At 48.5% G+C, this 58257-nt stretch overlaps 2 protein-coding genes across 2 annotated transcripts; both read right to left on the reverse strand.

The window, feature by feature from the left end:
- Positions 1-894: 894 nt before the first annotated feature.
- BAZ1B (bromodomain adjacent to zinc finger domain 1B) lies at positions 895-38765 on the reverse strand. Its single transcript, XM_056865070.1, has 19 exons — positions 38584-38765; positions 29588-29704; positions 28544-28688; positions 28052-28253; positions 25625-25746; positions 25152-25349; positions 21372-23034; positions 19693-19831; positions 19183-19334; positions 17993-18104; positions 16636-16734; positions 14766-14940; positions 13283-13468; positions 11018-11165; positions 8870-9017; positions 8102-8223; positions 4239-4393; positions 2297-2400; positions 895-1264 (listed from the first exon to the last, which is right to left on the reverse strand). The coding sequence occupies exons 1-19, from the start codon at positions 38763-38765 to the stop codon at positions 895-897; spliced, it is 4539 nt and encodes a 1512-aa protein (XP_056721048.1).
- Positions 38766-43709: 4944 nt separating this feature from the next.
- On the reverse strand, positions 43710-46851 carry LOC130491783 (uncharacterized protein C2orf72-like). Its single transcript, XM_056865575.1, has 2 exons — positions 46152-46851; positions 43710-43852 (listed from the first exon to the last, which is right to left on the reverse strand). Exons 1-2 carry the CDS (start codon positions 46849-46851, stop codon positions 43710-43712), a joined length of 843 nt encoding a protein of 280 aa, XP_056721553.1.
- Between the last annotated feature and the right edge of the window lie 11406 nt (positions 46852-58257).

The raw sequence follows: 58257 nt of genomic DNA on the forward strand, positions 1-58257 counted from the left end.
TACTAGAAAAGGAGGCGCGAGCAAGTCTACAAAGTGTACAAAGCCGATGGCTTCCCTGGGTCAACTCCAGCTACTCTAAGAGGGGAAAAGTGGTTTAGAGAGGGGGCAGATATAAAGCAAACATCCTCATATAAACTGTACAGTACATGTCAAAGCCAAGACGACTGTATCTTACAAGGCATTTGTACAAGGTCACTGCCCAAAACAAGAGTCTTTCCTTAACTACAAAAAAGGGGTTATAAAGTTACAGAGGACCAGTTTTGTCTTCCCCCCCGAATGCCGCGGGGGATGTGCCACACTCCTCACAGGTATGCCTGGGCCAGTAGGAGGGGGTGGGAGAAGGAAGGAACAGATTCCCCCCCCCCCCGATATCCAAGAGATAGACAAGCACCTGCAAATGCTGGTCTGTAACATGATGCTGGTGAAAGGTGATTGCCCTAGACAGGTAAGTGCTTGCCCGTTGAAGGAGGCGGCTTCCTCACTGAGGGTGGGCGGGCGGGTGGGGCTATCAAGTCAGACCACTGCGCAGCCCGCTCCTACCCCCCCCCCCACTGCAAGGAGCAGGAGAGGGGCGGGAAGGACGGAGGCAGCTCTGTTGCCCAGGGCACCCTCATCTTCTCACAGACCAGAGCTGGCCCAGCCTGCCCGCAGCCCCCTCTCATAATCTGCTACAAACGTGTGCGCGGTTGAGGAAGAACAAAGCCGCCCCTTTACCTTGAGGGCTTCAGGAAGTTGTGGAAAAGGTAAAGAGCTAGAGCGAGCTGAGAGGGAAGGGGGAAAAGGGGGCCAGGCTGAGGCTGGACAGCTCCCCCACCTGCCTCCTCCCTTGGGACAGCTGATCCTGCTGCAGCCCAGGTAGGCCTGCTCCAACTGCGTGTCCCGTCACTCGGCCCTTCATTTCTTCCTCTTCCGCCCCCGTGAGTATTCCGTCGCCTCAGGCTCGCTGTACCCTTCCGCTTCCTCCAGTCCCGGGCTGGGCTGGGCCGAGGGCCGCTTGCGTTTTCGGCGAGAGTACATGTGGCCGGGCAGGAGTTTGTGCAACATGTCTATCAAGCACTGTTCCGTCTTCTCCAGGCAGGAGAGGATGTGGCTGCCGTTCTGGTTGTACTCTTCGGCGTTGGTGAAGACCTGCTTGATGTCAGAAAGGAACTCTTGTACTGACCGGTAGCTGCCGCACAAGCATTTGCTTTGCATGGTCTGGAAGTCCATGGGGCTGCTGATGATGTCAAAATAATCTTCTGCTTCTTCTGTGGTCACTGGCTCCCTGTCAAGCAATGGCACTTTGTTAGTAGGCTGCTGGGGCATTTGCCCATGTTGGCCAAAGTGCCAGCCTTCTGTCCTTCCCGTACAGATTTAGAGCTGGCACATGTTCCCCCCCCCCACCCCCAGCACCAAACTGGCAAGCAGTATTAAGCCAGCAATGAGCCACAGACAGGCCTCAGAAGCACAGGGCCAGCAAATAATCTTCTGGTGGCGTCTTCTACCCAGGAAATTGGGAAGTCAGCCATGTGCTGGTGGGCACCTCAACATTTACTGACTGAATCACGCACAGCCTTGGGCTAGAAGTGACTAGAGAAGGGTTGGTCACGGGGAGAAGCAGAGAATATCAGATTTTGCCAAAGGAAATTCACTTTGTGGTCACCTGCAGTTTTTGTTTCTTTTAACACAGAGAATTGGCAACACGACCCAAAGTTGGCCAGTGGAGGGCAGGACCAGGGGCATCCGATGTGCATCACTAACCCAGAATAAATTTCATGCCATCTTAAGACAGCTTTTACCCTCCTAAGAGGAAGCGTGGTCTCAAGGAGCAGCCCCTCCCCTCCAACAGCTTGTTAACACACAGGGGGAGATGTACAAGTAGTAAGGAGGTGGAGGAAGAAGAAGAGCTGGTTTTTATATGCCAACTTCCTCAACCACTTAAGGAAGAATCAAACTGGCTTACAATCACCTTCCCCTCCGCACAGCGGACACCCTGTGAGGTAGGTGGGGCCGAGAGAGCTGTGATTAGCCCAAGGCCACCCAGCTGGATTCATGTGTAAAAGTGGGGAAACCAACCCGGTTCACCAGATTAGCATCCACTGCTCTTGTGGAGGAGTGGGGAATCAAACCCGGTTCTCCAGATCAGAGTCCACCGCTCCAAACCACTGATCTTAACCACTACACCACGCTGGCTCTCCACACTGGAAGGATACCCCTCCCCCTGTATCCTCCAAGCCAGGTGGCAGCATGAGGTAGGGACAGGAGGGCGGGATCCTGTGTCAGTCTAAGCAGCTGCCCCCGTCGCTCGAAGCCTCACCTGAAAGGCCAGCTGAAGCGATACTTGATAAGTTTGTTGAGGATTTCCTCACACTTCTGCATTTCCAGGGTCTGCCGGCGAGGCATCCTTTTAGTCTGAAGCATCTGGGATGGAGAACTTGTGTCAGAAGAAGTGGGGGGAGAGAATACACCCAACGCACCTCTGGGGAGGCACTGACCAGCACATGCCAGGCACCAGCCGTGCAGCCTCTGAATGGGGAATAGCAGGTGTATCCAGGAAGGGGGGGGAAGGAATGGCTTTTGGAAGCCTCCATCCTGCCCTGGAGCAGGTGGGGCGGGAGATCTGATACCATTGTACAAAGTGGGGCTTAGGACTTCCAAGGCCCGCCACTCTCCCAGCAATCAGCGTAAAACAAAACGAGTGCCGCAGGAGCTTTGATGGGGCGGCCAAGGAACGCCCCCCCTCCCCCCGGCAGCTTGGGTTTCAGGGCAGGAGCCGCTGGCATAGCTTTGCAGGCTGCCCAGCCCCTCTCCGGGGCGCAGCAGGATTCTTCAAAGAGCTTCAAAAGCGGCCAAGGGATCAACAACAGCAAGCAGGACGGGGAAGCTGCAGCACGCCCACCGGCAGACGGCGCGTGGCGGGAGAGAGAAGCAGCCCACTTGGTTCAAGGGATGGGGGCAGCAGCATTTCTAATGCTGTCATGCTGGAAGAGGGCCAGCAGAGCCTGCGGCCAGCAATCCCCATCTGCACCAACAGACTGGTAATCAGGGAAGAAGAGTTGGTTTTTATATGCCGACTTTCTCTCCCACTTAAGGAAGAATCAAACCAGCTTACAATCACCTTCCCTTCCCCTCCCAACAGACACCTGTGACGTAGGTGGGGCTGAGAGAGCTCTAAGAGAGCTGCGACTAGCCCAAGGTCACCCAGCTGGCTTCATGTGTAGGAGTGGGGAAACCCACCCGATTCACCAGATTAGCGTCCGCTGCTCATGTGGAGGAGCGGGGAATCAAACCCGGTTCTCCAGATCAGAATCCACCACTCCAAACCACCGCTCTTAACCACTGCACCACACTGGCTTTCTCACCAAACAAGAGGCTAAGGCCAATGCAAGAATATAAAGACTTTCTAACATCCCTCATCTAGTTAAAAAGGTTGCGTTTCTACTCCTCAGGCTTGAGAGGGAAAGCAGCAGGAACAATCCAGAATCAAGCCCATAATCATGTTACAACCAATGAGACAAAGGCACATACAAGCACCCTGTGGCTTGTTTTTGTAGTGCCAATTTGACCCATCATGGGTGGGGGGCGGAGGAATAGGACCGCATGATCCTATTTGCCTCAGGTGCCTAAGTGCCATGAATCGAGGATGACATGTGGCCAGAGAAGAATCACTTGATATATACCCCCCTACCCACCCCGTTTGCAGGCCGGCTAGCACGTCTGCCCCAAGAGTTCCCTAGCTCTGCAGCATGGCTGGCAGGGAGAAGCCATCTCTGACTCAGGCTGCTTAATCCCTTCAAGCTCTCCAAGACACGGCCCGGGATTGATGAGGGGGGGGAGGCAATTTCTGAATCAAAGGCCGAATGCTTTATTTTTTAAGATGACATGTGAAATGCAAACCAGTTGAATTATGTCCTGGATGCTGGGGAGGAGACCACATGGGCAACAAGTGTCCAGGGAGGCTACCTTGGAAGGTTTGTGGCGCTTCGCATTGCTGGCATGCCAACCCCACCACCACCACACCCCGCCCCTTGCCCACAGACATATGGCTGCTATTTAAAAGCTTTTAACAAGTTGCAGGCTGATGGGAAGCAGGGAGAGAGAAGAGCAGAGCTCTGCTAGAGAGAAATGCTTGGCATAGTTGTGCTACACAGCTCAGCACAATACACAGGAAGCTTCTTTGCGTGGGGTGGGGGGGAAGGGGAGGCACCTGTTCTGCTTGGAACTCCCGAAATACCATCTCGAGGCCTTGCAGCTCTTACCAGCTCGTCAATGTCTGCTTCGCCAACAGGTGTGGCCCGCTGCCGGGATCCCCTGGTGGCGTGCAACGCCCGCTTCTTCCTTTGATGTTGGCCTCGCCTTAAAGGGTCTGCCGCCGTGCCACCCTGCTTCCCCTTGGCTGCTTTCCGGGGTCTCACTGCAAGGCCAAGAAAGGATTCAATAAGAGTTTATAACTGAAGGAAGAAGAGTTGGCTTTTACATGCAGACTTTCTCTACCACTTTAAAGGAGACTCAAACCTGCTTACAATTGCCTTCCCTTCCCCTCCCCACTGAGGCTGAGAGTGTGACTAGCCCAAGGTCACCCAGCTGGCCTCGTGGAGGAGTGGGGAACCAAATCCAGCTCACCAGATTAGCCTCTGCCGCTCATGTGGAGGAGTGGGGAATCAAACCCGGTTCTCCAGATCAGACTCCACTGCTCCAAACCACCGCTCTTAACCACTACACCACACTGGCTGAGGCTGAGAAGGCAAGAGGGAGAACCCCCCCCCCAGACTCTTCAAGATGGTCTCCACGTCACTCACTAACCAAAGGAGCAGCTGTTCAAAGTCCTCTGAGTAGGGGAGTCGCTGAAGGCCAGGCATGCCAGGACTAAGGCGGACAGGCTAACACATTTTTTCGACCCAGAAGAAATCCTGTGTTGAAGGTACTCAGGACAGCCCTACAGCCTTTGCTATACACATTCATAGGTGAGACATCCATGTAGTGAGACTGAAAATTCAAATTTCAGACTGTGCCAGGCTTTATCTCTCTCGCTATCACGTTCGCTTGAATTAAGACTGCCAATTGCCAAAACACTTTCCACACAACAGACCAGTCTTGTGTGTGTGTTAAGTGCCGTCAAGTCACTTCAGACTCATGGCGACCCTATAAATCAAAGTCCTCCAAAATGTCCTATCTTTGAAAGCCTTGGCTCAGATCTTGCAAACTGAGGGCTGTGGCTTCCTTTATTGAGTCAATCCATCTCTTGTTGGGCCTTCCTCTTTTCCTGTTGCCCTCAGCTTTTCCTAGCATTACGGTCTTTCAAGTGACTCTTGTCTACTCATAATGTGACCAAAATACAATAGCCTCCGTTTAGTCATTACAGGACCGTTTTTTTGCTCCCCTGCCTTCCTTTGCGTCTGCATACCCTGACTCAACTAGGATGGCTCATTCAGCGAGAAAGTACATGGCAGAGAAGCCACCAAAGCAGGCTGCTGTTTCATGTGCACCTGTGAGCACAGCAAGACACCAACTTCCCCACTTCTTGTGTGGGTGTAACAGGGCCTCGGCTCGCAACTGCTCCTCCTCGTGCCCAGACCACGGCATGCGCCAAACATTCTGGCACGCCAACATTCTTGACGAGAACCCTCAGGATCAGCAGCGCACAGGGACTAAATGCGACTCTACCAAAACGGAAGATTTCTCCACAATGACCTTTCCTGATCAAATGCCTCATAAAGCTGGGACTCGGGTTAAGGCCTTATTTTTAGTGACTGGCCCCTCCTGGCCTTGGGGCCCGGCCAAGCCAGCAGGAAGGAGCCTGAACAAACTTCAAAAGCAGACAAATACCTACAGCACAAGCTCCCTTCTGAGATTGGAAAGGGCTCCAGATCAGTCTGGAGAGCAGATATAAACAGAATCACGAACACTGACAGGTTCTGGATTGGAGCCAACATGCTGTTAAGTGGGATAGAGTGCTGACCTTGAACAGAAGAGGCCCTGGATTCAAATCCTGATGTCACGTTCACTGTGGGTCTTTGGACAAATGTCTTCCCCAAATGGGACAATAACTAAGCTACACTGCGCAGAGCTATTGCAAAGGAATAAGGACTTTAAACTGTTCTGTGGAACAAAACTCAACAAATAAACCCAGAACTGGCTTGAACAAGTCAGGGTCGAAAGCTGTAGCACTTAAAGCAGCAGGAAGACGTATTACAGGATGTATTTGGAGATGCCCAGTCAGCCCAATAGAGCCATTGCACTGCCACATTTCCCAACACCATTTTTGGAGGTGAGGAAACCACAACTGCAGACAATCTGGCATATGTCCGAACAGCGCACACCCCTGATTTTCCTTGTGAAGAAGCATTTCAGTGAGAGAAATAAAACATGCCTGGAGGAAGGGAGATGAGAACTCAACATGAGTCTATGCATTCAAACTAGCCATGCTCTCCAACTGAAGAGCGCCACAACTGCCCAGCAAAAGGAGACACACCAGAGAATCCATGATGACCACCACCTAGGAAACTCATTTTACACGTGTATGAAGCTTCCTCCTACCAAGCCAGCCCCTCAGCCAATCAAGCTCAGCCAAACTAGCAGGGGCTCTCCCAGGTCTCAGCAGAGTCTTCCCCATCACCTGCTGCCTGAAGTCCTTTGATGACAGATTCCCAGGGAATTAACCTGGAGGGTTCTGCATATAAAGCATCCACTCTACCACTGAGACACACAGGGCCTGTCCCAGCACCGAAGTCGGCTCAATGCCGATCAAGGGTTTTCAAAGCACGTCTAGATGAATACCCCCGGGAGAGGTGGGTGGGAAGAGAGAAAGAAGTGCCGCACGGGAAGGCATCACAAAGTGAGAGAGATCAGACTAACAGCAATAATTACAGCTGCCAGACTTAGTATGGGGATCCTGCAGAATGGCGTTACCAACTGAACCCCCAGTTGCAAGGGAAGGAAAGGGAGGGTTTTATTTCATTGTTTAAGGACTGCAGTGGCTCTGAAGGACAACACGGGCTCCCGCAAAGTGATATGCTCAGGTACGCCGCTTTGGTTTTCACCCCCACCCAGCGGCTCTCTTTGTTGCTTGTCAGTTGCTCTTAACAGATTTCTGCCAGCAGTTAATACCCAAGCCTCAGGTGGTTAGGAAGATGGGCCCCTTCTTGTTTTTGCAGACTGACAACAATGACAAACATCACTGATCCTCTTGGGCTCTTCCAGCATTGCAGCAATCTGGCAGACGTGAACTTAGCAGGCGGATTTAGGAGGCTCTTTCAGAAGCCTGTAGGTGCCAGTCACAGAATTTCTATTCCAGCCACGGACGGGGCAGTCTGCAAGAATGGCTGGCATGGCAGGGCCATCTCATTTACAGAAAAATCCCTCTATCCAAGAACAATTTCAGGCATATTCTCTACTCACCCAGACTCTCAAGCACTCTCCCCCGGGGGCACTCTAATTTTTTTAAAAGCCCAGTTAGCAGCGTACATTTTAAAGCTGCAATTAATTATACCCATAGATCAAGCTTCCCACCCCCCGCACATGACAAGCAGTACAGCATCAACATACTTAGCCTTTCTACTAAAGCCAAGTGATCCAAGGGCAAGAGAACACATGATCACATGAAGCTGCCTTCTACTGAATCAGACCCTGGGTCTATCAAAGTCAGTATTGTCTACTCAGACCGGCAGCTGCTCTCCAGGGTCTCAGGCAGGGGACTTTCACATTACCTACTTGCCTAAGTCCCTTTAACCGGAGATACTGAGGATTGAACCTGGGACCTTTTGCATGCCAAACAGATGCTGTACCACTGAGCCACAGCTCAATTCAGAGGTGGCATCCAGGTAATGTGAAAGGGGAGGGCTCTACACTTGAAAGAGGAGAAAGGGGCTGGAAGACAACAATGAGCCCAGAGCGGACCACATCCCACCAAGCAGACCCCCTTCCCTTCTTCCAGAACAGGTCGATGCCCGATCCAGTATCTGCCACGCACAGAGAGACAGGGCTACCATGTAAGGAAAGACCCACCAAAGGGCTGTGGACACTAAGCAGCAGCCCCTCCATCCAAGGCTGTGCCAACACACACCACTCGTGCTCTTAAGCAATAATACGGCGGGACTGTAGCTCACTATCACGGCGGACTTACGTTTTAGACCAGCAACTTCATAATCTTCCTCTTCTTCCTCCTCTCCTTCGTCGTCATCTTCTACCTCGGATTCTTCTTCACCAGCTTCACTCTCCTCTTCTACTGAGTCTTCCGCATAGTTTCTAGAGAAAGGTCCAACAACAGTCAAGCATCAGTGTGTGTGCGCCTGTCTTCCAGGATTTCAGACTCCTAGACAGGCTTCCCCATTCCTTTCTACATTACATCAGCATGGAGAGAGAACAGCTAATATGTTTGACTGTGAGGAGCTGCTTCTGAAGCACATGCTTGCTTTGTGATCAAAAGCCCAGTTGTGGCTTAACAGTGGCAGACAAACACTGAGGAGACCCAGGGGTCAAATCGTCATTCTGCCATAATGCTCACTGGGGGACCTTAGCCAGTCACTCTCCCTTCACTTATTTCAAAGGATTGTGAGACTAGAAGAAGGAGGGGCTGAACCAGGATCGCCCAGGCTAGCTTGATCTTGTCAGATCTCAGAAGCTAAGCAGGGTTGGCCCTGGCTACTACTTGGATGGGAGACCCTCCATGCCGAAGAAGGCAATGGCCAACCACCTTGACACCCACCCCACCCCCCACACACACACTCTGAGGATCCGCCCTTCCCACAAAACAGCTTGTGCTGGAAGTCCGTAAAGCACAGCTTACATGCTCATATCTTTCAAGCATGGTGCACAAGGCAGAGCTGTGTCTCTGGAAGACACAGGCAAAAGAGTGACCCCCAAACAAAAAAGGCATCCTCCTCCTCCTCACCTGCCCCGGGAGCTGCGCCTGGCAACAGAAGGCTGGCAAGCAGGGCACTGCCACTCGCCCTCCGGGATCTCATAGAGGGCTGGCCTCAGGCAAAAGAGATGGAAGGCTTTGTTGCACTCGTCACACAAAATGAGCTTGTCATCCTCACCTGGAAGAGCGGAGAGTGGAGTGGGGGAGAGGGAAAAAAAAGAATGATGGCAACACACAACGAGAAGCAGGTAACTAAAACTGAGCCAGCAGGGGAAGAGTGGCCGTGGCCAGGGGTGCCCTGCGTCACAACATAAAGAGAAATCTCTCCAAACTGCGAAGGACCAAGTTGTTTTCTGTTGCCCCAGAAGCTCAGACCAGAACCAACGGGTTGAAATTAAATCAAAAGAGTTTCCGTCCAGACATCAGGAAGAATTTTCTAACAGTTAAGAGCGGTTCCTCAGTGGGACAGGCTTCCTCGGGAGGTGGTAATCTCTCCTTCCCTGGAGGTTTTTAAGCAGACGCTAGATGGCCATCTGTCAGCAATGCTATGACCTTAGGCAGATCATGAGAGGGAGGGCACCTTGGCCATCTTCTGGGCACTGGGGGTGGGGTGGGGGAGGTAGTTGTGAATTTCCTGTATTGTGCAGGGGGTTGGACTAGATGACCCTGGTGGTCCCTTCCAACTCTGATTTTATGACCACTTTGGAAGAACTCAGGAGGGGAGGGGAGAAAGAGCACTCTGGCCTCCACTCTTGCAACAGGAAGTAGCTGCCCTGTCAAACACTTCATCATGCCTGCTCCAAAAATCAAAGCCTGGCTGGGTCCCAAGTAATTGAGGAGAAGGTCCGGAGGAAAAAGTATTTTGATGCCGGCACCTCAGGGCACGTTTCCACCTCAAGCAGAACAAAGGACATTGAAGACTTGGCAATTGCTGCCTTTTTTCTAGGCTTCTCATCCTTATACTCTGCCCATCTAGCTGTCCTCACCCCGAAATCTTACCTTCTTTACGGGGCCTTTTTTACAGGACCACAATGCCCTTCTGGTTCCTTTCCTGTCTGTTTTACACCATAAGCCAACTGGGCATTGCCAGGGTCAGTTGCACTCACCCAATACCAAATACAAGAGAGTTATCTCCAAAGGAGGCACAGAGAACTACTTTTATTCTTTCTTTTTTTTTTTACAAGAACAAAGAACTGCACTTTTTGAATGGTAAACTCTTGCAGGAGAGAGTAGAAGTACACAGAGAAAAGCTTAAGCTAACCAAAGGATGGAAACAGATGCTCCAGGGGTTATTTGTGGACTGTTCTGGGGACCCAAATATTTATGAAAATGTACATTTAACAAGACTGAAGGCAGACAAGCCTCCACAGCCTCTGCAGGAATGGCGGTGCAAAACTAACCTGGAGGTAAGCAAAACCCAACTGCACGTCAGACACTGCCCACCTGGCAAGACAGGGGCATTGAAAAGCTCACCTTGAAGAACTGCTGCTGTTTAAACAGAACTAGCAGCCTACAGAATAAGCAGTGCAAAAATCTATTTAAAAAACTAAATACAAATGCCACTATCACAATACATACTCTTTCACACTGACACACAATAAATATACTATTACAACGATTGTTGAACTAGTTATATTCCTTCGTTTTTCCAGTAAGGCAAAAAACGTTCGTAGCAATGAGGAAAAAGGGCCTTCACAAAAAAACATTTTCGTGAAGCCCCTTTTTCCTCATTGCTATGAACTTTTTTTTGCCTTACTGGAAAAACGAAGGAATATAACTAGTTCAACAATTGTTGTAGTCGTATATTCATTGTGTGTCAGTGTGAATGAGTATGTATTGTGATAGTGTATTTATTTTTTTAAATAGATTTTTGCACTGCTTATTCTGCATGCTGCTAGTTTTGTTTAGGCATTAGTACAGCATAGAGTATTCTTGAGTTTGGTTTTTGCTAGAACTGCTGCCAGCATATTGTTTGCCCCGCACTCCGAGAGAGGATAGTACTGCAATATCCAATTGCCGTGTCTTTGGGGGACAACTGTGACACTGAAGGTTGCACGTTTTCAGGATAACCTGCAGGCACACAAATTAGAGCCGAGGCTTCCTCAGAAAGTTGAGGGTGGCCCATCTGGCTAGTCCTCAGTGGCCATTACCCCCGCCGCCGCCCCGCACAAGACATACCCTTCTTTCGACACACTTTGCATCGGGCATTCTCCGCTGACATGTCCCACTTGATGCAGGCATCCAGCATGCCAAGTAACACGTGCATCCGCGAGAAGGTCTGCGCCTCGCGGATCGCAATCTTCCACTTCTCCACAGCTGAAGCAACCTGGGGGCAGAACAAGTGGCTTAGGCCAAGACTCCGAAGGGCTTGGGAGGCATTCGGCACCCCTTCCCCCTGGGGGCTTTCGACAGCTGTAGCTCAGGCGACGGCAAAAAAAATTCTTCCCTCTGCCCAGCCTCCGAGGCTCACAGCTCTTACTCAACGTACTCTGGATGGCCAAGCCTGAAACAGCTACATTCTTGGCTTTGAAATCTAAACCGAATACCAAACGCTTGTCCGTCAAGGAAAACAAACAGCAGAACTTTAGCTCTGTTAATTGTCGGGACAGCTGGGGAGGCAAAGTTCGGGTCACAAAACCCTGGGACGGCCCGAGCTGCCCTCTAGTGGCAGCTCAGGAGAGCCAACCTGGATTACACAGCTGGGCAAGAATCGGCTGACACCAGTCCCAAGGCAAAGGGGCCCATCTCAACCACGAACAGCTTCACTGATCAGCTGTGCGGATGACCTACAAGTAGCTCTGGCAATTCTAGGCACGAGTGCTCAACAAATGGGGTCAGCTTTCTGCTCAGAAAATCCACAATCTAAATTGCGAGAGGAGAGAGAGAGAAGAGAAAACCTTTCTGCAGGCCCCAGGTGGTGGTATGAATCCCTCCTGAAAACACTGCTTCATAGTTCAAGCAGTACTGTGGAACACGTGAACACATTAAGCTGCCTTGTACTGAATCAGACCCTTGGTCCATCAAAGTCAGTACTGTCTACTTAGACTGGCAGTGGCTCTCCGGGGTCTCAGGTAAGAGGTCTTTAGCATCACCTACTTGCCTAGTCCCTTTTAACTAGAGATGCCAGGGATTGAACCTGGGACCTTCTGCGTGCCAAGCAGATGCTGTACCATTGAGCCACAGCCCCATGAGACCGAAGAGGCACCTTTTGCTGTACCAACAGAGAAACAATGGTGCTCAGTCGAATTCACTTCCTCCCACCCAAGGCAAGGCCAGCTTTAGAGGGAACAGATTAACTCTGCTGTTAACAGCAGTTCAGGAGCCAAACTAAACCCTGGATTTCTGCAGAGTTGCACATTCCCCTCCCACTGACTCCGAGGAAGTGCAGTGTAAACGGGACGCCTAAGAAAACAAGCCTTCACACCAGTCTAGAATTCCCTCCTGGTGGCTCAATGGTGCAGTACCTGAATGCAAAAAAACAGCCAAGACAGTGGAAAATTGTGGTAGCTCACCAGGCACTCGGCTTTTTGCTGAATGCTCGGAGTGTTTCCTCAGACGTACCAATTTTCCAAGGAGCTGCTGGTGGAGCTTTGCTCTTAATAGACTTGGGCCAAGATAAACCTGCAGAAGCTGTTGGCAGACTTTGCTCCCCTACATTGAGGGGAAGCATCCGGCTACCCAAGACTACAAAGAAAGCATTTGCTTCCCGTCAGCTTCCCTTATAAAGACAGAAAGTAAAGAACAAGACCCAGCTAAACACCAGCAAGATGCCTGCACAGAATGCCAGGAAGTTTAGAAATGGGAAAATTTCTCAGGAAGGTCCTAATGGCTCAGCATGTGGAGCAACTGAACACCCCCCTCTTTGGTCACCCTCTGCCTCTCCTCTTCCCTACTGGCCTGAAGACGACAAGCAGGAGGGCCCAACACATGAACACACATGACGCTGGCTTATACTGAATCAGACCCTTGATCCATCAAAGTCAGTATTGTCTACTCAGACTGGCAGTAGCTTCCTAGGGTCTCAGCCAGAGGTCTTTCACATCACCTAGTTGCCTAGTCCCCTTAATTAGAGATGCCGGGGATTGAACCTGGGACCTTCTGCATGCCAAACAGATGCTCTACCACTGAGCCACAGCCCCTCCCCATATAACATCAAGGTCAGTACTGTCTACTTGGACTGGCAGCTGCCCTCCAGGGTCTCAGGCAGAGGTCTTTCACATCACCTACTGCCTGATCCTTTTAACTGGAGACGCTGAGGATTGAACCTGGGAACTTTTGATGCAATCCTCAGCGCCTCCTGTTCTCCCTCTCAGACAGGCAGTACAAGCCACTGCCCACCCTCCCTCCCTGCCAAGGATGCAGAAGACGCTTAATACCAGCTAAGCGTGCCACCCCCCCCCCCAAAAAAATCCCAGGTTGCAGCTTATCATTACTGATCAAGACCTTGGCTTCTTCAGCCACTCTCTTCTCCTCATCAACCTCCTCGGCCTTGGAAACAGTGTCTTCTCCTTGATGCTTCCTCCTCTTCTGTTTAGGTGCCATGAAGCCTTGCAAGAACTTCTTGATGACGCTGGCCTGGAGGTCGACCACACACTCCCCAAAATCCTTCAGGCTGTCCAATGAGCAAACCTGATTAAAAAAAAGCATAAATGCATTTTTTCCAGTTTCCGCCATGCGGAAGGATTCACAATGCTCAACAGGCCCTACACAAACAGCTCCATTTCATTTTGCAACTGGTAGAAAGGGACGCTGCCTACTTCTTTGGGAAGGTAAGGGCTATGGTCGTCCACACATCACGCCCTGAATTATTAAAGACGAGGGCTACATAAATCCAAGCTCTCCATTGGCTCAGTAAGCACCTACTGAGGCTCATCAGGGTTTCTGCTGTTAATGCTCTCTATCCCATGGCCAGCAGCTGTTCCTGCACATCTGCTCCAACTGCCAGAAACTCCCTGGAGCATGCTGCAGCTCTGAGGGGTTTCCCCCCCATTTGCCACCAGAAGCCCCTGGGCCCAGAGCTTTTGTGTCCGCAAGACAGTGTGGCAAGAGCCTTCAGGACTCAACAACTTGATCAGACAGATGTTAGGAGCTCCCGTCTTTAAACACCAGGAATAATGCTAGTAAAAGGAATTGCTGGAAACCAGCGGGGAAGCAGCACACACCAAGGTGTCAGTGGCATTGGGGATCCAAGGCACAGTCCAAGCAACACTTCCCCTGCCCCAACTCCTCAGGGCAATAATTAGTGCAGCTGCTTTCACTTCACAGCTGAAAAGGGTAGAGAACACATGAAGCTGCCTTACAGAGTCAAGCCACTGGTCCACATACTTCAGTACTGTCTGACCAGCAGAGGTTTTATCTATTTACTGCATTTATACCCTGCTTTCCTCCCCAATGGGGACATAAAACAACTTACATCATTAACGCCCTCCTCTATTTTATCCTCACGCCATCGTGGCATAGTGGTTAAGAGTGGTGGACTCTGCTCTGGAGAAGAGCCTGCTGCTGGGTGACCTTAAGCTAGTCACAGTTCTCTCGGAACTCTCTCCACCCAACCTACCTTACAAGGCGTCTGTTGTGGGGAGGGGAAGGAAAGGTGATTGTAAGCCGCTTTGAGATTCCTTACAGTAGAGAAAAAGCAGGGTATAAAAATCAACTCTTCTTCTTCCTCTGTGAGGTAGGTTATGGTGAGCGTGTGGGACTGACCCAAGGTTACTCAGCAAGCTTCCGTGGCAGAGTGGGCATTCGAACCGGGGGTCTCCCAGGTCCTAGTCCAACACACTAACCAATACACCACACTGGCTCTGCCAGAGAAATATCTTTCCCCAATGCCACACCATGCTCCCCCCCTCCAAAGGCATGAATGACCAAGGAGACATATGTGAGTGAATGTTTGCATCATCATCATCCACTGCTTGTGTGTTTTTACCCTGGCTTCGAACTCTGCCTCACTGACGTATCCCAGGCCCCCCTTCTGCAGCCGTGTCGCAACCTCGATGATGTCGCTGCGCAGGAAATTCAGCAATTCCTGGCTGCCGTCGCAGGACTTCAGGCCAAGGTTCTGCTTCCGAGCCAAGTGCATGGAATGCGTGATGTCTTGATACCTGAGAGAGGATGAGACAGACCAAAGATCCTGATTGTTTCTCAATGATGCTCTTGGTTCATGAGACCCAAAGAGCTGCAATTTGCTAGGCAACCTTTCAGAATATGGATCTGAACTCATATTTTTATAGCTGGCAATTATCGAGCCGAAGGGATCATTCCACATTAGAGGAGTGAGTTCAACACTGGACGGCATTAACGGTTGTCCGGACTTTGAAATTCTAGATGTTTTTCCAGTGGTAATATCCAGAAGTATCCAGAACCACTCTGAGCCCAGCTTGCTGGGGAAGAGCAGGTTATAAGTGTGACAAACAAATAAATAAATATTTAAGGTCTTTTTTTTAAAAAAAAATATGTTCATAAGAAGAATGGTTGGGGGGGGGCTGGTAAATTGCAAGGCTGTCAGTAATCTTACCCCATCCACAAACATTTGGTCAAGGTGTCAAATATCAGATCACTTATAAATCATTTTCTCATCCAAAATGTACACTGAAGTAGTATTGGCAAAGCCATACAGACAGAACTAGGAATATAAAGAGCCAGAAAAAAATGGAAAAAATTGGGTGTGGGAGAAAATGACACAAGGTTTTTCCTGTGTTTTGCCAAGGACATTCTTCCAAAATTGATAATTCCTATGTATATGGTGGACATATACATATTTCCAAGAATATCTTGGTTCAAATGTGAATAATTCTGGCAACAATATGCTATAATGTATGAAAATTTATTAGAAAGTTCAATGTTTTCAACATTATAAAAGTAAATCTGATATTCAGATATGATGCTAGTTCTACCTACTGTGACTGTAGGAAATTGTTTCTGTCCAAATAATACTCTTCTCTACTATAAAATTTGGTTTCAAATTTCAGCTTTTGTTTTTTTACTACTTCTCAGATGACAAAGATTGATATCCATGTTATCACAATGTAGTTTAAAGTGCAGCTCTCGCTCTAGTACTGGGCATATTCAGTTTTCACTGCAGAAAACTACGGCATTTATGATTTTAAATTCCATAACTATTTTGGTTAAGGAGCCCCGTGGCGCAGAGTGGTAAGCTGCAGTACTGCAGACCAAGCTCTACTCACGACCTGAGTTCGATCCCAACGGAAGTTGGTTTCAGGTAGCCGGCTCAAGGTTGACTCAGCCTCCCATTCTTCCGAGGTCGGTAAAATGAGTACGCAGCTTGCTGGGGGTAAAGGGAAGATGACTGGGGAAGGCACTGGCAAACCACCCCATAAACAAAGTCTGCCTAGTAAACATCGGGATGTTATGTCACCCCATGGGTCAGTAATGACTCGGTGCTTGCACGGGGCCTTTACCTTTAACTATTTTGGTTAATACAATTTAACGTGCTAAATAATCAATGATGAAAATTACATCGTAGAAGTAAAATAAAATAAGTTTAACAGGGATGTATTGCATACATTTCAATTCCCCCTTCCCAATTTGTGGTTTTTTCCCTGAGAAACAGGGGGAAATGTTTTTTCTCCATGGCTCTAAAATGTCCAGAAATGTTCCCTATCTTGACAAGACACACAAATATGCCTGACCACCTAGAAAAAAGCTCTTCCCACCCCAGCAAAGAGTGTATGCAAGTATCATGTCATTCTAGAAGCCCATCCCTCTTAAATGTTAAGGAAAGCTCAATGTGGGTGCCTCCTACAATGGACTATACAAGAAGCATACAGTATCCCCACCTTTTCTGCAGCCTTTCTTTCAACTGGCTCTCTCTGATACCCTGCAGGTGTAAGCAATCAAGGAGCTCATCTAGTTCTTTCTGGGTGTCGCACAGAAACCTGGGGATGAGATCAATGCCAGTGTCAGAAGTAATAAAAATCCACTCAGAAGCAAGCAGGCATTAGAACCAGGCTACAGGCAGCCATGACAAGTCTTAGCTCTACCAGGTGAGAGCTGGTTTCAAAATCCCACATCATAGACATGTGCAAGCAAAATATTGCAGAACTATCACCTTATGTCTCAGCATGTAGCTCACACCTAGCACTCCCTACAAATTTGCAGTGTGCTCAATTGCTCTTTTGTTTAGGCACACTTAAAAACCATCCAAATTGTTAAGTCTTGGGGGGGGGGCTAGAATTCTAAGTCATTGTTCTAGAGCCAACAGCTAGAGCATGACTTCTTCTGTATCGCGGAACCTTCCCCCTGCTGGTGGAGAGGCATGCGAGCGCTGCAACCTAAAAGTGGAACAGCTCTGATGGAGGGAAAAGAATACAGCTGAAGAGAGACTGACTTATGCGCTTCAGGGGAAAGGTTGCACATTCTACAGAACTCTAGGCATTTTTTAAAAAACCTTACATTTAATCAGAGTACAAGAGGTCAGCTAGATAAAGCAATTCACTCAGAACATGATTAAACGTCTCTAGGAAGTATCAACAGTTCATAGCTTAGCAGTAAATAAATCAAAACAAACCAAGCGAGAGATCAAACAGCCCACATTTTTCTATTAATAGTCACAGGCACGCACACAAAAATTAACACCTCCATAAAGAGTATCTGTGGCACCAGTTTGCCAATTTCATCAGATGAAGGATGAGAGACAGGGGGCATAATGGAAGGGATCAGTAAAGCTCCCAAGACGCTACTGGTGACAGCATCCTGAAAAGGTTATCCCCACTCTAAGCCACCGATGTAACAGTATGGAGTGCAGAGGACGATGGGGGGGAAACACGCAACAGACAACATCAGCAGAACGGGGCATTTGCCATTTCGACAGCTAAGAACTGTTTCTGAAGGCAGGTGGAAGGTGATTCCAAAAGCAAAGAGGGATGGTTCCATTACCATCCCCCCGAAAAAAGGCCAACAAGTAGCATACACCAAAACAAAGCATTTCCCAAACCTAGGTGGCTGTTCTTCAGGCCTGTTTCTAAGCATGTGTGCAAGAGAGCTTTCTAATATTACTCCCAGGAAGAAATTCAAACACCTTCCCCGCTTATATGTTTTTCATACCATGCCCAGACATCAAGGGTTAATGTCTCAAAGACAAGTGCCACCAATTCGAGATCACTGTGGCAAGCATTCTCGCCAACAGGAGCTTACCATAGATTCTGTCCTTGTTTGGGGATGGTGGTCTCAACAGGAACTTCCGGGACATGAAAGGTACCCTGCGGAACATTCAGCACACTACCTTCCACCGGGGACTCCTGCATATCTGTAAACACCAAACACAAAAAGCTAAGAGGCAGCCCCACCCACCGAGCCTCTACTATCCATTTACCATTTCAGAGTCAAGACCTAGCTATAGTGGCCTGGAAAATTCAAGGCAGTCTGTCATTAGCAGGCCTAGGGTCTGCCACAGAGTTTGAGCCCATCTTCCAAAGAAAGAGGAGAGTCAGATGCACTATTTCACGGCAGACGCAGGCCACAGCTTTGGAGCAGAGCCTGACATCATTAGAATCATAGTTGGAAGGGACCACCAGGGTCATCTAGTCCAACCCCCTGAACATATGAAGGAAATTAAAAACTACCTCCGCCCACACACACCCAGTGACCCCTACTCCAGGCCCAGAAGATGGCCAAGGTGCCCTCTCATCATCTGCCTAAGATCATAGAATCAGCATTGCTGACAGATGGCCATCTAGCCTCTGCTTAAAAACCTTGAGGGAAGGAGCGCTTATGACCTCCCGAGGAAGCCTGTTCCACTGAGGAACCGCTCTAATGGTTAGAAAGTTGTTCCTGAGCTGCCACAGAATCAGTAAAGATTTACTCAGAGGAAACTTGTCAAATGCTGAAATATGATCTCCCTATAATGCTAACTTGGATAAGGCAAAACGTAACATGCAGGCTACGGTCAAATGCCATGCACTTTGGAAAGGCAGCAAAAATCCCTAACTTCACAGGACACTGACTCTATCAGACTTCCACAGAACTTATCCCTGGGCAGTTAATTTTGAGTTTAAAGTTCCACTTTATTTTTTGTTGCTAAGAGATGTTATTAACTGGCATTCACAATACAATTTTATTTATTTAGATTCATGCCCCAACCTTTCCAAGCTAACCAGGCTCAGGGTGGCTTACAGTATAAAATCCATAAATATGTAAGTACAATTTTTAAAACTTATAACTTAAAACCATAAACCTAATCCAGCTAATACTATACAGTATAAGATGACGCCCTAACTACACTTCTATATGATATTGGTGGACGAACAGATGGTAACTGTTCAATAAGCATCAATGCTGATTCTCAGCTACTTAACCAAAACGACAAGAAACATGCTCAAACTTACCTTGCTGGTAATCATCATCTTCCTCCTCCTCATCCCCCTCTTCTTCTTCCTCCTCCACAGAGGGAGGAGGTGTGAAACTATAGTCTATACCATCGTGTACCCAACCTTTCTCTATGAATAAACCAGGAACCTCATCAGAGAAGAGCCAGTACCTAGAGAGACCACATATCAGGTATGAGAGAAGCTAAAAGCAATCCCACTCCATCCCCCACCCCAACAAATGCCAGGGTGCCATGATGACAATCCTTGGGGAAAGAGGAAGGTGGCTACCAGTGCGATCCTCAGGAGAGTTTATCCAGTCTAACACCACTGAAATGAATGGGCTTAAGACTGGAGTAACTCTCTTTAGGACTGCACTGTACAGATAGGTCAAGCCACCTTGTTGCTACTCTAGATCAGCGGGAAATCCAATAGCCAAAGCAGTCCTGCAAAAGACAGTGCCCCTCAGGTATAGCCAGATAGCAGGTCCTATCAGCCACAATGCTCACGGCCGCTCCCCCTCTTTTGTACCTGTTGTGGTTACGGTCTGTGCCTATCGGTGTCCTGCGCATGACCAGCTTTGCTTTGGCAATGCCATCCTGAAAGGCCTTCTCGGCTGCGGCTTTATGCTTGCGGATTCTCTCTTCTTCTGCTTCTTTTTCGAGTTTTACTGATGGGGAGGGGAAAAAACCTGTTAGCTGCCCCTTCCTGTAGGTTAAGATCTGAACTCTTGTAGCTTAAAGCTCACAGTTATCTGACAGGCTACCTCGCAGCAGGATTCGCTCTCATTTAAGGCTGATTAATATTTTTGTGGCTAGTTTTTATATTAGTATTTTTATGGTTTTTATTGTGTTTTTATTTTGTGAGCCACCTTAAAAGTTCATACGCTGCCTCTCCAGAGCCCTGCTAGAGGCAGCTTGCAAGATAAAAACAATACAATGAAATCACAAAAAGCAATGCAACACCCACATTAACTTCAGAGGTCAATGCTGACCACATAAGTTCGGGCTGGTTCACACATGCTTGATCCACATGTGTAAAAAAAATGAGCTGTCGCTGGACACAAAAGAAATCCGAGTTTTGTTCAAACTATTATTTTAAATTGAACCTATTCACACATTCACCTGCCAGCCAGCAAGCAATGTACCAACATGTGTGAAGCTGCCTTAGACTGGTTACTTCCTTTATGCACATCTGCACTCCTGTGCAAATCAATACAGAATAGATATTTCCTCACCTTTTCAATGCTTACTCATGGGTAGAGTGGGGATAGGCTATTAGGCCAGGGGTGTCAAACATAAGGCCTGCGGGCTGAATCCAACCCCTTGAGAGCTCTCATCCGGCTCACGAGCAAAGCTGAGGCAGCCACCCACCCCAGTCCCAATCTGGGCTGGCGAGGCATTGCCTGGCCCAACCAAGTGACATTTATGCCATATTTGGCCCTTGTACACACATGAAGCTGCCTTATACTGACTCAGACCCTTGGCCCATCAAAGTCAGTATTGTCCACTCAGACCGGCAGCGGCTCTCCAGGGTCTCAGGCAGGGGTCTTTCACATCACCTACTCGCCTAGTCCCTTTAACTGGAGATGCCGGGGACTGAACCTGGGACCTTCTGCATGCCAAGTAGATGCTCAACCACTGAGCCACAGCCCCTCCCCTCGTAACAAATGAGTTCGACACCCCTGAATTAGGCCATCCTGAAAAATCAAAACAGGTTGACAAGCGATACGACACCACCAACAGTATCCAAACTAGTGACAGTGCAGTGTTCCCTGCCAGAAGGGCTTCTACACTTAAGGGGAACTCCTGGTTATGCAGCTCACAGCTGCCCATTCCTGTGCCAAAGTAGTACTAAGGTTCCTCTCAGAGCAATTGCTGCTGTGACAAATTCTATCCCTCCCCACATTCCTCTAGGGCAGTGGTTCCCAAACATTTTGGGCCACGTCCCCCTTGGTTCCACAAACTCAACCCCAGCGTCCCCTACCCAACAACACAGTTGAAGAGGCCCACCTCTAGTGCCCCCCTGCTGCTCCCTTGCCTCTTAGTGCCCCCCTAGGTAATCCTCCCTCCGGGGTAATACTGCCCACTTTGGGAACCACTGCTCTAGGGCACTGCAGAGCTTGAGAATCTAGGCCTGGCAGTAATGGAGATTGCGCCCCAGCTGGCAACCCTCTTTCTTCTGGGATTTTACTCAGCCCTCTTAACTACCTCTCATCTCAATCTCCTGCTGCTCCTTCTCCTTCTTGGCCTGGATGGCCATCAGCCTCCTGCTCTTGACAGCGCTGATCATGTCCTCGGCTTCCATCTCCACCCGCTGCTCCACCTTGACTGCTTTGTCCACCTCCACTTTCTTCTTCTCCCCCTTGCCCAGGCCGTTCTCCTCCTTGCCGTTCTCCTTATTCTTGGCCACCATCTCTTTCCGCTTCTGCTTTTCTGCCCTCTTCTTGTCGTTCTCCTCTTTCAGTATCGCCAGCCGCTCTTTCCACAGCTCGGCCGACATCTGCTGCTTTGCTTCCACATGATCCTGCACGGAGTAGGTCATCAGAATCCGGTGACACAGCGCCGCCAGGATCTGCAGCTTCTCCTCAGAGGTGAGGTCGAAAAATTCCAAAGTCTCCAGTTTTTCCAAGAATTCATCCTGTACTTCGTTGTCCTCAAAGGCTGCTAGGTCTTTGTTCTCCTCCGCGAGCTCTGACGCAACGCTTTCCTCCTGCACATCTGACTTCCGCAGACAAAGGCGGACCAGCTCGGAAACCGAATGCAAAGTCAGGGGGATCTCTGACAGCTTCATCCCCAACTCACGATAGTCTTCTGCAATCTCATCTTGAAGAAGGGTCTGCAACAGAATGACCAGAATTCTGTTCAAGTACAGAAATCCCCCCCTCTCTGCACAAAGCGCTTCCATGAGAGAGACTGCAGTAATGGGGTACTGAGCGTCCGGCAGCAGGAGCCCCGAATAGCAGCTGAGGAACTCCACAACCATGGCCACATCCCCAAAGAGGGTATTGGGGAGACCTTCTGGAGTATCCACCAGTTTGAAGGTAGGCAGGTTCTTCCCTTTGATATCCTGGTCTTCGTATCGCTTCTGCTTCTCCAGCTTCTCCATCATCTCCTTCTCCCGCCGCTCTTTGGCGCGCTCCTTCAGCTTCTCCTTCAGCTTCTCTCGCTTCTTCTTCATGTACTCCTTCCGCTGTTCCTCGGTCATGGAGGCCCACCTTTTCCTGTGCTCCAGCAGTTCGTAGCGCTTTTGCACGATACCCCGTAGCTCCTCAGGAAGTCGGGCACGATCCTCGCTAGAGAGCAGCCGGGCGGTCTTGGAAATGATGCAGGAAAGGGCACTTTTCTTGTCCTCACGGTCTTTGTTCTCCTTGTAGTAGGCAATGAGGTGGAGCGCTGCAGGTGGGAGGTGCTTTGGGGGTTTATTGGAGGACCTGGGAGTCCCCGCCGAACTCCTCGGTCCTCTTGATACCTTGGGGGTGCCCTTTGTCATGTCCAGCAATGTCATCTGCTTCATTTTCATCTTGGGGTCCTTCTTGGGGGATCTGGACTTCCCTGAAGACTTCTGCCCGTTCAAGAGCTTTTTGTTTCTCTGCTTTGGGTCCAAGGATTTCCCCAGCCGCTTCCTGCTGAAGTTACCAGATGACATCATCTGCATCATCTCCTCTAACTCCTCTTCAGGGGATCTGGGGGGTTTGGAGTTCTTGACTTTCAGCGGGGAGCCCAGGTGAGTCTTCTTCAAGTGCACACTGCACCACAGCAAAGGGTTCAACCCCTGGCCTGGAGATGAACTATCTGGTTTGGGTTTTTTGGAAGGCTTATGATCACCTGACGCAGAGCTCTTCCTCTTAGTTGAAGGATTGAGAGTTAGGTACTGGAATTGAAAAAGAGGAATGAGGTAAACACTTGCATTTTGTGGGAAAAGGAAAAGCAGACGAGAACTTTTTTCAAAATTGGTATTCGTCTTGGGGAAATTAGCAAAACCAATACTTTTGGGAGTTGCTAGAAAACCCTGGAGGTTTTAAGTAGAGGCTAGAGGGCCATCTGTCAACAATGCTGATTCTATTGGGGGGGGGGAGAATGAAATAAATATCAGAGGCCACTTGAAACTGTTTCCACAACACCCCCAAAGCATGGACTGCCTAGCACTTCTTTCAACACTATCTCAAAGGTAAACCCTATACTGTAGTATGATCTCATCCAAATGACAAATACAGCACGCTGGCTATGTAACAAAAATTAATCTTATTTACACAAACTGCATACAATAGTACCAAGTAAATAACAACAAAAATAAAGCTTCTCTAGCTCCAAGATACACAAATTGTACAACTAACACAAATTGTACAACTAACAAAACAAAAGCTAAGTCCAGGAAACCAGGTCTTCCTTAACATACAATTTTCTTTTTAATCCAATTCAGCTGCAAGTCCGTGTTCCAATAGCAGGTAAATAGCAGGTAACAATCACAACTGGATCACCGGTAAGAATCAAGATCAATCAGTCAGAGATTCCGGATATAATTTCATCCGTTTATGCAGCAAGCTTCATCAGTCAATGACTGTCCAATTTATTAGTAAAACTTTAAAGTATCGCCATAGGCATAAACGATCCCCTATGACGATACTTTAAAGTTTTAATAATAAGCAAATTGAACAATCATTGAGTGATGAAGCTTGCTGCGTAAACAGATGAAATTATATCCGGAAACTCCGTCTGACTGATTGATGTTGATTCTTATCGGTGATCCAATTGTGATTGTTACCTTCGATTTACCTTGAATTGGATTGTTTAAGAAAATTGTATGTTAAGGAAGACCTGGATTCCTGAACTTAGTTTTTGTTTTGTTAGTCATACTATTTGTGTATTTTGGAGCTAGATCAGCTGTATTTTTTTTTGTTATTTACTTGGTATTATTGTATACAATTTGTGTAAACAGCACTACTTTCAGGTATTTTCAAGCACATTGCAAGGTGGAGGGGTCTCCAGGCCATTTTCAAGGCATCCTGCCCATAGCTACTTGAATGGATCAGCCCCATCTATGCGGTCCTGTGTTGGTTCATGCAAATCACCCAAACAAAGGGCATTACTTCAAACACAGTCCCCGCTTGCAGCACGGCATGTGCCTAGTTTGCAACCCTGCTTCCTACTATGAAGCTGGCATTTTAAAGACTCTACAGCAGAATCAGAGTTAAGAACTCCACTGCAGAGCCAGTCGACCATTTTTTAAAATGCCAAACCTGTGGGGTTTTCAAGGCAAGAAACATTCAGGGGTGGGTTGCCGTTGCCTGCCTCTGCGGAGCGACCCTGGTATTCCTTGGTGGTCTTCCATCCAAATACTGACCAGGGCCGACCCTGCTCAGCTTCCCAGATCTGACGAGATCAGGCTAGCTTGGGCTACCAAGGTCAGGGCCGAACGTAGCACCATTACTCATGGCCGTGAGTAAACATTTTAAGAAACAGGTTTTTTGACAAATATCCTCATGCGTTTCTACATAGGGAAGCTATGGCAATATTTTGGCCTCACAGCAACAAGGCATGACAATGTGAGCCAGCAGGCAGATCTCAGAAGAAAAGTTGAGGGACATGACAATGGAGCAATATTTCAGCTGCACAGGGGGAATTGCTGGACCTTCCCTGCCTCTGAAGGAATCTCTCCTGCTAGGCTGAAAAGAACTACAGAAAAGTAAAGGACACCTGCAGTGCAACCCATGTGGAGAACATGGAAATCAATAAGTAATTCTGCATAGAGTTTGTACTGCCACAGACTCAAGCAGGCCACCCTGGCCTCTTTAGTGGAGACCAACAGTGTGGAACATCATGAAGGCTCAACATTCAGCCATATGCCAGACACACCACGGGCTTTTAGGGATCTTCAAGGACCGGCTTTTCAGAAAGGTAAAGGTATGAAAAAATCCTGGTGTCAGATCCCACTCAGCAGAGGACCAAGATTCATCACTGCTCCACTCTTACAACCCATACAGTTCTTACCTTATGTGGGTCAAGCAAGAAGTCACTAAACTTGCTGGGAAGGGAGTATTTCTTCACCAATCCATCCTCAACCACCCAGGGGGCATTCTCGCCCATCCCAGCCCGAAGTGCATTATGGCGGATGAAATAACGCAGGATCTCCTTGTTTGGTGGCCGCTCAGTACGAATTAAACTGTCCACTGGCACATTGCTGATGATCTTGGGAGGACAAAGAAAGGAAGTCTTTAGGCACCTGTTCTTGAGCCAGAAGCTCCCAAGCAAGGCAGGGTGCTTTTAGCCAGCCGCTGGCCTTAGGTCTGCTGTTTAAAATAGACACAGTTACTTTTAAGCACTCCTTGGCCCAGGAGCAGCATCACAGGCTTAGGCAGCATTATCATTAACACGAGCTGCTTTGAACACTCCTTGCCAACTCAGTAAGCCTCCTTAATTCTCCACCCAAACTGCACAGGAGACCATCTGAACAACTCCCTCACCTTGTCTTCATTTTGCAGCTTGACATCGTATTTGTGAGGCAAGAACTTTGGAGGGACCCATTTCTTCTCTTCCTTCTTCAGAGATGTAGGCAGTTTCCGCGGAGACCTGCGTGCACGGTCACCTAACCAATAGCAAAAGGAACAGAGTTAGCGATGCAGCACTGCAACGGATCTGGGATTAACAAATGTCTGAGAAGCATTAACAGAAGCACAGATCACCCAGAAATGGACAGAGGCTCACTTTAATACCGGAGGGATCTGCAGTCTTGTCTGTCTACTCAAGAGTTTCCAAAGGGGAGCTTAGGCAAGGACCTCACAATTATTTCAGCAAAAAGAGTTAGTACGGTTTAGCAGCCTGCTCAAGTGCCATTGGTGAGTGAGGTATACGGCTGCTTGCATATTTCAGAAGCATGTTCAATCAATAGACTGCTGTCATTTAGTCAGCAAGAAACAAGAACTGACAGGGACAGACTGGCCAATGAGATGTTCACAGCCACAAACTTACAAGTCCGTCTCAGCAACGACAGTGCCTTCTAAGAGAAATACTCCATTTCCTTGCTCTACTGTAAAAGACTCCCAACACAAGCTCCATATGTTTTGTTCCTGTAACACTGCTGTCTAAGTACAGTGAGGGAAAAAAGTATTTGATCCCCTGCTAAATTTTCCCGTTTGCCCTCTGACGAAGAAATGACCAGTCCATAATTTTAATGGTAGGTTTATTGTAGCTGTGAGAGACAGAATAACAACAGGAAAAACCCCAGAAACCCAGAAGACAAGAGTCAGAGATTGATGTGCATTATAATGAGTGAAATAAATATTTGATCCCCTATCAACCAGCCAGATTTGGGTTAGGGTTCTGCTGTCGACAGAAACAATCAATCCATCAGATTCCAAACTAGCCACCATGACAAAGACCAAAGAGCTGTCCAAGGATGTCAGGGACAAGATTGTAGACCTGCACAAGGCTGGACTGGGCTACAAGACTATTGCCAAGCAGCTTGGTGAGAAGGTGACAACCCTAACCCTAACTGTCAACCTCCCTTGGTCTGGGGCTCCATGCAAGATCTCATCTCGTGGAGTTGCAATGATCATGAGAACGGTGATGAAGCAGCCCAGAACTACACGGGGAGAACTTGTCAATGATCTCAGGGCAGCTGGGACCATAGTCACCATGAAAACAGTTGTTAACACACTATGCAGCTGGGACCATAGTCACCATGAAAACAGTTGGTAACACACTATGCCATGAAGGACTGAGATCTTGCAGAGCCCGCAAGGTCCCCTTGCTCAAGACAGCACATGTACAGGTCCGTGTGCAGTTTGCCAATGCGAATCTGAATGACCCAGAGGAGAACTGGGTGAAAGTGTTGTGGTCAGATGAGACCAAAATTGAGCTCTTTGGCATCAACTCAACTTGCCGTGTTTGGAGGAGGAGGAATGCTGCCTACGACCCCAAGAACACTATCCCCACCGTCAAACATGGAGGGGGACATATTATGCTTTGGGGGTGTTTTTCTGCTAAGGGGACAGGACACCTTCACCGCATCGAAGGGACGATGGACGGGACCATGTATCGTCAAATCTTGGGTGAGCACCTCCTTCCCTCAGCCAGGGCAGTGAAAATGGGTCGAGGATGGGTATTCCAGCATGACAATGACCCAAAGCACACGGCCAAGGCAACAAAGGAGTAGCTCAAGAAGAAGCACATTAAGGTCCTGGAGTGGCCTAGTCAGTCTCCTGACCTTAATCCCATCGAAAATCTGTGGAGGGAGCTGAAGGTTCAAGTAGCTACACATCAGCCTCGAAATCTTACTGACTTGGAGAGGATCTGCAAAGAGGAGTGGGACAAAATACCTCCTGAGATGTGAGCAAACCTGGTGGCCACCTACAAGAAACGTCTGACCTCTGTAATTGCCAACAAGGGTTTTGCCACCAAGTACTAAGTCATCTTTTGCAAAGGGATCAAATACTTATTTCACTCATTATAATGCACATCAATCTCTGACTTTTGTCTTCTGGGTTTCTGGGGTTTTTCCTGTTGTTATTCTGTCTCTCACAGCTACAATAGACCTACCATTAAAATTATGGACTGGTCATTTCTTCGTCAGAGGGCAAACGGGCAAATTCAGCAGGGGATCAAATACTTTTCCCCTTCACTGTACCTGTACATGAAGCTGCAGCAAAAGTACACATAGAAAAGAACCTTTCCCTAGAAAACAGATGGGAAGGAAACGGCTTGCACAGTGTTGTTGCATCCACAACAATGCTTCGCACCTTGTGGGTACAGTGTGTGTGGACCAGTCTACTACTGGAGCAATAAGATGACTGGCAACACCCTGGATCAACACATACAGTTTCAGAGTCTGCTTCTTTTTAAAGGAAGACCTAACAAGTATTCATTAGATCAGGCTGTGACTTGCTACTCACTCAGACTCTCTCTCCTGTTCTCCTCTTCCTTCAAGGCCAGCTCCTTTTGGTTGTCCTGGACTACCTGGCTGGAATTCTCTTTGTCACTGGAGGGTGAATCGCAAGCTCCATTGGCTTTCTTCTCAGCAGCTTCCTCTTCTGTCGCTTTTTCCAGAGGATGTATTTTCAGCACCTTCACCCGCAGAACCTTCTCCTTCCCGACCTGAATGGAAAAGGTGAGCAAATTGGAACTAGAAAGAGAAGTCAAGGCAGAGGACCTACTCCCAACTAGGCACACAACTGGGCTCATTTGCTCATCCTTTGCCCACCAAAGCATAAAGCATCCCCCCTTCTCTTTTCCCAACCCAGGGGTTTTTGAGCCTAATAATTACTAAAATGTCTCTGCAATCCAATTTTATTTGCTCCCCTTCACCTTGCTAAGAGCAACTTATATGCTACCTGTAGCTCTGTAAACCATAAATGTTTGCTCAGGTTTTCAACTTAAGGCCTTACCTCAAAGTCACACTCTTCTCCTACAGCAAACTTGGTCATGATTTCCAGCCAGGAAGTGTCTACCAACTTTTCTAAGGAGATTGTGTTATGGTGGACCATTTCCAAGACAAGTTTCTCGTACCAAACTGGGAATTCCTCCTTCAAGCTGGCAGATATAAGATTACAAGAATGAGCAGAGAGCACGATCAATTAAAACAGCACGCTGACAGGTTTACCTATGAACAATGGTATTTGTTCAAAAGAAGAAGCGACTCTCAAAGCCTCTCAACCAATGATAATACCAATTATTACATGACAACTATGTGGGAAGTTCCTTGGGTCTAGATAAAGAAATTTTACCAGTCAAATTGCTGACAGTTCTTGTTTTATAAAGAAGGAACCCTTAAAATACTTTCCTGTGTAAACTACAAAACTTGAGTAGTAAGATTTACACTTACTCTCTCACGTGACAAGTGCAAATCTGCAGCCTTGTTCTCATGAACAGCAATCACGTTTACTACATATGCATAGAGGTCTGCAATCTTTTACCCTCACCCTAGGACTTCCTTTGCAGCTTATAACTGCACAGACTGTGATTTCAACAAGGCAGAAATTGGACTGAACTTCTCTGTATCATGCAATTTTCTCCTCGGAGGGGATTGTGAGCCCCAACCCCACAAAAATGACCTTGGCTTAACAAATCAGCACCTTAAACAGAAAGCTACGTATAGGAATCCTTCCTCATGGGAGAACATGCCACCACACCAGCCCCAAACTCACAGTCTGATGGAAACAGGTTTACCAAACATGCACCAACAATTAAAAAACGGACATGTTCAGTTGTCCTATTGGGAAACTCTAACAATCTTCAAAGGGATAAACACACATCCTTGGATATTCTTGTCCCAGGCAGCTGAAAGGGGTTCTAATTTCTTCTGGAGACTTACCCCTGACTCTTCCTGATTTTTCACAGCAGAGTGCTCCTGGCCACACATGCCACCACCCCTGCATGGAGGACTTATGCGCCACTCCCCAAAAACAGATGCCTTGGACTCCGCTACTTACAGCTCTGCAACTTCCTGCTCCTCCTCCCAGGCTTCTTTGTGTGTCAGCTGACTGCTTCCTGTGCTTTTGCAGGTCCATATTCGTTGGCTGTATTTCTCTAGCCGTGCTTCATATTCTCTGAAGAAGTAACAGCTCGGGAAAACAAGGTACATGAACTGGAGACCAAAATCAAAGATTCCCCCCCCCCACACACACACGAAAATAAAAACCCATTACTAATCATCAAGTGCAACACTGAAATCCAGATGTACAGAAATGCAGATGCTATAAACACTTCATGAACACAATTTTAACATGCACACGCATGACATCAAATTCAGATTCAAGAAAGAGTCACTGAAACGGCAAGTGCAAGAGTACACAGAAGCTTTGTGCTTGGGATAATTTTTAATCTATTGGAAACTTCAGTGAACAGCAACTTAAATCCCAGTTAAATTGCTTCAAGGGGTATATGCTGCTCTTGATACCATTGCGTGTGTAGCAGATACAACAGGATCACTCCTAATCTACACTTGCCAAATGTCTTCTCTAAACAGACATCTTCAAGATGAGCTGCTGCAAAAAAGTGGCGCTCAAAGCAAAGCACAATTAAACTGCACATTATGCATGCTCACTCAGTGTGGCTGAGAAGGTGAAAGATTCTGTGGCAACTTAAAGACCAACTCTTTTCTTGCAGCAGAAGCTTTCATGGGCCACTTATCTAATTTCTGATATGATGTATAAAACTAGACATTTTTGTGAGCAAGGAGAAGATGGAGGACAGCAAAAGGGAAAAGCATGGATAACAGCAAATCCACTTATAGCCATGAACCACAGAAAATAGCCTACAATGATGCTCTAAATTATAGAGCCACTGGGCAAAAGCAAGTTGTACTCAGGCAAACCCGCACAGTAGTTCAAAGACAACAGCAACTCAGCAGGATATATTAAAGGTGACTTCACTGACGAAGGGTCACACTTGCTTCATAGCTGGGTGAAGAGGCCCCAGAATCTGCATTTTCTAAGCCACAGCCATTATCGTCAAAGAACCCACAATTGCTTCATTGTGCACAAGCACTTGTTCTGTTTTCAAGTGGGGAAAACGTGGCAGTGAAGACTAAAAGAAAGTCAGCACTGAACACCAGCCAGTGATACCACCTCTATGCGTGTGATAAACACACACCACACTGAATGACTTTCATAGGAGTGACAGCTGTTTTGTGCCACATGAGTAGTTTCCCTATATGGCAACAGAAAGCCTACCATTACCACACACATAAGGCAGATCAAAGTAAGATGTCCTAACCAAACATTTGGGCTCCACTGGAAGTCTCATCATTTACTATTTGGGTATAGGGAGTGAGTAACTTGAGGCAGGTCTCTCCGTATGACCTGTTTTGAAAATTTTATTCCACTATTGTATTTTTCTACAATGTTTTCATTTTACCTGATACATTTTGGGGAAATTTAGGATAAAACTGTTTCTAAACAAATACATTTTGAATAAACCAGCAAATTCTAGAAGCGGTGAGGGCAAACTGAAAGCCAGAAGTTTCAGCAGTTTTACCCAAAAGCCAAACCCTCCAAGCCTGCCTCTAAACAGCAGCTCCTGGACAAGGAACACAGAACATGTGTCCCTCAGACTCAGTGATTACGCATCGTCTTTCCCACAGAGACCCACCACAATCCAAGCCTCTTTCAGAAGGGCTGTTGACACCCTTATTTGAACTGGCCACTAGCGGCCAAGGTTAAGCCTTTAATTGAGCATTCCGAGAATGACGAATGACAGACGTAAGGAGCCCGCAATAAGGTGGGAGGGCAAGGACCTGGGAACCCCCACTGTTACTTCAGTTGGTTCTGAAACACCGTGCCCATCTCCCACATCAGCTCCCTGAAACTGAACTGAATCCAAGGCCGTGTGCTTAATTTTACAGCCTTACAGACAGCTGTTTTGTTCCGGCAAATCATACAAGAGGAAGAACCTACAAAAAGCACAGAAGTCCTCCCCCCAGTAATTTCACTGAACTTCTCCTCTAAGTTTCAAAGGTTTCCTCAAGAATTGCTCTCACATTATCCAAATCTCTCTCTGTAGGCCTGAAGCCTATAAACTCCCTCCCCGCACTGTAGTATACACATATGCCTTTCTGTATGTATTTGTGATCAACGTAAGAACATGCAGCTCTACATTCTTAAGCCATTCACTGAGCACACATACGTCCTGTTGGACTTCTACTTTCTACAGTTACACAGTACTTCAGACATAGCACGTAAATGCATATTCTCCTCCACAGCATCTACTGCAGCCATTTTCAGAGTCTGAGCCCATGAATGCATGTGTGCCTTCACAGCCCTTCAACAAAGAGCTCGAGAACTGCCTACCACAAACTCACAAAGAGGTTTCCCGGCTAATCACATACCTTCTTTTACTTCACTGGCATGTCTATGACTTCATTCTGTAGTTATGTAGTACTGCAAAAATCCCAAGGAACATTCAGAACAGTGGACCTGGTCAGTGTCTACTAGACTCTTTAAAGCTTCCCTTTATGCAAAATGACATCACAGTGAACACGCTCTCCACCTAGCAGATGATCAACTTATCCATCAGCTAACAGATATCAAGCATTACTTATTAAAGATCACTATTAAGATATTAAGATTTATTAAGATATTTTAGCTTTCCTGACACAAACGTACAGAGAAAGGGGGTTCCCTGCCCTTTGAAAAGACCCTTCTCTTGCACCTGTCACGCCTCCCCAAACTGGTCACTGAGGAATAGCCAAGGATGACCCGACAGATGAGGGCTGGGGAGGGGGGAAGAGAGGGTTGAGTCATGGGAAAGGGGCACTGTTGGATACAAGACAAAGAAGGGAGAATGAAGGAGAGAACACAAAGCTTTTTCCTTCTGCACATACTAAATTAAATAGCTAGGTCTATATCGATCTAGTTCATTTTGCTTTTAAAGGTGCCCAAGCATGAGACAGGGCAGGCTAAGGACTTTACATAGCTATGGTTTATGTGTAAAAAATAAATGGTTATACGCAGAGGTAAATAATACACTGAAAAGATGGCAGATCTGGATATGGTTGATTCTTGAACTCCCTAATCAATACTGGATAAAAATCTCTTCAGTCTAACTTACGTCACAAAATATACTGAGTAACACCATCAGAACTGCAACAAATCTGCATACTGACTACAGAACTTGTTAATATAGCAGTAAAAATACTTGCTCTTTAGCAGCTAAGAAAATTCGAGCTAAAGCTGTTTTTAATCAGGGAACTTAACATATTTAAATACTAGTTTCTTGTGGGTCAGACTGTTTAAAAGTTATTTTAATGTTATGCATGGTGGATTGTGATGGCCTCTGGCCACAGACAATAAACTTTATCACTATCAAATACTTGCTATTACAGCAATTATTTCCTAAATCACAGCTTTCCTTGAACAGCACATTAATAATAAAAGTGGGGGTTCAGATGGATATTTCATTTCATTTCAAATCTCAACTGAAACATCACAACTCATTGAGGGAGTAGGGCTTTCTCATTCTGTTCCCAGCCATGCAAAGGGTCTTGGGTAAATGTCTGCTAAATACACTATGGGAATTAGTTTGTGTCCTTGGTTAAAGCATCAAGAGTGGCTGTTAACCATAATAAATAAAGCAACAGTGGCTAAGTGTTTCCGGGACTACATCTCAACAAAAAATAAGTAGAAAAAGAAAACAGAAAGATTCACCAATGGTTGAAGAGCTACATGTGGTACGCAATAACAAATCTGCCACCATCCCAATATCCATTCAAGCACACCAGTGGCTGAAAAACAGAAGAACAAAGTTTCTAGTACTAATTAAAAATGTTTAATCAGATCATCTAATCCAGCGTTCTGGAGAGCCAGATTCTTCCAAGAAGCTCACAAGGGTGATGATGTCATCCTGTTGCTTGTCTCCAGGATCTCAGACTCAGAGGTGGATTGCCACTGAACATGGAAACCACATTTAGGCATCCTGACTAATAGCAGTTAAGAAACTGACTCCCCCCCCCCGAATCTGTTCTAATCCCTTTTTAAAGGCACCACCACATCTTATAAGGCAAATTTATTTCATTTAAACTGTGGACAGAATTCAATACTGCAAGCAATGGCAAAGGTCACTATCAGGTCCCCTAAGATGTACCTCCTGAATATTCTCCCACTCAATTTTACACGGCAACCAAGTTTTAGCACTGTAGTGAGAAATTTCTCTGGGGAACCTCACAGAAAGAGCATGAAGCCATCCGCAAGGCCATAAGAACTGCCTTACTGATTTAGGCCAAGGACTGTTCTCCAACAGTGGCCAGATGGATAAATGATATAAACGCTGTTTTAAAAAGCAACTGATGCTTAAATACTACTCCTTCTCTAACCAACCCCCGTTTGTCTCAAGAGCTGGTGCATCTACCGCCTCTAGCTCTCCCCCATTTCCCACTCTGTCTTTTAGACCTCCTGCTTTCTCCACCCACACTGCCTTCTTCCAGAGAGTTCCTCTACTGCTCCTGGAGCCATGCCCCCAAGCAAGGTCTCACTCCAGCCTCCTTTGGTTGTGTGCCAGGAGCACCCCCTCAGGAGCAGCAGGTGATGTCTCCCCCAGCTGGAAAGCTGGACACCAGCAGCCAGTCACACACTCAGCCTTGCCAGCCACTCATTCATGAGCCCAGGCATGTCAGCAGCTCTCTGTTGGTTTTCCTTGGCTGCTGACGTGCTTCCTCCTCTACTGGCAGGTCCTAAGGTCTATTATTCAAAGGCAGAACACATCTGAATTGGGGGAGGGGTTCTATTAAGATTATAACAGCAGTGCGTCTTGATATTCTCAAGAGGGTCCATCTAGGACACTAAGATCGTCCGACAAGAATTTGCTGATAATCCCTGGCCCTAAGAGCATGTGCCTGTCCTTGGCCCTGGCAGAAAGCTCTGCCTGGTAACATCAGGGCCCTGGGGGACTTGAAAGCATTCCGCTGGGCCTGTAAGACGGAGACAGCCGCCTATATCATCTTTACTGGCCTCCCCCCCTTGAATGGGAATAATGTAGATTGAAGTGCTACCACCTGTATGGCACCTACAGTATATTTGGGATTCAGTGTGCCACCATGTTGGGGTTTTAGAGTTTTTATTGTTTGGTCTTAATTACTACATATATTGAATGTTTTTGTGCTTTTAAATGATGTTACTCGCCCTGAGCCAGCTCATTGGAGAGGGCGGGTTATAAGTCTGAAAAATAAATAAATAAATAAAATAGGCCAGTGTCCTGCTCACAACAGTAGCCATGCAAGTGCCCCAATGTTGTTTGTGTCAAGCTTCTGACTCGGAGGCCGACTGAATCTAGACACAGATAATGCCATTTACTTATTGTAAATTAATGTGCCTTCTCCATACATGTATCTAATCCCCTTTTAATAAGAATCTCAGAGCAGCCACCTTGGATCTAGCCCAACATCCTATTTCCTACAACAGCTAGTCAGATGCTTTCAGGAAAGCAAGGTGACCGCTGAGCGGCAGCCACTGCTCCTCAAATGCACCCTGTCTCAGGTACTTAGAGCTGGAATTTTGGTTTTCTGTTTTATTGCCTCTTGCTCAAAGAAGCTGGGTCATTTGAAACAGCTCTTCATTTAACACCCAAGATAGGCTGCACTAGGACCTGAAGAGTATTAGTTTCCCAATGGTTTTTATTTTATAATACCCAGCCTGGAAAATAGTTCTGGGAAACTCAAAAAGTTTGCACACTGTTGTGTCATTGGTTGGTCCTGATCAAAGGTATTATGTGGATTGTGTTCTGGTTTTTGGGATTTTACTTAGGGGCCAACATAGCTGACAATTTCATCCTGTCTCTGACACATACATGTGAGATGCCATCACCACCACTGGATAAGCAGCATGGTGACTAAGAGACTTGCTTCAAATCAGGAAGTCCTGGGTTGAAATCCACTCACCAGGTGCCCTTCCGCAAACTACGCTCTCTCTCAGTATTAGTTCATCTGCCATAGCCTTTATATTTCTGTCCCACCCTTTTTCTAAAGAGCCTAGGGCAAAGTATGTACATAATTCTTCCCTCCTCCATTTTACCATCACAGCAACCCTGAGAGGTAGGCTACGCTGAAAGAATATGGCTGGCCCCAGGTTACCCAATTACTGTTCAACCATCACAAGGCATTGGCTCTTACATAACATGATGTTGGCCTATCTTACAGGCTTCTTTTTGAGAATTACTGCATTTATTAAGGGATTTGTATCCCACTCTTCCTATATTCCCAGTGGTTATGTGCAAGAACTGCTTTGAACCATGAAAGAAATAGATGCCCTAATAATTACTACAATGTACTGGCATGGAAGAGTGGCTAAAAAGAAGGAACTGTGATTTGGGGAGATCCTGGTTCCAGTTTCATCTCTGCAAAAGTTCCTAGGCTGCTTTTAGCACACTGCTCAGCTTCAGTCCCATCTGCCATAATACAGGCCTACTTTATGGGAATTTGTAAGGATTACAATAAATGCACACGCCAGCACCTTGAACACTAAAGAGCAGCATAACATTTTTAAGAATGTGATGTGGAGTAGCGCTTAGGATGCTGAACTAAGATCGGAGAGACCTAGGTTCAAGCTCCCACTTGGCCATGAAACTCACAGGGTGACTCAGTCATTCTTGCCAAATCAAGCCTACTTCACAGGGCTGTTATACAAAAAAGACAAAGGAAAGGAGAACAAGTTACGCAACCCAGTGAAAACACAGGGAGGAAGAAGAGTTGGTTTTTATAAGCTGAATTCTCTACCACTTAAGGAAGAATCAAACCAGCTTACAATCACCTTCCCTTCCCCTCCCCACAACAGACACCGTGAGGTAGGTGGGGCTGAGAGAGTGTGACTAGCCCAAGGTCACTCAGCTGGCTTTGTGCATAGGAGTAGGGAAACATATCCAGTTCACCAGATTAGCCTCCGCCGCTCATGTGGAGTGGGGAATCAAACCCAGTTCTCCAGATAAGAGTCCATTGTTCCAAACCACTACACCACACTGTGAAATGAGACAGGGGAACACAAATACTTGAATAAACAGGCACAATATTATTATTAGCATCGTAACTGTGCGATTGAAGAGGCCCCTACAGTTAAAACCTGCCACAAAACCACTAGCTGGGCGGAGGCAAGCTGCTTTGCTCCCCCCCATCCTCAGGCAATGCCCATGATGCCACACAGCACGATAACAACTGGGACCACTTTACGCGGCTACAATTTTTGTGAACGTAAGAAAAGCCATGCTGGATCAGACCAAGGCCCATCAAGTCCAGCAGTCTGTTCACACTGTGGCCGACTTGGTGCCTCTAGGAAGCCACAAACAAGACAACAGCAGCATTGTCCTGCCTGTGCTCCACACTTAATATAATAGGCATGCTCCTCTTTTCCTGGAGAGAATAGGCATGCATCATGACTAGTATCCATTTTGATTAGTAGCCATGGATAGCCCCATCCTCAATAACAGCATAAGAAAGGCCATGCTGGATCAGACCTAGGCCCATCAAGTCCGGCAGTCTGTTCGCACATTGGCCAACCATGTGCCTTTAGGAAACCCACAAGCAAGACCACTGCAGCTGCGTTATCTTGCCTGTGTTCCACGGCACCTAATATAATGGGCATGCTCCTCTGATCCTGGAGAGAATAGGTACGCATCGTGACTGGTTTTCATTTTGGCTAGCAGTCATGGATAGCCTTATCCTCCATGAACATGTCCACTCCCCTCTCAAAGCTGTCCAAGCTGGCAGCCGTAAGAAAAGCAGCCCTGCTGGATCAGGCCAAGGTCCCATGAAGTCCAGCAGTCTGTTAACACAGCGGCCAACCAGGTGCCTCTAGGAAGCCTACAAACAAGATGACAGCAGCAGCATTGTCCTACCTGTGTTCTACAGCACCTAATATAATGGGCACGCTCCTCTGAGACTGGAGAGAACATAAGATCATAAGAAAAGTCATGCAGGATCAGGCCAAGGCCCATGAAGTCCAGCAGCCTGTTCACACAGTGGCCAACCAGGTGCCTCTAGGAAGCCCACAAACAAGACGACTGCAGCAGCATTGTTCAGCCTGTGTTCCAAAGCACCTAATATAATAGGCACTCTCATCTAATACTGTAGAGAATAGGTATGATTCTTCCTTAAGTGGCAGAAAAAGTCGGCTTCTAAAAACCTCCTCCTCCTGAAAAGCCTTGCTGGATCACACCAAGGTCCTGCAAGTCCAGCAGTCTGTTCACCCAGGGGCCAACCAGGTGCTTCTAGGAAGTCCACAAGCAAGACGACTGCAGCAGCCCCATCCTGCCTGTGTTCCACAGCACCTAATATAATGGGCATGCTCATCGGATACTGTAGAGAATCGGAAGGAACAGAAGAACATAAGAAAGGCCCTGCCGGATCAGGCCAAGGCCCATGAAGTCCAGCAGTCTGTTCAAACAGGGGCCAACCAGGCGCCTCTAGGGAAGGAGAACTTAATTGGCCTCCTGCCCAGCAAAGTTTAGGAGGAGAAGGGTGCCCCGGAGCCTTCCCCACCGCCACGGATCCGGCGTGTGCAAATCCGGGGCTAATCAGCCCCCCCCCCGCCAGACGAACGGCAACAAAGCCCCCCCTCCTCCCCGATCGTTAAGAATTGAAAGCGCGACGGGGGGGGAAAAAAGAGGCCTGGCGAATGTCATCCGCGGCCCAGGAGCGGCGAAAGAAACCCGGGGAGGAGGCGAAGAACAAAGAGAGGGGGAGAGGGGGAGGGGCCGGCCGGGCTCCGCTTGCCTCCCCCCTTCCTCCTCCATATCCCAGATCTTCCCCCGATCGGGATGGGGGATGGGGGAGGAGGCGACCCGGATGAAAGGCCCCTCCCCTCCCCCACTCGGCTCTGAGGTAAACAAGAGGCGAACGGCGGGGAAAGTGGGGGAGGGGAAGGAGATTCCCCTCCTCCCCCCCCCTCAGCCACTCACGCCTTTCCTTCCCTCCCGCTCCCCAAATCCGGCTCCGGCCTTAGGATACTCGCTGGTGCGGAAGACCTCCTGCGTGTGGGGGATGACGAAGCGCGGCTCCGGCTGCCTCTCCTCCTCGGTCGTCGTGGTTGCCGCCGCCGCCGCCTCCTGTCCCTCGGCCTTCTCTCCCCCCGCCGGCGGCGGCGGCGGCTTGGCCAACGGGAAGGGCTTTCGGCCCAGCAGAGGCGCCATCGCCCCGCAAGGGAGAAAAAAAAATGGCGGGAAGGCGGGCGGACGGCGCCCCTCCCCCACCGGCAGAGGAGACGAGCGAAGCCGGCAGGCGACACCTCAGGCCTCCCGCCTCCCCGTCTCCCTCCTCGCGCCCGCTCCCTAGCTCGCGCGCCGCCCTCCTCCTGCGCGTGCGCAAAGAGAGCGGGATGCGCTAAGCGCGCGGAGGGAGTGGGGGAGAACGACAAAATAAATAAGACGGGATTTTCAACCCTGCTCTTCTACGGGTTTCCGCCTCTCCGGCGATTCCCGCACACCGGTTGGACCAGCTCGAACCCGCCCTGCCGTCCGAATGGACGGCGCGGACGTCACTCTCCGCTCCCCCAGAAAAAAAAATTAGGTTAGGTTGAGAGGGCGCGCGCGCGCGCGACAGGCCAGGGGGAGGAGAGAAGGTCGCGTTATGTAAGCGCCAGAAAGGACCGCCGCGGCGCCGCTGCCATTTTGTGCGTCGCTGCTGATTAGGTCCCGCCTTCCGTGGCCAATGGGAACGGGCCGCTATATCCGGGACTTTGTGGAAGGGGGGGGAAGCCCGCTTCGCCGGCTTTTGTCTGGGCGAACGGCGCGCGGCCTCGCCTTAAAGGGGCAGCGTCCTTAAAGAAGGCGGTCCGGAGCTTCACGGGAAATAAAGATAGGCCTGTTTCCCCAAGCAGCCACAACCCACCACGCCAAAGTTCAGTAAAAAACTCGTGCTCTCAGAACGAGCAGAGCGCCCTGAAGTTCAAACTTGGAACATGTTCATTCCCAAGCTTCTGAGCATATACAGAGTACCCTCTGCCATGAGGTCGCCCAGTGCACTTCTTTAAGGAGAGGGGCTGTGGTTCAGTGGTAGAGCATCTGTTTGGCATACAGAAGTCCCCAGTAGGGTTGCCAACTGCCAGGTAGTTAAAGAGAAATACAGCACCCAGCTCAAACAGTACTCTTTTATATATAGGATGGGTGACAGAACCTCCAAATAAAGAATTACTATAAGTATGCAACTCTCAACAGAATTATTCCAAATACATTTCAACTAAGTTCCAAGTCATAAAGTCATTAGTTGAAATGTATTTGGAATAATTCTGTTGAGAGTTGCATACTTATAGTAGTCAAAAAGGGCAAGAGTCCAGTAGCACCTTAAAGACTAACAAAAATATTTTCTGGTAGCTTTCTGAAGAAGTATCTGAGAACTGAGCTGTGGCTCACGAAAGCTCATACCCTACCAGAAAATATTTTTGTTAGTCTTTAAGGTGCTACTGGACTCTTGCCCTTTTTGACTACTGCAAACAGACTAACACGGCTACCCACTGTGAATTATACTTATAGTAATTCTTTATTTGGAGGTTTTGTTACCCATTCTATATATAAAAGAGTACTGTTTGAGCTGGGTGATGTATTTCTCTTTAACCAGTGTTTGTTCAGCACACATGTCAATTTATTTAGGCTTAACTGCCAGGTAGTAGCAGGAGATCTGCTAATTCAACTGATCTCCAGCCGACAGAGATCAGATCACCTGGAGAAAAATGCCCGCTTTGGCAATTGGATTCTATGGCATTGAAGTCCCTCCCCAAACCCCGCCCTCTTCAGGCTCCACCCCAAAAATATCCCGCCAATTGAGAAGAGGGACCTGGCAACCCTAGGTCCCAGGTTCCATCCCCGGCATCTCCAGTTAAAGCAGGGGTGGGAAACGTCAGGCCTCGGGGCTGTTTAAGGCCCGCAGTTTAAGGCCCTTTGTGGGTCCTGGCAGATCTCTAGCTCAGAAGGATCTAAGACTGGCGATCTGCTTCCTCCTGCGGACAGGAATAGCCTCTACTCAAGGCGGATGTGAGTTTGTTTTGCCGAGAAAAGGAACCTTTTTCCCCCTTGAAGAAGAGTCGTTAGCTATGGAGCTGCTAGGACCGCCCAAGAATATAGCAGGCTAATTTTTAAGTTGATAATTTTGTATGGCCCACAAATGATGTGATAAATATCCAAATGGCCCTTGGCAGAAAAAAGAGTTAAAGGGACTAGGCAAGTAGGTGATGTGAAAGACCTCAGCCTGAGAGCCATGGAGAGCCACTGCCGGTCTGAGTAGACAATACCGACTTCGATGGACCAAGGGTCTGTTTCAGTATAAGGCAGCTGCATGTGTTCATAGCTGACAAACAATTTAAACTTGGGCCTCCTTCCTTAACGTAGGCACAGAATGCCTTCTTCCAGCAAATGGCCAGCTATTTTACACCCTGCCAGAAGATGACGCCTATAAGTTTGGTGTACATAGAGCTGCCAAACTTCAAGTGGGAATACTAATGAAAGAAACAGCACGATGGCTCAATATAAATATAATAATTTACACTTAACAATGGACAAAAACATTAAAAAGTCCCAATTGCTTATACAATATCCAACTACTGCGGCTTGTAATTTACAACTGCAAGAAGCCTTCTATCGAAGTGGAGAATCGCCAGTCGAAGCAATTGGGACTTTTGTGGACTATTGGTTATGGCACTGTATGTATGTAATGGATGGTGTTTATTTGTATGTGTATGTTTTTGTCCATTTTTGTTAAATGTAAATTATTATATTTATATTGAGCCATCGTGCTGTTTCTTTCATTTGTATTCTAATTGTTTTCAGCATAGGTTTTCCTTCTCTTGTTGATCAAACTCCAAGTGGGGCCTGGAGACTGCCCAAATTACAACCAATCTCCACTCTACAGATATTAGTTTCTGTGGAGAACATGGTTGCTTTGGACGGTGGACTCTATGGCATACCCTGATAAGGTTGCCAACCTCTAGGTGGGGGCTGGAGATCTGGGATTACAACTGATCTTCAGACCACAGAGAAATAACTAAGACATAGAGATACCTATCCTATGACCAAGGACCACAGAAATTCCATCTGGTAGATGCTATGTTTCTTGGACTATGGGATCTGCAGTAATTCTACTCTTGAAGTAGTATTCTCAGTGGTTAACTGATGTCTCTCAGCCATTATTTATCAGCCCAGAAGGAAGTAAACATTTTATGTAAAGACCCATGACTTGCCTTTTCTACTGCCTCTGAAAATCAGGCTGCTGGGAACAACATCATTGCTCAAGAAGCAGGATATCACTTGCTGCTATTTGGGGGGGGGGGAATTGTCACCATCCAGAGGTTTTTGTGAGGGAATATAGCAGAGTCTTCCCCAGTAGAGAGTGCTAGAATTGCTGATCTTAGATATTCAAGAACCAGCTCCATATGATATTCACACACAGAGAGAGAATGTGCCATGCTGTTGGTTTATTTTGAAGGACAGCTGAAATCCAGGCAGTCAGGCTCTGGAGAGAAAAACAAACCACAACCATCAGGTCAACAGAGTTTTCTTCAAGCACTTACATGTTCAGAAGTATGAAAACATACAAATGGCAATGTCCCTAGGGTTGCCAACTGCCAGGCAGTAGCAGGAGATTTCCTGCTAATTCAACTGATCTCCAGCCAATAGAGATCAGTTCACCTGGAGAAAAATGGCTGCTTTGGCAATTGAACTCTATGGCATTGAAGCCCCTCCCCTCCCCAAACCCCACCCTGCTCAGGCTCTGCCCCAAAAATCTCCCACCAGTGGCGAAGAGGGACCTGGCAACCCTATGTCCCCCTTCAGTAACGTTCTAGAACAGTGTTCCCCAACATGATACTCATGGCTGCCAGGACACCTGCCAACACCTTTCCTGGTCCCCACCAAGTGTTTTTAGAAAGTAGGCGGGGTCAGCTGAGGCTTTTGCCCAGAAGTGTTTCGGATTGGCCACTGGAGATCTGTTTGGCTGTGCAGGTTTTTTAAAAACGTTGCTTTGGGAACACCTGCCCACCACAGCATAAGGATCTTTGCTGCTTGACTTTGAGTTTCAGCAAGAAAGACAGGCTATTAATAAATAAATAGGGAGGGGCTGTGGGAAATACCTGGAAAATTTTGGGGGTGGAGCCTGAAGAGGATGGGGTTTGGGGAGGGACTTCAATGGTGTCTTACTGGTCGTGGATGGTAATAATAAAGACTGACTGACTTCATTGGTGTATAATGCCATGCAGGGCACCTTGCAAAGCGGCCATTTTCTCCAGGTGAACTGATCTCCGTCAACCTGGAGATCAGCTGTAATAGTGGGAGATCTCCAACTACCACCTGAAGGTTGGCAACCCTTTTGATGGACCAATAGTCGGACTGAGTATAAGGCAGCGTTGTGTGTCCAAATAAATAGATAGCTCAACATTGATGGAAAGTGGTCTATGCGCTTCACAAAATATGGAGAGTGGCATTTTTACCCTGATGCTGCAATTGAAAGGCTAGGGTCAAGCGAGAGTGGAAGGCCTGCAGGTTCAAGCTAGGTTGATATTTGAACCAGGAGCTTTCCTGTCTCCTCAGCTTACTACCACTTCACTATACCAGCTTATCCCCCATATCCATCGTATGGACCCCAACTTATTATTTATCCTCACTTATCCGACTTGAATACTTACTAACATAAGAACAGTCTGATTCAGCAAGGCAAGAGGTCCATCTTACCCAACTTTCTGCCTCCAACAAAGGATATGCAGATTCCTCTGGGAAGCGCAACACAAAAGGTGAGGCTTTCTTTTGCTTTGTGCACCTAGTACTTGAAGGGTAATGCCTCTGAGCATTTTAAGCTGTCCTGATTAAGCGTAGGCTTCCCTTCCTCCATAAATCTGCCAACCCCCTTTTTCAAAGCCATCTAATCTAGCAACCAGCCTTCCATCTGATGACAGCAAGTCAAGTTTCATTAAGTTACACACTGTGTGTGAAGGAAAGCTGTTCTTTCCCCTACCTTGAACCTCTTTACCACCCAATTTTATTGGGTGACATCCCAAGTCCCAGTATTTGGGATGCAGCAAATAAGTTATCTTGCTCCAAGTCACATGCTGGTTTGTAACAAGGCTTTTGGCTGAGAGAGAAAACACACTTACCTCAAGCAAAAGGGAACAGGCCTGGTGGAATGATGTCTGATGGGATCATGCCTTGGTCGTAGAAATACCACCCTGCAGAGGCAAGGCCAGCCACGAACATGGTCCCCAATAAACCTTTGAGGGCTACTGACCTCCAAGAAGAACCTGCAAGAAAAGGTTAGCAAATGCGTAGACACCAATCATCTTTTGCGGGTGCAATATTGTTAGGTAATTTATGCATGGGAGGTTTTGCCTTGGGTTTGCCGCTCCAGAGATGCACATTTTCCCCATCCAAATTCTCAAAACTCAAAAATTAGCCCCCCATGCAGAGTTTTGAGAATGCGGATGGGGAAAATGTGCATCTAGAGAGCGGCAAATCCAAAGCAAAAACTTCCATGCATAAATGGCCTTAGTCTTCCACTAGTTGCAGGGCCTTTTCAGTAGTTACCCCAATCCTGGGGTGCCCTTCCACCAAGAGATGCCTGCAGCCCTGCCCTTTCAGAAACTGACACATTTTAATTTTCATTCTGCTGGGTCTTCGAGAGAGGATCCCTTTCCGGATGGTAACTTATTTTGGCATGGAGGACTAGTCTTGATGCTGTCGGGGCTTGCTTTTGACAGATTTGACCAGTTCTTTATTTTTGTTTTGGTTCCATTTATTGATTTTTTTTCTATTTCTTTGTCGCAAACTGACTTAGAAGACACAATGCAATACACCAGCCTTACAAATATGGAAATGCAAACAAATAAACCAGCATAGCAATTCTCTGGGTAACTGCATGGTGTGTTTTTTGTATTTCCGTCACTGTTTCTTAATGTTAAATCAGACACAAATGGAGGATCCACACATATTCATTCATTCATTCATCCTCCTGTTCCTGTGAGGGGAGGTGTGGGGTTTCTAGTTTTATCTAGCAATGCCCCAAATTTCACAGCAAACATACTATGAATAACACAATCAGACTGTAATCAAAACCCAGATACATTCAGATTAAGCCAAACAATGTGAACAGCTGTCGAACAGCTTTGGGCTGAACCCAACTCTCAGCTGATCAGGGAATGACCTGGGAGTCAGCTTCTGATCCCTGGCAGAACCTAGCCTGTTCATGCAACACAGGCACAGACGGGCTATGAACTGCTGGCCGAGAAATCATCTGCTCGTTCACAGCTGGCACACGAGTCAGAAACCGAACCATCTGGCGTTCAAGCGTGTTTTTAACCTACACTGGAGCACGCAGGAGCAGCAACCCCCTGCTCCCTTCTCCCCTCTAACTGGCTTTATGTGTTTTTCCCTATATCTGGCTACAGTATCACAGGTAAATTGGGCTGGAAGGAAAAGACTGAAAGCCATGGGCCACTGCAAGGAGGGCAGACTTGAGCTTCTCTCACACACAAACTCCGTTTTCAGCTGAAAATACTCCCCCTCGACTTACGCATGAACATCAATAAACGTTCGTGGATCTTGTGGTACCTAGTCTGGCCCTTAAAACTATTGAGAAACAAACTGGTGGCAGGGTAAAGGTGAATGCTAGTCTTCATGAAAGCAGTACCAAGGAAACAACAACTCAATAGCTCATTTAACAACTTGGCTCTATTTGCCAATATACGTTCTCACCCCAGCACCACATATAAAAAATGGTAAAGGTCCCCTGTGCAAGCACTGGGTCATTCCTGACCCATGGGGTGATGTCACATCCCGACGTTTACTAGGCAAACTTTGTTTACGGGGTGGTTTGCCAGTGCCTTCCCCAGGCATCTTCCCTTTACCACATAAGCAACTCAAATAACAAGGGAGTTGATACAACTTGCTAAAGCTATATGCTCTCAATAAGCAGTTGCACTTCAAATACAGAATAAAAGAATGTATAACAGGCTATAGTCTGTAGCAGTCTGTTGCTTGATTTGTTAAAGTTTCTGTTCCTTGACTGACTTGAGGGATCAGAGCCGATATGCAGATGGCAGCACTGAGACGGCTTGGAGAAACCAAAACAGCGCAGCTAGCTCAGTGCAGCTATTTCACACACCCACGTGGGGTTAGTGTTTCGTCAGTTCTTTACCAACCATAGACTTTGGGGAGGCAGTTGCAAGTATACACAAGGGAGAACAGGCAGCATATCTTTTAAGGGCTTTACCCTTTTGAAGAAGAATAGTTGGTTTTTATATGCCAACTTTCTCTACCACTTAAGGGAGTCTCAACCTGGCTTACAATCACCTTCCCCTCCCCTCAACAGACACCCTGTGAGGTAGGTGGGGCTGAGAGAGCTCTAAGAGAGCTGTGACTAGCCCAAGGTCACCCAGCTGGCTTCGTGTGTAGGAGTGGGGAAACAAATCCAGTTCACCAGATTAGCCTCCGCCACTCATGTGGAGGAGTGGGGAATCAAACCCAGTTCTCCAAATCAGAGTCCACCGCTCCAAACCACCGCTCTTAACCACTACACCACGCTGGTCCCCCTTCCTGCCTTACCCCTGCCAGCGTCCACTCCCTCGCCCTGCTCAATAGCACTCCCAGCGCTTGTCGCACCTCCGCATTTGGACAGGGCTTCTGACGCGCGGCAGGCGGCCTTCATGACTGCCAGCTTCCCCGTCGGCTGGCCGGGGACGTAGATCTCCACTTCCACCTCGACGTCCTCCAGCTCCAGCTCCTTGCCCATGTCCCCCTTGTTGACGGTTTTCTGGCCCCGTTTCTGCGGCAGCTTTGGGAAGACCCCGCGCATCAGTTTCTCCAGCTGGCAACGGGCCTCCGCTTCTTCTCCGTTCTGCGGCTCCATGACGATTCCCACCAAGGCGCATGGAGCCTTCCGGACAATCTGCTTCACCTCCTTCAGGATCTTCTGCAGCTCTGCCTGCTTGCCTTTCACGCAAGAGGCTCGGCATAGGAAGAAGATGAGCTGGCATGACTTGCTTCCTCCTGCGGGGAACAAGGCGTTACGTTGGTCCTTCAGGACCTCCCCGGGAGGAATGGGGTGCCCGGTGGTCGAGAACAGGTCCTTGACGAAAGAGCCCATGAGACCATGGATGTCCTTGCCCCCCACGGTCTCCCCGATGAGGAGCACCTCTGGCCGCCCCCCAATCTTCTGCATCAGGACCTGAAAGTCCTGATGCGCCTTCTCCGCAGGGCATGGTGTTTTGGGGGGCTGCCCTGGGCCCTGTCCCTTCTTGCTCATGTCCTTCTAGCATGGACCCAGCTGCCTTCTGCCCTCTGCTAATACTGCAGGGTTTCCAGCTACTCTCCCTCCGGTGATGTCACAATACATGCACCCGGGCAGACACACAAAGCTCAGCCGAGTCCCTCCCCATAAGCCAAGTCGGAGGGGCACAGCCCCATCTTTAACATCTGGGCTGAAAACAAGCAGCTGGCACCCATCAGATTGGGGTCGCCAGGGTCAGTTTGTACAATCAGCAGTATTCAGAGGCAAAGGTGTTCCTGAATCGTACCGTTTTAGTTGCAAATTGACTGGGCTATGCTTTTGAATCCTCTCCCCTAGATAAAACTCTCTGGACATGGAAAACTGAGGAGTCATACTAATCTACTTGATTTTGTGAGAGTTTTGCTTTTCCATGGTCAGCATTCAAATCTTTCCCACTCCATCCAGGAGTGATGCAAACCGGGTGGAAACTTTATGGCTAGATTTTGCTGCTTGCATAAGCCCGAAGATGCTCCTGGTGAAGCAGTTCAAGCGAGACATCCAGCTAGGTAGTTCTCACATTTTCTAGAGCCGGACTTGCTTCTACACAGCCATTCTGCTTCTCAAGATGCCCTTGAAAAGTTAATCCATGCTACTTTACCCCTCCCCAACATAAAGCACAAGAATCTCAACATCAGTTAACAAAGTTTATTTTTCATGATGCATTTTTTAAATTTACATTATTTATAGTCAACAGGGTGGGACATCCAATAAACAATGCAACAACATTAGGGTTGTAGAACCAACCAGAAATCTAAAAAAGTAGAACCAAAGCAAAACCTAAGTATTAACACGACACGTTAAATGATGCAAAATTACATATTAGGATCCTACTTCCAGCAAGCTATATGGGATAGTATTTATTTACTTCATTTATACCCAACCATTCTCCCCAAGATAGACCCAAAGCAGCTTACATCATTCTCTTCTCCATTCTATCTCCACAACAACCCCGTAAGGTAGGTTAGACTGGGAGCATGTGACAGGCTCAAGGTCACACAGCAAGCTTCCACGGCAGAGTGGGGATTCGAACCTGGCTCTCCCAACTTAGTCCAATACTCTAACCACTACCCCATACTGTACAGTTGTATGCATATAATGTATAGTGTAATATCCCATCAAGACTTAGCATATAGTGTAATACCCCGTCAAGACTTCCCCAGTTCACTCTGTTCCACCTCTTTCCATAAGGCCTCACATCCCCCAGCAACGGATGGATGTCTGGGTCCTGATCCACAGCTTGAGAAGCTCTGCACCAGAAGAAGAGTTGGTTTTTATACCCTACTTTTCTCTACCTTAAGGAGTCTCAAAGCGGCTTACAATTGCCTTTCCTTCCTCTCCCCACAACAGGCCCTTTGTGAGGTAGGTGGGGCTGAGTTGGACAAGAACTGTGACTAGTCCAAGGTCACCCAGCAGGCTTCATGTGGAGGAGTGGGGAATCAAACCCGGTTCTCCAAATTAGAAGAGATAAGCAGAGGTGGTTTGAGTAGCAACTCCAATTCTTCTGCATAGCAACTCCACTCTTCCTTGGTGGTCCAAGTACTCACCATGGCGAACATTGTTTAGCTTCCTAGCTCTGATAAGCCTGGGCTAAGTTGGGCTACAATGAAAAATAAACATGGGGATAATATTACACACCTCCCCAAAATAACTGATCCTTGCAGAGTAGTGAAGACTGCCAAGTTAACCGTGGCATGCGGTTTCATGAGTCACTTGGATGCATACGTATGAAGGCTGGGGAGGTGGTCTTGGGCTCACAAAAGTTTATACCACAATAAATGCATTAGTTTTCAAGGCAACACAAGAAGACTCTTTGTTATTGCAGTGACCCCAGTCAGAGGCTACCAAGGCAAGTGAGAAACCGAGGTGGTCTGCCATTACCTGCAGATTCTTTCTCAGCACCACCAACCCTGCTTAGCTTCCAAGAACAGGCTATACTATGCCACCTTCCCCCCAGGGATTAAAACCAGGCCTCGCGAGTCAAGACTTCTTTGGGTTTTGTTCTTTATTTACTTGTTTGCTTTTGACAGAGGACATTTCCATCATAGGTTTAAGGCCTTCTCAATCTTGACTGCAGCAGTGATTTCCACAGGCCATGTCCCACAAGCCTTTGAATAACCACCTCATCTAGGAAACCCCTATAGAAAACTGTCTGAAAATCCAAGAGCGCTCTAAGCCAAAGCTTCTTAAACTGTGGGTCGCGACCCCATATGGGGTCATGTAACTGAATGTGGGGGTTGCAATGTGTTTAAATTTTAAAATACAATTCTTTATAATTTATTATCAGTAAATGTTTGATTTGTATACCTATTTTACATACCTATATACCCGGGGTCGCGTAAACATTTCTCAGGCAAAAAGGGGTCCCAAGTAGAAAAAGTGTAAGAAGCCCTGCTCTAAACCAGAAAGGAACCGGCTAACTGCCGGTAAGGCACCAAGACACCGCTGAGCCCCCCCCACCCCAACGGCAGGACTTTGCGAAATAAATAATAATAAAAGCAGGAGGCGCCGCGGCCAGGTCTTTGCAACAGGAGGGGCGTCCTGGAAGAATGGCCGTCGTGCCTTCAGAAGCATTGCGGGCTGAGCGCACGGTTTGGAGATCTGGCGCGCCCAGGGCGCACGGCTTAGAAATCTGGCGAGGGACGCACGGGCTAGCCAAGGGTCGCCTCTCCCGGGAGATCTGGCGCGCCCAGGGCGCCCGGTTTGGAGATCTGGCGCGCCCAGGGCACACGGCTTGGAGAGGGGCGCGCGGGCTAGCCAAGGGTCGCCTCTCCCGGGAGATCTGGCGCGCAAAGGGCGCCCGGTTTGGAGATCTGGCGCGCCCAGGGCGCACGGCTCGGAGAGGGGCGCGCGCGCTAGCCAAGGGTCGCCTCTCCCGGGGCCAAGCGCGCGCGCAGCCCTTTACGCGGGGGGGGGGCGGCCGGCCGGGGGGGGGCGATTGTGACACGCCGCGGGGCGGGCGCGGCGGAGGAGGCCAGCGCGGTCCGCAGGCGCCGAGCCCAGGCGGGATGGGGATGGAGCGCCAAGAGCAGCCGAGCGGGAGCGCGGGGCGGCGGGGGGCCGGGCGGGGCGGCGGCGGCGTGGCCGCGGGGGCGCCGGGCGAGCCCGAGGCGGTGGTGCAGCGCACGCAGGTGGTGCTGCTGGCCGGCGAGGCGTGGGAGCCGGACAGCGCCCAGGCGGTGCTCAGCTCCTTCGCGCACCACGTGCTGCCGCCGGCCGCCGGCCCCCGCGCCCCGGCCCCGCGCGCCCTGGCGGCCGTCACCAGCCAGGCCGGCCTGCCCCCGCCGCCCGCCGCCGCCGCCGCGCCCCAGGCCAGCGGGCAGCTCATCTTCTTCCTGTGCCGGGCCTCGTCGCTGCGCGAGCGGCCGGCGCGGCTGCGGGAGGTGCTGCAGGGCGTGCGCGAGCAGAGCCGGCGCGCCCCGGCCGCCCTGGTGGGCGTGATCGTGCAGCCGCGCGGGGACGAGGAGGCCGAGGCCCGCGCGCGCCTCCAGGACCTGCTCCGAGAGGTCTTCCCGGACCAGGGCGGCGGCGGCGGCGCGCCCGTCGAGGTCCACACGGCCATCTTCAACCCCGGCCGACCCGGCGGCGCCCTGGACATCAGGCGCGTCAGCGGCGGCTTCCCGAGAGCCCGCATCTCCGGTGAGGCCCGGGGAAACCCACGCTTGGCTCGCGGTGGGGACGCGCTCTGCACATGCTCCCGTGCACGAGAGCCGGCGCGGGGCGGTGGTTAAGAACTGGTCACGCGCGCAATACCATGCAAGCCTTTATTGGCATGTAAAAGGAAGGACGGATCTTTGGGTAAAACTAGGGTTGCCGGGTCCCTCTTCCCCACCGGCGGGAGGTTTCGGGGGCGGAGCCTGAGGAGGGCGGGGTTTGGGGAGGGGCTTCGGTGCCATTGAGGCCAATTGCCAAAGTGGCCACTCTCTCCAGGTGAACTGGGTATCTTTTGACAGTGAAAGCGTTGAAACCATCCGGAAGGCGCTTCCAGCTTTGACGTGCTTCTGCTCGTTCCACGCTTCATTTACTTCTCTCTGAAAGAGATATATAGAAAAGTCATTGTACTTACCTGTGAAAGACGATTATTGTTGAAATTTACCATCTTTATTGGTAGCTTGTCAGCTACATTCTATCCTTGTATATATGTTCATGTATGTATCTTTATCATTGTCGGCTGGAGATCAGTTGTAATAGCAGGAGATCTCCTGCCACCACCTGGAGGTTTAGCGAAAATAAAGCACCAATACTAAATAGACTAGCCGTATGAAATGATAGTATCGAGCTCACAAATGAGATGCAAAAGTGCAGTTATATTATATACAAGTGCAAGGAGCCAACAGTGCTAAAGATACATACATGAACATATACACAAGGATAGAATGTAGCTGACAAGCTACCAATAAAGATGGTAAATTTCAACAATAATTGTCTTATCACAGGTAAGTACAATGACTTTTCTATCTGTCTCTTTCAGAGAGAAGTAAATGAAGCATGGAACAAGCAGAAGCATGTCAAAGCTGGAAGCGCCTTCCAGATGGTTTCAACGCTTTCACTGTCAAAAGACAGCTTCAGCCAGTAGCCTCAAGTTGTTTCTCCTTATAATAACAATAAATATTCCTAAACACGTATCTTTTAACCGGGCGCAAAGAAGAAAAAGATACGTGTTTAGGAATATTTATTGTTATTATAAGGAGAAACAACTTGAGGCTACTGGCTGAAGAAGCTGTCTTTTGACAGTGAAAGCGTTGAAACCATCCGGAAGGCGCTTCCAGCTTTGACATGCTTCTGCTTGTTCCATGCTTCATTTACTTCTCTCTGAAAGAGACAGATAGAAAAGTCATTGTACTTACCTGTGAAAGACAATTATTGTTGAAATTTACCATCTTTATTGGTAGCTTGTCAGCTACATTCTATCCTTGTGCATATGTTCATGTATGTATCTTTATCACTGTTGGCTCCTTGCACTTGTATATAATATAACTGCACTTTTGCATATCATTTGTGAGCTTGATACTATCATTTCATACAGCTACACCACCTGGAGGTTGGCAACCCTAGGTAAAACTGAGTACAAATAAATAAAATTAGATAAAGAACTAGTCACTTCTCTCAACCCCACCTACCTCACAGGGTGTCTGTTGTGGGCAAGGCCGGTGCCAGTCTTTTTTGCGCCCTAGGCAAAGCTAACTACTTGTGCCCCCAATTTTCAAAAACATGTCTTGTAGAAAAATAAAAGCACAAAACTTTTTATAAGACATCATAATTAATTATATTCCATAGCACTATTGTGGTACTTATCTTAAAATAAATTATATAAATGGTCAGTTTCATTTCTCTCTCGAAACAAATCTGTTTAAAACTGTGCCCCTAAGGCCAGTTCTGTGTCCTCTGAGGTCTGAGTCCGAGGCAACCACCTAGTTCGCCTAATGATAGCACCAGCCCCGCGTGTAGTGGTTAAGCACTAGTCACAGCTCTCTCAGCCTCACCTACCTCATAGGGTGTCTGTTGTGGGGAGGGGAAGGGAAGGTGATTGTAAGCCGGTTTGATTCTTCCTTAAGTGGTAGAGAAAGTCAGCATATACAAACCAAGTCCTTCCTCTTTTGGGGACCACTAGGGTTACCAGCCTCCAGGTACTAGCTGGAGATCTCCTGCTATTACAACTGATCGCCAGCTGATAGAGATCAGTTCACCTGGAGAAAATGGCCACTTTGGCAATTGGACCCTATGGCATTGAAGTCCCTCCCCACCCCAAGCCCTGCCCTCCTCAGGCTCTGCCCCAAAAACCTCCCACTGGTAGCAAAGAGGGACCTGGCAACCCTGGGGACCATTTGGAAGAGGGCCCTGCATTTCACTTCCACCCCACCCAGAGCTTCTCAGGAGGGCTGAGTTGGTGCCATAGTGAGGACCTGCGAAATTAAAATGGTCCCAGGAGCAAGCTGGGTTACTCAGCTAAGTAGCACCAAGTAGGGTTGCCAGCTCCGGTTTAGGAAAATCCTGGAGATTTGGGGGTGGTGCCTGAGGAGGGACCTCAGCACATAATGCCATAAAGTCCAAAGCAGCGATTTCCCCCTCCCCCAGGGGAACTAATCTCTGTAATCTGGAGATCAGTTGCAATTCTCAGAGATCTCCAGGCCCCACCTGGAGAATGGCAACCCTGAGCCAAGTAGCCTCTGAGGTTGGGGCCTGGCTCTGTAGGGTAGCAGCCCCACCGGGAAAATTCCTGGTAAGTTAAACAGCCAGCATGCTGTATGCACAACTGAAGCAGGTTTTTTCAGATGCAGATGTCCTCAGAACTGCAGCTGAGGTTGCCCTAAGGAAGGGGCGAGGACTTTGTGGATGTCCAATCCCCACAACGGCAGCCGTCTGTGCAATGCATATCCCATAGTTTTCTTTGTAAGCTTTTTTGTTTCTTTTTGAATTTGAACATCATTTTAGTACTCAGTACCCCTCATATTGCCGGAAGAAACATTCCTTCAAAATCTCATGTCCCTGTCATTGAGCCCTGGCTTTCAGCATGCATTTGGGCGAATAAACCCTGGCTGTTCACGTTATCGGTGCCAGTTCTCGAACTGGTCCCCCAGGGAATTTGGAAGCACCCTTACCGTCTGGCATCCCTAAGAAGAAGAGTTGGTTTTTATATGCCGACTTTCTCTTCCACTTAGGGAAGAGTCAAACTGGCTTACAATCACATTCCCTTCCCCTTCCCACAACAGACACCCTGTCAGGTCACTGGGTGTGTGTGGGGGAGGTAGTTGTGAGTTTCCTGCATTGTGCAGGGTGTTGGACTAGATGACCCTGGTGGTCCTTTCCAGCTCTGATTCTAGGTAGGTGGGGCTGAGAGAGCTCGAAGAGAGCTGTGACTAGCCCAAGGTCACCCAGCTGGCTTCATTTGGAGGACTGGGGAAACAAATCCAGTTCACCAGATTAGTGTCCGCCACACATGTGGAGGGGTGGGGAATCACACCCGGTTCTCCAGATCAGTCCACCGCTCCAAACCACTGCTCTTAACGAACCACACCACGCTGGCTCAGTCACAACAGAACTCGTAAGATGGATTGCCCATGATTCTCAAGCTGTTCTCTGCTTTTCCCTCCCCAAAGGCAGCGACATGTGGCTGGACAAATCAAAGTTGATGCAGATTTTTGGAGCCATGCTGTCAGTCGGGACGGTGGCCTACGGAGGCTATTACTTATACAACAACCCTCCCGCGTGAAGCGCTCAATCCTGCCAACGCTTCTCTCTTTCTACTTGGTTAAGGTGGGTATTGTATGAGGGGGTCTGGTGGTGGAGAAGCTGCATTGAAAATCCAGCACATACTTTGTGCTTTATTGAGGATGGTGGGTTGGGGGAGCAATGGGACGAATGATGTATCAGGAGGATCGGGGCACCTTTACATTCTGGCAGCAGCAGCGAACTTTTTGTGGATTGTGCACATGGCACGTATTTGAGGAAGCGGTCCAGTCCACAAAAGTTGATGCTAGAATAAAAACCTGTCAGATCGTCCCAGTGCCGCAGGACTTCTGCAACAGAGTAACGTGGCTATCAACAGCGAATGAACCGACTGGATGTGGAGGTCAGAGGTCTCGGGGCCTGTTCCCTTCCTGAGCCGTGTGACCAAGAAGAAATCAGCTGTTCTGGCTTAGGGCATTTCAGTCCAGAAGGAAGGTACTAGCACAGACATAGAGCACCTAGCTATGTGTGGTGTGGCTCAGGGGTAGAGCATCTGCTTGGCATGCAGAAGGTCCCAGGTTCAATCCCTGCCTTCTCCGGTTAAAGGGTTTGGTTGATGTGAAAGGCCTGAGACCCTGGAGAGCCACTGCCAGTCTGAGTAGACAATACTGACCTTGATGGACCCAAAGGTCTGGTTCAGTAGAAGGCAGCTTCATGAGTTCACCTGCCGGGGATGCAGCAGGCCCCAGCTTCAGCTCCTACTATCAATTGCTAAAGAATCTCAAGGCCTGGCAGGTTTTTATTCTAGCGTCAGCTTTTGCAGACTGGACCGCTTCCTCAAATACATGCCAAATGCACGATCCACAAAAAAGTCACCAAAGCTGATGCTAGAATATAAAGGGTGCCCCGATCCTTACTCTGCCAGAACCCTGGAGAGTTGCTGCCAAGCCGAGCAGACAGTTCTGAGCAGCCTCAGTTCTTTGAAAGGGGCTGCCTCCAGAAGCGTGATCTCTATCTATTTTTAAGGGGGGGGGGAATGCAAGGCCAAACTCTTTAAAAGGATCTTTGGAAATTAACCTTTGGGTTCTCCTGATTGCTTTAATCTAATGTTGCTTTTCATATTTATGATGTTGTCTGTATATCTGGACGCTGCTTCGAGAGCCAGTGTGGTGTAGTGGTTAAGAATGGTGGTTTGGCGCTGTGGACTCTGATCTGGAGAACCGGGTTTGATTCCCCACTCCTCCACATGAGCGGCGGAGGCTAATCGGGGGAACTGGATTTGTTTCCCTGCTCCTACACTTGAAGCCAGCTGGGTGACCTTGGGCTAGTCGCAGCTCTCTCAGCCCCACCTAACTCACAGGGTGTCTGTTGTGGGGAGGGGAAGGGAAGGTGATTATAAGCCGGTTTGATTCTGCCTTAAGTGGTAGAGAAAGTCGGCATATAAAAACCAGCTCTTCTTCTTCGAGTGTATGAAAGAACATCACTGTAACAGTATTTTAAGGGAAAGTGACAGAGGCCCATCGACCTCAAGGGTGTAACTCTGTTTAGTTAATAATAATTTATCAGCTATGCATCATCAGTTCTCTTATTATACTTAATAAGTACCTATATTCCTAAGTATCTATATTCTTGAATTTTGTGCTCTTCTCCTGATGTGGCGTCTGCCTTTCTTTTTCCAGTTCTCGGGCCCATCTGGATTTTCAGCCATCGCCGAAAATAAAATTTTACAAAAATCCAAAAAGCCTTCTCATGGCCATTCTGTACAACAGGCCTGGACCATGCCTGTATAGGCTGAAGCGCTCCCCCCATAACCGAGGCTGTGTGCATCTGTTGACCTGCTTGAACTCTGCGATCAGTTGGAACACATTGCCAGCTTTCCTCTTCCCCTCTGAAGGGGGAAGATCCGAGACTCTTTGTCTGTTCCCAGTTTAGAATCAAAATAATGTGCTTCCCAGTAAAAGTGGGCCCACCCCGGCCACATCTATGCCACAGCCGAAGGGGAGAAGCGTCATCTCGTTTTCAGTTTGGTTTAAACCTTGGGTCACAGCAATGGCCTACCCTACTTAGTGTGGATAAATCTTAAATGCCATGTGTGATTTGGGCAGTGGGTCGTAGCAGGCAAATAAGTTCAGTTGGTTAAGAGAGAGGGAAGAAACAAAATATTACGAGAAGCATGTTGAAACAAGCAGAACCCTCTTAAAAGCCTCCAGCGTGGTGTAGTGGTTAAGAGCGGTGGTTTGGAGCGGTGGCGTCTGATCTGGAGAACCGGGTTTGATTCCCCACTCCTCCACACGAAGCCAGCTGGGTGACCTTGGGCAAGTCACAGCTCTCTTAGAGCTCTCTCAGCCTCACCTACCTCACAGGGTGTCTGTTGTGGGAAGGGGAAGGGAAGGTGATTGTAAGCCGGTTTGATTCTTCCTTAAGTAGTAAAGTCGACATATAAAAACCAACTCTTCTTCTTTCCCCTCCATAACATCTAGAGTTGGGATCCCTAGCTTTGTTGAGCCTGTGGGCATTTTTGGAAGTTTGAGAAAGGGTAGCGGGTGCCACCACAAAACGGCTGCTGTGGAGGACAGTTACAAGCAGTCAGGATGCCCCGACATTTGGGGACATGGCTGTTTCTGAATGGGTGCTCCTTGCAGAGCCAACGGTGATGGGTCCTAGGGCGGGGTTCCCCCACATTTTTGAGCCTGCGGGCACCCTTGGAATTCTGGCCTGGCATGGTGGGCGCAGCAACAAAATGGCTGCCACAGAGTGGCTGCCACAGGAGGTAGAGCCAGCCACAAAATGATTGCCACAGCTTAACTTCAGTAACATTTGATATTTGTTGGCAGCTTATGAGGGGACTGGACATGTTCATGGAGGACAGGGTATCCATGGCTGCTAGTCATGATGCATACCAACTCTCTCCAGGATCAGAGGAGCATGTCTATTATATTAGGTGCTGTGGAACACAAGCAGGATGGTGCTGCTGCAGTCATCTTGTTTGGGGGCTTCTTAGAGGCACCTGGTTGGCCACTGTGAACAGACTGCTGGACTTGATAGGCCTTGCTCTGATCCAGCATGGCTTATGGCTGCCAACTTGGAAGGCTTGGCGAGGGGAATGGGCATGTTCATGGAGGAGAGGGCTATCCATGGCTGCTAGTCAAAGTGAATACTAGTCATGATGCATACCTCTTCTCTCCAGGATTAGAGGAGCATGCCTATTATAATAGGTACTCTGGAACACAGGCGGGATAATGCTGCTGCAGTTGTCTTGTTTGTGGGCTTCCTAGACGCACCTGGTTGGCCACTGTATGAACAGACTTCTTGACTTGATGGGCCTTGGTCCGATCCAGCATGGCTTTCCTTACGTTTCACACATGAACACATGAAGCTGCCTTATACTGAATCAGACCCTTGGTCCATCAAAGTCAGTATCGTCTACTCAGTCCGGCAGCGGCTCTCCAGGGTCTCAGGCAGGGGTCTTTCACATCACCTACATGCCCAGTCCCTTTAACTGGAGATGCTGGGGATTGAATCCGGGACCTTGTGCATGCCAAGCAGATGCTCTACCACTGAGCCACAGCCCTTCCCCTTTCTTATGTTTCTTGAGCAGAACGCTCGAGACCTTGGTGGGAGGGGCAACTGACATCACATGAGCAGAGCCAAGGTGGGTCACAATGACTAGGACAGTTCTAGAGTGGAGGTGTGGAGCCGGGGCTGCATCAGAAGGGAATCGCCTCAGCTGGAGGAAGACACAAGCCTTCCTGTGTCACGGCAGACAAAATGGCCTCAGAGGACTGCAGGAGCATCTTTGACCCGTTGAAGCCGAACCTCACCCAAACGACTGCAATCGTTCTCGAAGACATTTTCAAAAGGATACTAGGGGACCTGGGGTTCACGGCTGGCTCTTTCTCCGTCACCGCCGAGGGTTTCCTCGAATCCATCTCAGAAAGCATCTTGGGCAAAGCCCCCAAAGGCCCCCTCGAGAGTGGCTCCGTGTCGAGGATCGCCCATTTCGTGGCCAGCGGCATTGTGGACAACGTGCTCGACAAGCTGCATTCTACTACCCACGCCTTGTGCTCCGACCTCCTCTCCAAGAATGACCTCCTTGCAGGATGGAAAGAGATGGGGCCGGCGGGCCCTGGGAAACCGACTGTTCCAGATGCGGCCTTCTGGAGTGTTCAGATCCACCCGTCTTCTGAACTGGTGGCTGGAGTGGCTGAGGAGATAGTT

The sequence above is a fragment of the Euleptes europaea genome, chromosome 19 (genome assembly GCF_029931775.1).
Source record: "Euleptes europaea isolate rEulEur1 chromosome 19, rEulEur1.hap1, whole genome shotgun sequence".
Taxonomy (NCBI): Eukaryota; Metazoa; Chordata; class Lepidosauria; order Squamata; family Sphaerodactylidae; genus Euleptes; species Euleptes europaea.

Coding starts and splice junctions, on each gene's coding strand:
- LOC130491783 (XM_056865575.1), bottom strand. CDS start 46,851: ATGAGCAAGAAGGGACAGGGCCCAGGGCAGCCCCCCAAAACACCATGC. Junction 43,853..46,151: donor GGGAGTGGACGCTGGCAGGG/GTAAGGCAGGAA, acceptor CTTTTCTTGCAG/GTTCTTCTTGGAGGTCAGTA.
- BAZ1B (XM_056865070.1), bottom strand. CDS start 38,765: ATGGCGCCTCTGCTGGGCCGAAAGCCCTTCCCGTTGGCCAAGCCGCCG. Junction 29,705..38,583: donor GAGGTCTTCCGCACCAGCGA/GTATCCTAAGGC, acceptor TTACTTCTTCAG/AGAATATGAAGCACGGCTAG. Junction 13,469..14,765: donor AGGCAGAGTTCGAAGCCAGG/GTAAAAACACAC, acceptor TTTTTTAATCAG/GTTTGCTCATTGGACAGCCT.